At 39.4% G+C, this 72089-nt stretch overlaps 1 protein-coding gene across 1 annotated transcript; it reads left to right on the top strand.

Moving 5' to 3' along the window:
* The first annotated feature begins 45579 nt into the window (after nucleotides 1–45579).
* On the top strand, nucleotides 45580–61429 carry LOC145987148 (uncharacterized). Its single transcript, XM_083121648.1, has 3 exons — nucleotides 45580–45819; nucleotides 51065–51160; nucleotides 59924–61429. The coding sequence occupies exons 1-3, from the start codon at nucleotides 45742–45744 to the stop codon at nucleotides 61262–61264; spliced, it is 1515 nt and encodes a 504-aa protein (XP_082977774.1). The 5' UTR covers nucleotides 45580–45741; the 3' UTR covers nucleotides 61265–61429.
* Nucleotides 61430–72089: the final 10660 nt, after the last annotated feature.

The raw sequence follows: 72089 nt of genomic DNA, 5'->3' as shown, positions 1-72089 counted from the left end.
GGACTTTTAGTGCATGAACCATTCTCTTCAAATGTTTCGAAGGTAAAAGTCATCCTAAGATGTTAGATCTGGGGAATGTGCAGGCCTTTTAATAGATCCCCGTGTGCCCATCAATCTACCTAGAAAATTACCATGAAGAAATTGCGAAAATGTCTACATAGTGTGGTCACACGCTGTCCTGTTTCAAAACTCTCGAAAAGTGCCATATCCCTTAAGCAAGGGTGAAAAAACCTGTTCACTTAACAAATCCAAGAAGCCCTCACCATTTAAGGTTCCGTTGTTGAATATGGACCAACCATTCCCGTTCGCCATACATTATATCACATAATTAGCTTACCAGCAACAACCATTCGACTGAGTAAATCACAGGTATAGCATATTATTTTTATTAACTTCACCGTGAACATAAAAATTTGCCTCGGCACTGAAGAATTTTTCATTCCAAAGGAAGTGTCACGTAATTGTTTGAGATACTTTTCCCAATATTCTTCACTATTCAACTATTTGGTGAATGTAGCTGATTAAAATCATATGCAATGGTGCGTATACTTCTTTCTCTCCCAAGATGTCAGCGTGATCTCGATGAGTTCCTAACACGTTAGGAGCATTCCAATGCTTTGTTTTTAACACCTCGAAAAGGAGAAAATGGTTACAAGCATGCAGTAATAAATTTTTGCTGGTTAAATATATGTTGGAAAATCCTTCGTCACTTCATTTCTCGTGAAATTCCTGCCTCATTTGATATATCACATCACCCCCTTTCCTTTGAAATTTTTGCGTTGAATTCAATATGGCGGTCAACAATATGCCGGATCTGCGCTTGACACACACGGCTAGGGATCTCCCTGTGCCTAACCTATTTCTTTCATGACCAATTATACCCAGGATAACTCCTTCACATTTTGTAGGGGGTGTTAAGGGACATTTGACTCTTCATAGTTCATGTAATGGGGCTTTTATCAGTCACATAGTTACACATATTATTTTGTATCTTCTGATCCCATTGCAGTCCCAGAATGATTTTTTGGTATGTTTTAGAGTATGGTATGAGGGACCAAATATATTTTTTTCACGATTTTTGGTGGTGACATGTTTTGAGATATTCAAGGTCAAAAGTCAAGGTCACGTGACAAAATTATATTTTTATCCAAAGGTAGGCTTGTTATATATCACTGGAAAGCTTATTCAATTCCCTGTACAATAAGCTTTATTTGAGCTTTCTAGGCGAAATAGGGGCGGAGTTACAGCAGATTTAGTATAGCTAAGCGGGCTCAAAAAGGGCAATTTCTGCAAACTTTGACCTTGAATAATTTAACAATTACAAGACGCACGAAACTAAAAATTTTCATAGTTACTAAGTTCTATGCATAGTTTCAACTCCCCAAATTTCATGAAAATCGGAGATGGTCAGGTTAAAAATTGCACATATCTGTGTTGATTTGGCATGGAATGACTCTTATCTCCTTCCTTCCTTCAATCTTATTCCAATTCTTGCTGAGCTCCGTGTCAAAGCGGTTAGCAGCACGCTACGAGAGCGAAACGGAAAAAGCATGAACGGAAAAAACGCGAAAAGGATTAAGTGCGAACGGAATAAACGTGAAGGAATTAGCGCGAAAGGTTTAAGCGCGAAATTGAAGAAGCCCGAAAGGAAAAACAGCGAAACGAATTAAGCATGAAACCAAAATTGAACACTGGAATTAGCGCGAAAGGAACAACCGCGAAACGCATTAAGCGCGAATTGAATTGGGGCGAAACTGACTATAACCGCGAACGGAACAAGAGCAAAAGGATTAAGCGAGAAACGGATTAAACGCGAAGGAATAATAGCGAAAGGTACAACCGCGAAAATTTCACTTTCCCTCCCTTTCGCGGTTGTTTTGGCGACCCGGAACATTTTGAAACACGAACTCTCTGTCCTCCACTACATGAAATGTGTGTGAAGAAGCTAAGAACAAATATTTGACAGGACACATTGTACGATTTCCATTATCTCCTTGTAAGGTTTATTAACAACACACGCAAAAACTCGGTTAATAACACTCGCCTTTTTTTGTTCTTTCCTTTGTTAATTGTTGAGGGTCTGCTGCAGTGTTGCCACAATCTGAGGGCACAATTTCCCTTTCCAAGGGACAAAATTTCCCTTTTTGGACTATTTTTTTCCCTTCACATAAACAAATATAATAATAATAATTATTATTATTATTAGCAGTGGTAGTAGTAGCAGCAGCAGCAGTAGTAGTAAAATTTCCGTTGGCCCATGTTCTTATGAATAAAACATGTTACACAAATTTTTCACATACATGTCAGCTTCATCGCTTTCTGGACAGATGTCCCAGATCATGGTCAGGAATCCATTAAATAGTTAATTCTCATCGTTACAATTATCCGAAGGTACAGAAAAGCGACGTACAGAAAAGCGACGTACAGTAAAGATAAGAGAATTATAAATAGATACAGGCTTATATTCAAGAGAGCAGAAATAGGAAGGAACAGAAAAAAATAAAAATGTGAATATGAAACAAAGTTAACAAACTGTAATAATTAAAATTTCCCTGAAATTGTGATATTTTTCATCAAAATTCCCTTTTCCCTTTTGGCTAAAATTTCGGTCCGAATTCCCCTGCAAAAGGGAAATTTCCCTTCATGTGGCAACACTGGTCTGCTGTCCCTCCAGTTAGTTCATTCAGCCTTTTATCTCGGCAGACACGCGCTGCTTCCTTCTTTCCCCGCGGGGCGACGCTACCGTCTGCACCCTGTAATCTTCAGCTGGGAAAAATCGCTGGCTGTGAAACAGCCTGCAATTGAACGCAATAAAACAGCGATTTGTTGGTTACTTCTAATATTCTACCGTTTTGACCTACGCAGTGGGCCATCCTTAGCCTCAGGTAGATGAAAAGGAAGAATTTTCCTCAAAAGAGCTATTTTCTTCGGACGAAATTACGCTTTTTGACGCCAAAGAGGGGAAACAATTTTCTGAGTGGGTCTTTCCTGTCGCCAGATTTATTTTTTCCTTTCAGAAATCACCCAAGGCCATTTTACTATGATTCTGTGCTGTGGATGAAACACTTTGGACTTTGCTGGGGAGCTCTCTAATTAGTAAAGCCCGATTTTTATGTAATTACAGATTTTATTCCTGCGTATTTAGTAGTACGAAAAAAAATTGATGTGTGAATCACGTTAGGGTTGGCCATAACATCCGGATAACGGATACCCGGACTTCAAATTAGAATTATCCGATATCTATTTCGGATGCATCGGATAATTCGGATATCTGAATATCCGGATAATCAGAATATGTGGATAGTACAGATTTGATGCAGTATTTGCAGAGAATCCGTGCAGTGAAATACGAACATGACAAATAAAAGAATATGTGAATAGCCCTAAAAAGCGATAAACAAAAAAACTTTCCTGTTAATGCACACGTTTAGATATCCGAATAACCGGACAATTAGTATATTTAGATATCAGAATATCCGGATATAAAGTTATCCGATTTCCGGATTTGGCCATCCCTAGTTGGCATGTGCTCTAAGGAAACTCATATAGCCCATTTCAAAGGGTTATACATACTTGAAGTGATTTTGGTTAAAATTCTTGTATCGTAATGGCCAGATGTTTTCAGACCCGGAGAGGAAACGGTAGACGTGTGATGTAAACTTGAAACCGAATTGAATTTTTTTGAATTTCTTTATGCGAGCCGTTGGCTGTACGCACTACATGATGATTAACATTGGTTATTCATTTGACACATGTACAGTCGGAGAAAGAATTACCTGGGCCACGGGACCTAGAATTTTGTAACGTCTTAAAGCCTGTTGTTTATGCAACCCAAATAACAAATTATTCGCTTAAGTTTGTCTGGTGGATCTGAGTTCTCGGGAAGGATTGAGCATTGATAGCATGAGTCGCATGACTCATGTCACATGACTCATGCCCCAGGAACAACAAACAACAGCTGGGTGCTAAGTGGCCTCAAGAAGAACATTTCAGCAAGTGGTTTCTTAACAAGATCTACTCGTAAGAAAATATTTTTCGAGTGATACTAGTCATTGTCAAGAAGGTTCATGAAATGATGGTTCTCATCACAGGCCACACGCTAATGGTTTAAGTCCAGTTTATGCACTGGACCTACAGATTAAAGTGGGATCCGAACCAAATGTTCCTCTATCTAGTATTGAATTCGAAAGCCTTTGATTACATGTCGAAGACGTTACCACTACGCCATCGGAGAGGCAATGGAACGCCTTGAGAAAGAGACAAGTGAAACCATATTTGGCGTAAATTTTAAAAATAAGACAATATTTTGTGGTCACAGTTTCAAACCGTGGGAGAGGCATATATATTTTTTGTCCCATCGTCCATTTCACGATAATTCTTCCTCACCGACACGATTAACGCCAGTGGGAGAAGAAAAGCGAAGTAAAATAACTGAAACAGAAATACTGTAAAAGGAAAAAGCGAAACAAATTTTATCCATAATATTCTGTAGTCACTTCAGTCGTGTTCAAGGATCCTACCTTTAAAGAGAGCCGTGGTCTCTAACTTGTCTTTTCCCCTTCCTTTGTGCTCTCGATTCCCTCTGTCACGATTGGTCTAAAACTAATTAATGCGACGTTAATTAAACAATCAAAACAACGAAACAATGCACAATCAACTGCTCAACATTCCATTTTTTTTCGAATCTGAAAACAATTGAGATGCAGTAAAATGAAGCAAGAAGCAGTAATAAACTGGGAATTTGGTACGGTATAGAATTAAATCGGTGAAGATGTCCCATTTGATTGGATTTTTGTTATTTAGTGTCGCTATTCTTTCACTTTTGGCAAATAGCGACGATGAAGATGAGTAATGAGTGATGATATGATGACATTGATTAACGGACACTCACCAAGAACACCCATGGCCAAGCCCAGATTCGAACCAGGGGCCCATGCAGTCGTAGCGCGCTGTGCTAACCACTCCGCCACGGAGGTTGGTTAGGAGTGGACATTATACCATATTTTGTGTGCGCAATTGGGATCAATCAATGGAATGACTAGGCATATTATATTATTAATATATTCATATCATAATATCACGTCATATTATGCGGCACGAAGTAACATCATAGACATTCAATCTTGCATTATTGCCTTTCAACTATTTCTTCGACTTCAGGTTAATAACATCAATAAGATAAATTATGAAACAAATGATAATGAATGTTGGATATTGGCAGTTATTTCGAATTACCTGACACAAGCAACATTAAGCCGACTCGGTGGGCAAGCTCATTAAGTGGTCAACATTCGATCTCGTCACCAAAGTTCCCGGATTTGAGTACCGTCCTTGTCACAGGTGTTTGAGTATTTCGTCATTAATTTCATGTAATGGTCACTCGTCCGCTACTAGGAAGACAAGTGATGTTACATAACAAAACTAATAAAAATAAACATGATCGAAGAGTACTTATTTCATCTCTCACAAAATCTCCTATAAAACCGGGATATATATGAAATATATTTATCTTCACATACTTTTTCGATTTCTATATTTAACTGACCGAGAACGGGAGAGCAATTTTCAATTCCAGAAACCGAGAGACGGAGACACTGTCAAGTCTTGTTTCTTTCTTGACATCTCCCTAATTGAGTTGTTGGTCTGTTCGTTATTGGCTTTGTATTGGCAATTGTCATTATTCTTCCCCTGTAGGTAAACCATAACGACGATTTATGATGAAATAAAGCAGATAAAAGGGCAAGAACAAGAAAGTCATGTCTGCCCGGGACTTCAACCCAGAACCTTACGTAACGAGATTTGAAATTCTGGAGAAGGCATCTGTGTTTCGCTTGACTTTCCCTTTCCTCAACTTCTGTTATTTTATCATGCACGTATAATTAAAATGGATCTGAGAAAATACGTTGCGATCCATAATTGTGTTGGTTAGATACTATACTGTAAATGTGAACTCCAACATGGAATAAATTATTACCTTTTGTATGTGGTTAAACATGACATTTTCTTACACTGTGACAATTTCTTTTTTAGTTTTTCTGCACAGATAAGCTAATCTGGACTGGACCATCAGTTTAAAATGACATACGAACTACTACGTGCATCCACCGTGTATCGAACCTGGGATCCCTTGATTATAAGGTGACGACGTTATCATTACGCCCTCGAGGAGAAAATATTATTCACTCGATCTATACAATATTTTATTTAAACATTTACATTTTCGTTTTCTTCTTTCTTTTTTGTTAACTACTCTTCTAAGACTCTTTTTCTGTCTTGGAATTTCTTCTTGTTTCAGGAAAAAAAATAATACATGCAGGCTGTATACCCCCCCCCCCCCATACAAATAGATAGAAAGCTCACTCTCGAGAACTAATTTATAAATAACGTAACCATTAGGAAACAATTCGAACAGCCCGACCCTGTGGTCGAGTGGTTAGCACATCGCGCTGCGACGCCAAGGGTCCCGGGTTCGAATCCCGGTCGGGCTTGGTTGTTTGTGAATGTCCATTCATCAATTTCATCATTTCATCACTCATCCCCATCTTCGCAAATTAGTCAAGAGGCACAAAACGCGAAGTAAAATAAAACTAAATCAATCAATCAATCAATCAATCAATCAATCAACAATTCGAACGTTAACTGATATAACTGCAGATGAAACAATACTTACAGACGCTAACGAAATATCTATTCTTGTATAAGCTCACAGGCAACAGGTATCTGGTGAGTCATTCACTCTTGCTAACTACGAGCGAAGGTCACTGAACCAAAGAGTGGCAAGCAGGCGTCTGCTCTACGAAACTAGGGTTAGCAGACGAGGCCCGTGTTCCTGTTATCAATGACGTACGAAATAAGGAGGAACACAGCTTTCATATCAAACTAGACCCGTGTTTTGGTCCCGTCATTGCGTGTAAAACACTTTCTCGTCGTGGCCTTGAAGGCCTACGTAAAGGCTTCTGTGCAAGAAAGATATCTTACCATTGAGGGGAGGAAAAGTGTGCTTGTGTATCGAGGTCCTTCAACTTTCGTATTCTTCTTCATTTCAGAACGCGTGCTGTATCGTCGATTTAATCCAATCTATCCGTTGTAGGGTTTAGGTTCTGTTTCTGTTCGGTAATTTCAAATTGTCTTCCTGCTTATGTTATTCGCGACGAAGCTTCTGGTTTCGATAATCTGGACAGTAACAGGATTATGTTGGTTGGTTGATTTGGTGTCTTAAGTCCACTTTATGCACAGTAAGACTAATCGCGAATGCACATACAGTTTAAAGTGGTATCCGAACCACTATGTGCCTGCACATTACTTTGGTGCTAGATATTTGCATGCTAAGATGAAGGAAATGCTACATTTTCAGTGTGTGGAATTAAGATTTATTTCTGATACGAAGAATCGGAGAATGGAGTAGTGAGAAAAGTATCACCTCACATCTTTGAATTATAGCGCCCTCCCCGCCCCCCCCCCCCCCACACAGGATATCGGCCGTGGTTTTTATAACGAAATATAACATGATGAATTGTGTCAAGAAAAACTGGAGCCTATTCACATCCCTACGGAACTTGGAAGAAAGTCCACGTAGAAATTAGAAAGTTCTGTTCCGACAAAATCGGGACGTATAGTAAATGAAAAAGCAAAGTGCTACCTTGTGCTTTGCACCAAGCCATGAAGGCGTGTAGGGGGTGCGGAGTTAGGGTCCCACACTTTCTTGTTACGGCCGAAGGTGGTGGATAATGTGATCAGCACCACGCCCCTGGCCGCCTTTACCTCCCCCCCCTTAAGTTTCCTAGAGGTACCCACTTTATACGACGCTGGGTGGGCGCCGGAGCCACTTGAACAGATAAACAAAATTCCAATTCTCCCCAGTCGGGGATCGAACTCAGATCTCTCGCATGGTAATCAAACTCCCTAATGACCGAGCTACCGCGGCACATATAGTTTAGTAACCTTTGTAATTAAGGCAAGAATTGTTTTAGCGTTTCGTTCAACGGTTTTAGGGGAATCATTTTCGGGCATAGGCTATAATTCTTGTCGGTTCTGCGACCTGGCTTGAGAAAAGGCGATTTTATGACGAACAACATTCCACCTGATGTCACGTGATTTTCCTACATTTCCTGTGTCTGTTGGCTATTGCATGAAAGACGAGTTGCTCCTTGAGACAGACAGAATCACCCGATCACCTAAAGGTGCAATGTGTGTTGCCTACCTTTCAGGCATTATTTACTGCCATTAAAGTCTTATGGGGAAGAACTTTTTTCCACCACTGTACAGTGGCGCAGGAACGGGGGGGGGGGGGTACAGGGGTACATTGTACCTCCCTAAATTTTTGAAGGGGGGTACTGTACCTCCCTAAATCCGTAAATCGAGTTGTACCCCCTGTACCCCTCCCCCTGGTAATTTGACAGCAGACGCAAGGTGCTACTGTTAAAAGAACCTATTTTCAGTTCGCCCAATAAAAAAGTGCATATTGTTTATAACTTAGAAACATTATCTTCCTTACCACAGAAATTCAAACCATTCTAAACTTATTCTACTATTGAGCGATCACAAAGAAAAAACCCTGGACGAAAAGTCCCCGCACAGCTTTCCCTTCTTCCGTTCAGTTCGGGTCAGAAGGAAGCATGGTCCACTCTCCCCCTCCCCTCCTCGCGGGAGTACGGTGCACAGGAGTTGCGGGTGTGCGCAGGTTGTTTTGCTTGTGGTTCCACTATACATTGTGGTTGCTACTAGTTAGTTCATTTACCTAAGTTCTTGGAAACCTCTTTAAGGAGATGAAAATTGTTTAAAATGTGTGTGGAACGATGGAATCAGATTTGCTCTCAGAAAATCACGCTGCAGACGAATGCACATTTTCTAAAGAAATCTTCGAAGATAAGATACAAATCTTCATCAGAAGGGTATATGACTGATCCCATTTTCTTTTGAATATTTAAAATGGAATTTTCCAAAACGAAATACACGAACGAGACGAGACACTATACAGACCAACTTGGGGGGTACAATGTACTGCTGTACCTCACCCATATTTTTGATAACTTCGTATGAGCGTGTTCGGAAAACTATACTTAAACCTATATATTAAGAGATTTTGAAAATAGATTCCCGATTAGTCTATCTGAGCATGAAGTGAATCTAGAATAAGTTTTAATGACTTCCGAGTGGAAACCGAAACAAAAATTAACACAAACAAGAACGAGAAGGACCTCGCCACACAGGAGACGAGATAAGGCTGTGACAATTTTCGACTCATCGCATCGCGATATCATTCCTAGGTGAAATGAAATTTTCCCTAGACATTTAAACATTTAAATTTGCGATATTATCAGAGGGGGGGAATTATTTTTACCTATGTATTAGATATACTTATAATTGGACATTAATTGCTTAAAATCTAATTTTGGTAGCGAATGCAACACAAACACAACGCCATTTTAAGTTAAACGCTAAAGTCAATCTGTAAGAAAATTACATTAGTCAGATGAATGCACGAGATAAATGAAACTCACTGCAGGTTCTATTGGTAGATTTGGATTGGATTCGCAAGGTCTTTGAGTGAGATGAGAATGTTTGATTGATTTATTTGGTTTATTTTACTTCGCATTTCTGCCACTTTTAGCTAATCGCAAAGATGAGGATGGGCGATGATATCATGAAATTGATGAACACTCACATGCCCTACCTCTGGCGTCAAAGCGCGCTATGCCCGCCAGGCACGTATCCAGAAATTCTTTTCGGGGGGGGCTAAACATCATTTTTTTTACAGGGGTATAGATAGAACGTTGCAAGGTTTAAGGTCGATGGTGGCGATTCAGTTCCAAAACGGAGGGGGGGGGGGGGCAAGAAAAGTTTACTTTCTCTTGGTAGACAAAGGTTAGCATTAAAGAGCCATAGTACGGGGCCAAAATATGGAGAGCAACTGTCTCCTAAATCTGCCACTGTTTAAGCTGCTGCTTTTTTTTTCTTTCAGAACGTGATATCTGGATATTTTTTATCACTCGACTTCTCTGTTGCAATGTACGAACGTTGTGTTTGTGCCGAAACGATCTCAGTATGTGTATGTGTCCGTTTCACGAAGCTGTTATGCAATGGACAATCCATTCGAATGTTTTGATTTGATTTATTTTATTTTACTTCGCGTTTTGTGCCTCTTGGCTAATTTGCGAAGATGGGGATGATTGATGAAATTGATGAATGGTCATTCAGAAACAACCATGCGCGAGCGTGATTCGAACCCGGGACCCTTGGCATCGCAGTGCGATGTGCTAACCACTCGGCCACAGGGTCCCATTCGAATGTGTTCTCCTAGGTTTGGATATAATCCTTTATGGTGTTGTCGCCTGCCTTCGAAACGTAACCTTAACAAAAATCCTAATTTTCCATCCTTGTGACTTGGATCTTCAAGATATAGGAAGAATTCAGACCGATGGCACACACACGTCGTTTGCAACGAGTGACCCAATCAACAGAAACTTTTCACACCGTAGCGGCACGACAGGCTGCACAAGCCTGTGTTCGATTTGTGAAATCCTCAAGCGACACGTATAGCTTGTAGCTTCGGTGTGAAACCTGGTGGGTCAATCTCATTGTCACCTTGAAACGGCAGCTCGTGTTGACCACAGAAGAAAAATATCTTGTCAACCGGTGGGAATGTCCCTTAGTTTTATTCTATCTCCTTTTTCTGTGCTTGTTAATTAAACAGGCAACATCTTACGGTTGGGCATACACAAGAGATGTGCCATGCAGAAATTTTAGTGGAAAATGCAGGCTCCACCAGGCATACCGTGCCATTGCTCTACAGCGACAGCAAAAGATGAAGCGAAGCCAAGGGTGACTCGGTAGCTCACTTGGTAGGACAAAGAATGGCACGGTATATGCCACAGACCCTGGTTTTGGAGTCATGGTCCAGCTTTCTTTTTCCGCTAAAATTTCCACATATGAAACATATTCTTGCTTTCTCTTCTCGACATTCATAAAATTTGCGGCCTTCATGGCTGCCCCTTTGTGGTAGTTAGTGTTCGAGTGTTTTTCCAAAACAGTTGACTAACCCACGAAACTCTCGGACTGCATACAGGAAACTTGGTCCGGTCACTAATAAATCGTCACTCAAAACTTAGAATTTCAGTCGATCTGTGCAGCTTATTTCCTTTTTTTTAAAAAAAAAAAAGAAAATATATGCTCCAATGCCCATTACTGCTGAAATATTTACTTTAGAGACCTTCGATCATTCGGCTCATGACCCGAAACTAGCTACACTGTCGGCAATGTCTTCAGTTTTGGACCCGAACTTGAAATAGTGGTAGACTTCAGCACTTTCCAGCAAAATGTGTCACTAGTTCTCCCCCTCATCCCTAATCTCTACATCTTATAAAACTGTCACTCGACACTGACTGATCACTAATCGACTGTCACACTTACTCCTGAAGTCTTACTGAATGATTCTGTTGTACAGACCAACCGTGAAATTGAATCCGCGTATTTAGTTATATCCATATTATATTGTGGAATGTTCCGCACATAAATGTTTTGTAGTTCGACTCCACCTCCTACTCAAGAACGTTCCCTCTCAAGCTTTTCTGAGAATTAGTAATCCAACGAATCGCTTTGTTGTGCAACTTCCAAATGCTGACAAATCTTTAAATAATGCTCAAGTTTCTTGCGACAACACCGAAAGAGCAAGAAAAGTTTACATACAATATTATCAATAACAGGGTTATCCCTCAGGGTTCTAGAACATTCTCCGCTTTTCCTCGATAATTATATCTCTCTGTAAATTATAATCACAATATTTTATTTCACAGTCACAAGCCAAAAACCTCATTTTATCTAGTGTAAATCGAAAAATTTCGGAGGGGGCTCGAGCCCCCTGAGCCCCCCCTCTGGATACGTGCCTGATGCCCGCTATGCCAACCCCTCCGCCACGAAGGCTGGCGAGGTGGGAATGTTTTGGATTTTCTTTGTAGATGCGAAAATCTTTAACTGTGACGCGCACATACTTTTGCTTACATTAAAGTTTACCTTTTCACATAAACGAGAAATTGATATGTCACCTTAAAACACACGCATGTATCTGCATTTAATATCACTACATACGAAAAGAGACCTTGGGTGGTTCTTCATAATGTCCACCAAAGATTGAAACTAAAAAAACAAACATTTTGAGCGTATGGCTTTCCTTGATTCCTCTGACATCTGAAGGATTTAGGTTTTGTATATGTAATGATAGTACTTTCAGTGCTTGAAGAGTGTCATTAGGTACAGCTAAATATATAACAAATAAATCCTTTGGCAAATGTTTCACAATATTTCAAAGTTAGACTTCTTACGAGTTGGTCGGGAACCATCTCAACTCAGTTTTTTTCTTTTTTTAATACAACGCCCTACAGATGTCTGAGTAAATACCAAATACATGGCTTCTAAAAGACATTGGATGTGGTGCACATCTGCCATAAATTGTTTAAATATATTTTTATGCGTAGCTATGGGAATTTAAAATTAGAATGAACTGAACTGAAGTGGAACTCTATGTATGATATATTCATAATGTGGATTCTATGTTCAGTGGGTGGGAGCTTATTATTCCTGGTTGGGGTGGCTCAAGATCCTCCTCACCCCCTTTAATCTCAACCTGCATTAAAATGAATAGATGTATCTTTGTTCGCAATTTTCACATTTCGAACTCCTGATTTTCCTTTCCGTTAAATTCAAATAAGGCCAGAACGAAGTCCAGAACTTTATATGTTTCAGAAATGCTATCTGGTTTTAAAATCTGTTTAAAAAAAACATAAATTCTAAGAAAAACAAAGAAAAATAGTTATGCAAATTTTGCATTAAATAACAGGACATTCGTGTGTGCTGTTCTAAAATAGAATGTTTCCCATGCCTTCACATTATACCTAAGTATCAAAGATGTATTTAGGAAGGGGTCCGGAGACTCCCCCGAAAGACTTACCAAGAGGTAAAAGTAAATAATCAAAATATAATTGTTTAGCATTTGTTATATAATCGATGGTTATTTCCTCTTAACTTATGAAAAGGGAAGGCAAGGAATTTGGCTCATACGGCTTTGAAGGGTTCTAAAGATTTATGCACACAACTAATGATAATATCCATAAAATATTAATCAGAAACTTTACTTTTCGTTAATTGGATCTAACTTATTTGTTATTCAATAAATATTCAATTATTTTTTTCTATTTGACATTAAATTCCTTGCCAGGCCAGTTGTTTTTATGCAAATCTTGGCGATCTTAACTACACGTAAGCTAGATAATGAATATACTGTATGCTTTTATATCTCTATTCTTTTAGTATCTTTTACCTATTCATGTAATAACAACAATACAATATTAATTAACTTACATATTTAATTAATATTTTAATTTAATTAAATATAATAATTATAATTATTTATTTATTATTATTGTTATTATTATTGCAACACTTGTTTGGACCCCCGAAATGTATTTCTAGGTGCAGTAGCATGTGTGTTTATATATATGGGAGGCTAAATTTTGTACCCCCCCCAAATGAAAAACGTTCCTGCGCCACTGCACATGTATGATTAATATGAAACACAAAACAAAACAATACACATATATATTGCACAATGCTGGATCCACAATACACGTATTACAAGCTAGGGTCACTTTGTGCGGTTTCTTCGATCTTTTCGCTGTCCGCTATCGCCTTTCCTCGTCGTTCTCTCACTTCCCACAAATACCTCCCCACTCGTTGCACTGTTTCACTTTTGATTCCTTTTCTATCTTCTACTACTTCCATTATTTCCCTCCCTGTTACGTTCTAAACCCACTTGTCTCGCAAATCACGCGTAGCGGGGCAGGCAGATAGCAGATGCTCTTCAGTCTCTTCCTCCCCGCACAAAGATCATATCGTTTCCCCTGCTTCATTCATCATTTTTACTTGTTTCCAACCCCCCAGTCTGAACCATGCTATCCGTCCCCTTTCTTTTTTGCCTACCAAATTTATGTATCTTGCTTTCCCCATTCCCTTGATTTCAAATGATCCCTTAGTGAAGTCTTCGTCTGACAGTCGGCTAGTATTTCTTGTCTGTCTATGTCCATAAGTCTCTCTCTAATTTGATTTTCAACTGATTTATGTACCTTCCCTCCCGCTTCCCACACCCACCCCATCCCAATAGAGTTCAACATGTTTTTTATATCCCTCCCCCAATTCCGTGTATTTTCTTCTCTTACTTGCATTATCAGACAATGGCCCTTCAGTGTCTTGCCAGCTGAAGCCAATACCTTAAAGTTCTCATCCGAGCTTGTACTGTCTCTCTGTTTAGAGCTAATTCTTTAAGTACCCCACAGTTGGCAGTGCTTCTACTTACACACATCACTTTTTTTTTTGCAGAATTCTGTTTGAATGCTTGCGACTGTGCTCCCCCTCTTGCCCCCCACATTTCAACCCCATAGTTCATGGATCCTGTTACTATTGACTTGTACAAACTCTGAATCGCTGAGAACGGCATTTGAGGTACTTTACTTATTGTACGTATTACCTGGTCTATTGCGAGCTTTGCTTTGCTTTTTCTTGTCTGTATATGTTGCGTCCAACTTCCAGTCATAGAGAATGTTACTCCTAGGTATGTGAAACGCTTGACAGGTTTGATTATGCTATTGGCTCTCTCGAACTTGAAAATGGCTTACTATTCATTCGTAGCTTCTTGCCCGTGTGTTCCTGTCCAGCCTAATGGTTAACCACAAGTGCACAGCATTGTAATTTATGGTCCAACCGGCATGTTAGGCCAAACGGGAATTTCTGTTTTGCCTATTTCCCATGTCGTCTAACTTAAGTTGAAAGAGAAATTTGCATCAAACTGTCTGTGTTGTACGTAATGATGAACAAACATTAACAAATTTGGAACACATGCTCAAAATGAAAAGAAGATGACGTTTATAGATGTTCACAAAATGATATACCCTTAGGTTAGGTTAGGCTTAGTCATATAGTCATAAGCTTTAATGTACGTGTGTAACCTTGGGTATCGAACTCCCAGGCACCTATTGGATCACTGACTTGCAATAAAAAATATAATAAAAGTACATTTCCATTCTTAATAAATTAATCAGGCCTTAGACACACAAAACCTATGCGTAGGAACCACAGCAAATTTCCCTTATTTTTAATGGTTTTTTTTTTTTTGTTTTCAACTTGATTATGTGTAGCAGGAACTCCTATTTCGCCTAAAATGGTTGACAGGTGTTATATTAAATTATATTGTGCTAACAAACGAAGGCGAAATGGGATATAATCCTTTTTACCACGTGTTGCTAGCAGGATGGAGTATCTAGACATTTGTAATTTTTGTCATGATGGACGTTCGAATCTCTCATGAGAATCTTGTATAAGAAACTGGTTCGGATATTCTAATCTCGAATCCTGTATCCGATATCCAAATCCATTAAGATCCAATATTCAAAATTTCACCCACTCGTCTATCATTATAGCTACAAGCCAAGGTAAGTGTTAGAATTGAAAACGTGTACACATTTAATGTACGAGTAGAAGACTAGATAAGTACAGCAGCATAACATCACCTGTACTTCGAATGCTTGCGTTCAAAATACGTACAACCCTTTGTGCATCTCTCCCTGAACACAAGAACGCCAAGCAATTCCCAGATTCTTGTACAGTCATTCCCTGAAACCAGAAGGGTTCTCTACAACAGGTATCCATGACCATCGGCTGTCGATATGCAACTATACTCGTCCTAACCGACGCCAGAACTTAGAGATGATCATTCATCCAAATGATATTCGATCCAGCTTCCGGTAGTCAAAGAAGAAAACCAAACAAAACACAATCACGGCGGCGATATAATATCTTTAAATAGACACCGGAACGTTGGGGTAAAAAACCCATCGTCATCGCAGCTTCATGAAAGAAAGAAGGGCATGATCTCGGGGCAGTTGTGCTGCTCTTTGTGAAGAAAACATCTCCCATAATCCATCATTCTGCAAAGACGAGAAGCTAGCTCATCTTTCAGGGCAGTGATTTTTTCCTAACTTCTCCATCCAGCCACACTTCATTGCACCTTCTCCCCTTTCTTTTCAAAAAACTCCTCCTCTTTTTATTTTTTTACAAAGTTAGAAGAAGAAGAAATATCAGGGGCAATGAATGCAAGGGGCATAAAGCGTTGCTAATGAATAAAAGAAACTTACTGAGTCAGCTGAACAGGTGGCATAATTATGGTTCCGATGTCATTAGAAGCTTCAGCCCCAGTTATGATAAATAAGAAACCCTTTTTTGTGTATATTGACACAGGTAGCTGGCTATGGATATTCGCTGTGTCATTGCCTGTGATTCTCAAAGAGGCGAAGGGCTGTCATTTTCGGAAGCATCGTGCAAAGGCACCTGACTGTGATCGCGTTCTTACCCTGTGAAGAAACGGGGGGACATTCGATCGTGAATGCTATGTATTAAGTATTCCCGTCATCAGGTCATTCGTTTTGCATTTCGACGCTGTAAGGGAGCATAGTATCTGATCATAACAAAGCCTTGAGATATTGGTTAGGGAAGCTTCTTCAGTTTACCGAGTAACTTTCAACTCTAGAACTATTCATTTAACAAGCCCTGTGGCTGTGACATAAGCCATAATTAAAATGACGTCACTCATAACAAGGTCAGCCAATGCCTTGAGGTAGGGGCCAGGGGGGCTGAGGGCCCCTGTCGTTAGGTAAAACTATTTTGTATAATTTGTTTGCAGTGTGAAAATGTAGACAGCAGATATTATTTCGCTTCCAACTTAGTGAAGGACAAATTCACAGAACGTGAACAGCAGCTATTACATTTGTTGATCTTGTTTATGAGAAGAAGTCTAAGTAGCGTCAAGTATTTAGAAGATTCTCTAGACTTTAGAGACAGGGAAGCCTTTATCTGTAACTTCGCTGCCCCTGTTGCGGCCTCCCCTGTGGACAGAAATCTGTGACTTTGACGTCATCATCCACATTCCTTTTACATCTGCCTCAAATGTCAACAGCTCCCAAGTTTCGCGAACGAAGGGGAGTTTTATTGCTTCGGTCGTGGGTGGAATGTAAGGTAGGCATCATGATTGATACATTTTATCTTGTATGATATATGTATGATATAAATATCTGAATCATCAAAAGTGATACGGAGTGTGTACTAAGGGAGTGTGTCAGCAGCAGTCAATTAACACTTCAAGAGATGTTTTAGAAATATAGAAAAAAAGCTGTAGTATCTGTATGATAATTCTAAATGTTATATTTTATATTAACTGAATGACTCCCCCCCCCCTCCACATACACACACATAATTTACCTTAATTTAATACTGATAAACTTTTGAAAATGGACTTGGTTTACAAAGCCTCACCTGATAACCTGTGAGCTCCTATCTGGAGATCAATTCTAGCTACGGGTCAGCTGAGACATGAACCAAAAACCCAAAGGTAGTAAACCTTCTAGATTGTATGTAGAATTTGTACGAATACAGTTACAATCTTGGACGTCCGCGGGATTTTTACCAGGGAGGGGCAACCAACGCATTTTTTCCCATGGGGAGATCAAACGAGGCACATTTCCCCCTATAATAGTGTTATGTTCTCAAAAATACAGTTTCAGTTAGAAGTTATCATGGTCCTGCAACACCTTTGCAATAATTAACATACCATATATTACTGAGACTGAACTGAAATTACATGTGTGAAATATAATTATTGGTTGACTTTAACTTTCCAGGAGTTGCGTGCCCCCCCCCCCCCCTGCTTCCCCTTCCGGCCGTCCATGCACAGATCTGTGGTGTGTAGGGGAGACCGGGGCACATTGTCACAAGGGGCACGTTGTCAACGTTGTCACAGTAGCAATTCTGAGAAAAGCCTAAACGTCAGAGAGCTGGTGCTGCTTTCTCTTTTACCTACTAGATATCACTTCCAACTGTACTCGTTTAGAGGTGTGCGGGAAACACGTGGCTGAGTCAGTTGAGCTTTGTCTGTTTTCAGTGCTTCAGTGTAAATTTTTTCAGTCCTGGAATTTTCCTACTGTGTGTTCGTGAAAACGTGAGCGGTAAGTATCTTCGTGTGTGTTATGTAGGTTAGAAATAGAGCTTCATAATGTGGTACTCTGAATGCGCTTAATCTTATTGCTTGGTGCAGATATTTAAAAAAAAAGAGGAACTACGACGCGTGGGGCAAGTTGTCACAAATAAGACGGGGCATGTTGTCACTGTGATGGACAGAACATACAAGAGAAAGACTGAGAGGAATGCCCCGCCCATGGGAGACCTACTGGCTGCAGCAAGAGCCGTGAAAAGAAACGACAACCCCGTATCAATACATAAAGCTGCCAAAGAATTTCATGTCCACTACAGAACATTGGCGAGATTTTGTGCACGTGTTACAGATAGTGAACTACAGTCCGGGCAATGCTCATTTACATTGGATTACTCAACATGTAACAGAGTATTTGCGGAACATGAGGAAGACTTACTAGTATCATACCTAAAACAAGCTTCGGACATATATATAGGAATATTTTTGCAATTCATTAACTCTAAAATCACAAGAAAGTTGAATGCCACTGGCAAATTTCGTGTGTTGGAAGTGTAGGCCTTATCTTTTGCAAATTTCTTACTGAAACAAGCTACTCTGTAAGCTAGTGTTGTTTTCATGAAGTTCTGTTTTACCTACAAAGATTGATGTATGTATCTTTTGGGATGAAGAAAATATACAGACCCACCTACTTTATTTCCTGTTTAACTAGCATAATTTACCTTTTAATTTAATTAGCTTTTAAGTCTCTTTTACATGCTAAGTATTTAGTGCTAGTAACATTTCCAGTCTTTTTCTAGGAGTTGCATTAATAATATATACCTATTTAATGAAACTGCCACTAGAATAGCATGTGACAACTTGCCCCAGATATTGTGACGACTTACCCCGCATATGGGGTACATTGTCACAACTGTATTGATCATAAAGAAGAGTTAATAAGTCCAGTTCAGGATGAGTTACATTGTACAGAGGAACATATGTTGTGCACAAGATAACTAAGTATTTGCATGTAAAAAATTATAATTTTCGGCCTTACGTGAGAGCCACAAAAAAATAAAATGTGAAAATTGTGACAAAGTGCTCCGGTCTCCCCTATGTTGCAAATCTTATTGTTTCAATCCAAGAAGTGTAGCAACTTTTAGGTATGGTAATATCGCGAAATTGATAAGGCGTATATCTTGTGATTGGTTTTGTTTTTTCAAATAAACTTGGTGATCATTTACTTATTTATCAATTTATTTATTAAAATTTCCAGTACGGCAGAAGCCATTTCAAACCGGAAAGACACAATAGTAAAACAGTAGACTAGTGTTAAAAAAACAAAGCAGTACCAAGATAAACGGAGCTCAATTTTACAAAAGCATTACGTATGTACAATTTTTTGTAGGTTGGTAAATTGATTGATTGAGTTGATGTTTTAAGTCAACTTTATGCACACTAAGGCTAAATTGTTTACAGTTTAGATTGGGATCCGTAGGTTGGTAAATGAAAGACAAATAAGAGGTGAAGATCCCTGTTTGATTTTAGATGTTAAACTGATTCGGCAGCCTATGGAATAAGGTTAGGTTGCAGTGTTGTTTATTGTGCATAGAAATTCGAGACTATCGAATTGAGAACGACGGTTTAGATATCGAAACGAGGCAAAGAACGAGGCAATCTTTCTCATTCCCGAGCTGAGACGAGACCGTCTTTTCTTGCCTCATTTTGGTTAATTTTCGTAACGCAAACGTAGATTTTATCATCTGCTTGAAAGTACATTGGGCGCGAAAGAAAAAAATTGGATACATTAGGGAAGAAAAAATATTGCAGTGCTATTTCAAAGATTGTTCTGCAAAATTTCGACGATGAAAGCATTGCAGTTCAGTCTGAAGAGCAAGAGCGAGTAAGGACCGGTAATGCAAGAAACCATTGTACACCCAGGCTGACAGTTCTTCAAGGAAGCTGTCTCTACCTACCAGCAATTCCACTTTTCTTCCTTCCCCCAGGTGGACAAGCCACGTTCCGTCCTCACGAGACGCTGTCAAATCTTCCTCTTACCTCACCTCCCATCCACACGCCTGGGCAGATGTTATCGGGGCAACCCCGTTCAGAATTTCCACCCCGAGAGCGGTCTTGTGACAGCGAGGCAGTAGATGCCAAAGATGAAAACCGGGGCGATAACCATCTAGAAGGCTGAGGAGGGAACCTGTGGGAAGAAGACTCCAAGAATTCTGTCGACCCGGAGGCAAGACCTTTTGTCCCTCGCCAAGAGGAAAGAATGGCGGAGCAAGGGAGGACCGCGAAGGAGCCTTTGTTTAGCTTTGGCGACGAGGACGGGGACAAGAAGGACAAAAAGATGCGAATCGCAGATAAGAGAACAATGACGGAATTTTTGTTTTTCCATCCCAATTGAGTTATAAATTACAGGCGACCGGCCCCGTTCCTTGCAGCCTTCCTTTGAGACACCCACAAGTACCAGCAAATGAAGGGGGACATCCTAATTCACCTTTTGGGAAGTCCTACCGCTACTTCGTGAAGTACGGGAACATTGTGTCCTTCAACAAAAACTCAAAAGTGGTGTCGAGAAAGATTCCTATCGTCATCATGATCACGATATTTACTGGAGATTGCTCTGTATCAAAACTACATCAGTGTAAGAGTAAGGCAATTGTCAAAAAAGCCATGATGTGTCATCTCTGGTATTAACACAGTCTTATCTTTATAGATCGGCAAGAAAAAATGATGGAAACTGCAACTAAAATATCACTAGACCTCGAATGGGGACAAGCAAATTATATGAATCAAGTAAGGAAGGAAGCAAGAGAGGGATTAGTATGGCTGAGACTGGGGGTAGAGACACAGTGCGCTGAAAAGAGAGGGAGGGAAATATAAAACATGTAAGGGGAATGACGGTACGGATCATCTGTTTGAATGCCTGGTAACGCGCGCCCTGCAGGCTGGAGGGTGTGGGAAAAGAAGAAGCACTCAAATTAGTTGTGGAAGAGAGTGCAGCAAGTGTGGAAAAGTTGGAGAAAGTGGTAGTGTTTTTGGTGAAAGTGAAGGAAAATAAAAGTGAGGCGAGGAAGAAGGAAGAAAGATGGAAGAAAAACGAGTGGAGTGAATGAGCTGTTAGGAGAGGGGAAAGAATGTGCACATAGGGGACAAACTAAAATACAGCATATAAGATAAACTAAATGCAAACTCTCTCTCTCTCTCTCTCTCTCTATCTCTCTCTCTCTCTCTCTCTCTCTCTCTATATATATATATATATATATATATATATATATGTAAGACAGTTTGCGCCTTCGCACCATTTTGCAACATGTGCAATGAAGCATGGGGAGGGGGTATCAAAAAATATATTTCCTTAGAAATTCATTCGCTTTAGCTGGTTCCAAGTCACTTTTGCTACTAGGTGCACCATATGTCATCCGTTACATCAAGAAAAAGAAGGATTTCGGGAGGAGATCAAGTAAAGTGTTCAGTAAAACTTTAAAAATGACTTTCAGTAACAGACAGGATAATAGTAGAGACACTGTCGTAATTGAATATTTTATGAGAATTGTAACATGATCTTGAGAGGATGCGCCATTAGCCTTGAGGGGCGAGATGGACACTCCTCATGAGAAAAAGAGGGGGAGGGAGGGGGAGATTTGTTTCTCCAAATAGAGCAACACAACAGTATTCACTATTTCATGTAACACACATAACTTTAACACACCTTAATTGCTGAATATGAAATGGGGAACAAATGTGAAAAAACACAATTTGACTGAGATCAGAGCACTCATATAGAAGGGGCATTTCATGTGAAAGTGCCTCTGAACCTCAATTTTTTAAAATTAAATGCAATGCTGTAACTTTATCCTATCTTGCGAGTGAACCATCTAAAATTGTATTTTGGATAAAAATTCAAGTATTATACATAATTAAGTTAGAAAGTAGATTTGACATATTATTTGTTTATTTTAACTTTCTGATTTACTTGTGTTTTGTATTGTGTCCCATCCGTGACACCAAAAGACAATTAATTTCTCCTTTAACTGTTACACTTCCCCTTCAACTCTACTACTGTAGAATATACAAAAGTCAGTTACCTTCTCTATGTGTCTTAAATAATATAATTTTCATCATTTCACAATTCACAGAAATTAAAATACATTTCTTATTTAGTGAAGAGGCAGTGTTTCGTCTGTTCCACCCGTGACACAAAATTATTCACTAATAGCTACAAATCTGGGAAAGTATTTGAAGGATAGTTATGTTTAATCTACAGTGTTAAGTTTCATATTTCATTGCAAGGAAACTGTAAGAATAATGTTGCTTAAGTATCAGTAGACTAGTTACTTTAATATTTAAAATGTAGTCCGCGTGTCCCATTCGTGACAAAGGAATGCCCCAGAACGAAATTCGAACAACTATTTTAGCCTGACAAATCGTTTTAATTGGATAAGTGAAGAAAGAACAGCAGCTGTCGTTTTGCAAAGTTTCATGAGGATCGTACCCCCTTAATTCAGTAGTATTTCCACAACTAGGGACGTAAACGCTGCTCCACGCGGTCAGCATTTTCTTATGGCAGTCAGCAGTTCAGCGTTTTTGTACGTCCCCCACAACTACGCACTTCTACTTGTGACTGAAGAATTGCATTTCTCTAAATTTGTAAGCATAAGTGAATCTACGAATAAATCGATATTTCAACGGGTCTTGCTTAGAGTGCAGGCTAAAAATTGATTTACATGGTGCTAGGTAACGTACGTGCATTGTCGAGATGCCAATATTTCATTTCTACCTGCAGAACAGGGATGGGGTGACACTCCTTTCAAAGACAAGCCTGCAACATAGGGTTTTCAAACTTGGTGATTCAGCAAATATTTCCAACCGATGTGCTCTCATGAGACACCAAAAAACCCTTTACCTTTCGATGTCCAATGAAGCGTTCTCCAATTGTCTACATTTCTTTTGATTTCCAATATGAAATTCACTCCCCTTTCTCACGGAGCACAATTTCTGCAAAGGATAGGAAGAACTGTTTCCCCCTTGCTTTGGCTTTCATCCAACAGGAACGTGTTTCAAAGAGCAAGGGGATTCGATACGCTATCAATAGCATCAGCAATGAAGCAAGTGTTTGCGATGATCGCTGTACAGAGAATTCATGGCGATGATTCAGGAGTTCTTCGTAACACCGCGAATTCTCCCCTTTGTGTACAGGTTTCAGAAACGTATATGTGTGCGGACATTCACATGGGCACAGTTTGATCATTTCCGGACGCCAACAGTCATCATGGTTGGTATAACGAAAGACGGCACCTTTTGTTGGTCTATCATTGCTGCCTCTTTCTTCTAGCAATGAGCTTCAACGTATTTGTTGTCCATTTCTTACCGTTTTTGTACCTAGAGCACGAAAAAATCTCGTTCATATTTCTGAAAGATCGTAATATTCCTATTGCATAACATATGCGAAATTGATTCGTTGAATTACAATATAACTCCCAGGTTACGCATAGGGGTGTGGAAAAGGGGAAGGGGGCGTCGGACGCTGTTGTATTCGCGAATTTTCGTGTGGCATATGTGGGAGATCGTCACAAATTTGCAATAATTATGGAGTGACTTATTTTTCAATTAAGGATTTCCACGGATAATTCAATAGAATTTAAGGGATGTGTGGGAAATTAATTGCATAAAACTTTTAAAAATATTATTATTCGTCAGAATTCAAATATTCCAGATGGAGACAGACACCTGTATAAATTCCACCTTGGATCAACCATAAGAAAACTATTTGGATGAAAAAGTATTGCTATTACAGACCAATATAGATGGTTTGCTTGAGAGAGCAAATGCATGTGCAGATTTGCCATCTAGTGGTGTAGTCTACGTTTATTTTAGAAATGAGCACTGCATCAAGCAGGGGGCGTAAAAGAAACAACTGAACGCACAGTCATTCACAAACGATCATTATTTGAGCTGGAGTAAAGTCGTTTTCTTTAGTTTTTTTTTAGATATCACTGCCAATGCATGAGATGTTCTCGGTCTTTTCCTATCATTTCAAGGTGAATACCTATTTTTACTTACGATAGACATATATTTTCGTGTGACTGGACGTCACAAGTGTCGTTACTTTGGGATTACTGGAGGGCATAGGTGTACTACACAAACAAAATAAATACATAACACACATATTTTGGCGGGCAGACACCCCATCCCCTTGTACCTTGGTTTTGAGGCACATGTTAAAATAATTAATGATGTTAAGATTGCAGTGTGTTTGGAATGCTGAAATATGACATTTTGAAAGAAAAGCATTCAGGACGCTTTGAGCCATTCGATATCATTCAGTTTGGATAGAATAGAACCGCCTTTATTGAGCGGGAGTATTTCGGCCTTGCGGGTTACTTAACAAACCCTTGTCAAACGCATATTACAATTTACACTTTACATTATGCTTTCTGAAAATCACTGTTACTGAAAAAAATTACAGTAGAAGCTTACGTGGGGCAAAAGCTAGATCAGAATTGTCCTGGTTCAGACTGAGGGGATGGACACAAGCTAAACTCAAAAGGGAGAACGGGAGTCCAGGAAACGCGAGGAGGAGACGTAATTCCACATTCTTAAACAGGGGAGGAAAGGCGGAAACTTATTAATGGAATAAAATTACTAAAAACGTATTAGAAGGGATATACCGATGGGGGAAGATACGCAAATAAGGAATCTGGGAGGGAAGCTAAGAGGGGAGAATAAAAATGCTTGAAAGGCAATACTAAAACATCTAAGAATCAATTAAGAAATTAGTGGAAATAGTAAAAGTGAAGAAAGTGAAAGATGGTAGCTGTGAACTCGCAATTAAGAAAAGACGGGAAGAAGACAAAGAGAAGGAGGAGATGGAAGTACGCACTTTTTTACCCTTTGTACGGTATGTACAGCTGTACAGACTCATACTTGCAATACATTCTATTCAATTTCCTATTATTACAGGGTTAATACTAAGACCAACCCCATCCCTATATCCTGTTCATTCCAGCAAGACAAAAATACACTATTGTTCTTCTTTAGGTTTAGAAAACAAACGTTATAAAGTCTTATACTTCTTGAATAATCTTTTCTGCTTTCGAATACGTTATTTTCTCTGAATTCTGATATTTTCTGATGTGTGGGTACTTGAAAAGGTATCATTTCATTAGAAGTCTAGAAGTTTGGTAAAATGCCTTTTTTCCGTGCTGCATTTATTGATAACATTTTTCTTGACAACATTTTTTATGTTCTTGCAAATGTTTTAGAAACGTTTCAATTTTGCCAATTTTGCCTATTTTGTATACCCTACTGGCTATTTTAATTTTAATGCATATATTTGTAATTTTCAATGCGATTTTGGAATGTTTTATGTAAAACTGCAGTTTTCCATCTTTCAAAAACTTTTTTTTATTAGCACATTATGGTGTTGCCAAAAACAATTACAAAGCTGATAAATAGATTGAACATTCATGAAAATCTTCGAGGAATTGGTGCAGCAGCTGATTGAAATGCCAGGATGAAATACCTGTTGCAGAAAACTGCAAACTTGTAATGAGTACATTATGTGGAACTGGAAAAATTGAAAACAATTTGTGATATTCTTAAAGGTGGAAATTATTTTCTTGATATGAATTGGTTACAATAGCCTATTTCATGTATGCTCCAATTACTTATGCCATTTTCTGTTATGAAAAAGCGTTCTTTCTGACAGACGGCTATCTATGAATGTCGAAAACTTGAAAACACCTAATGGTTATGTGCAATCAAGACAACAAAGAAAAGTAAAAATGTAATTTCCATATAGATTTTAACTTCTTGAAATTATAGATGTAATTGATTGATTTGGTTTAATTTACATCGCTTTTCTGTCACTTTTGGCTACTCGCGAAGATGAGGACGAATAATGACATGATGAAATTGATGAAGGGACACTCACGAAGAACACCAACCCATGCCAAGGCCGGGATTCGAACCTGGAACCCCTGGTTTCATAGCGCGCTGTGATAACCACTCCGCCACGGAGGCGACGAAATTATAGACATAGGTGATTTGGAATTTACCACTTTCTTCGGTTTATTGTGTCCATTTTTCACATTTTTGTCTTTTTGCCTCCCTCTTTTAACCAAAACAAATGCATGAACTTCCGAGCCCTGGTGATATCAATGTAACTCTAAAATTCATGTTGACTAAACAGAATAATGATAAGCAGGGAACGGATTTATATGTAAATACATATTTATGTATGAAGCTGAAATCAGTTATATTTTGTATTATCTTTGCGCATCATGGCATGTAGACTCGAAAAATTCAGTTTTTATTTTCCATATTTGTGCATATATTTGGTTTTGCCTCATATTTTACATATTTTAGTTATTTTTACATATTATTTCCATATTTCGGAACATTTCTCAGCATATACTCCATATTCGCGCAATAACTATATGTACCCCTGTGTCCGAAAGAGTTGGGTACATTTCTTTCGAATAACTGACAAATTTGAAATACACTCCCATTATACTTCATGCGATTTTGAACGCAGTTTCAGTCAGTATAAACCCATCTTAAGAGACAACAGAAGGAAATTCACGTTCGAACATTTACAACAAATTGTTGTTATTCGTTTTGGAAACAGAAAATGAAAACACGTTTTGTGTTGTTTTACAATTAATGTCAATGTAAGCGTACTGTATTTTATGAAGCTCGTGTAGCGTCTTATATTATTAAAAAGGTAATTTTTTACAATTTTAAGCCCACATTTAACTTCATATTTTGGTCAAAATCTCTGATATAAGTAAATCATAATTCATATAGACACTATGTACTCATCCTAGTGGTATGCACTGAATGTCAGCACACAGTGGTTATCATGGCTAAAATATAATGGAAACAACATTCCTCACAAAATACTATACTCTTGCCCAGCTGTAATCATCAGGAAGAGAAACTACGCCGCGTGAAAGGTGTGTTTGTAGTTTCGAATGGCAAGGAACACTAGACTCCATGAGAAATTCCTAAACTGCTCGGACAGCAACTGCAGCTTTGAAAGAACAAGAAAGTTCCCTAAATCCGCCCACGTTGTCCCAAGGATCTCCTTCTTCCTTTTTTTTCAATCTTGCAAGAACTCTTCAGAAGATTCCACGATAGATAAGGGAGAAAGGTTCTCCTGAGCCACAATTGACAGAGGAAACATCTGCACAGGACGAAAAATCCGTGAAAAACCTGGAAAGATGCGGAATCCTGATAAAAATTTTCCCACCTATACGTCTTCCGTGCAAGGGGAGACTCAAGCTTGCTGTCAACATTACTGTGTAGCCAACTCACGAAGTTCATTTGGTTGTCGCTTCTTCAAACGTCCGTATCTTTGTTGATCGCGATCGTATCGTGCCCCACTATCGACAGCCTCAGCTTCTTTAAGGTTTGAAATTGAATTATCGAAGGAAGAAAAGTAAGTTTTTGTCGCCCCGGTCTTGATTTAAAAACTGTGAAAACCTTGTTTGCCAAGTCCTCTTTAGGTTTTGGGGTGGATTTCTCCCCGCACAAGAACGTGTGTTTGCTCTCAGATAAAGCACCGTGTTGGTCCAACACACCTTTTCATATTTTAGCCTCTGTTGTGCGAGTGCAGCAGTTTTGCTTGCTCTAGAATATTTATTCTACCTGTGGACCTTGGTTGTATCTGCCATAGTCTGTGAGCTTTTAGAATACTCATTCGTTCATTCGAGTGAAACGTGGACATGACTTTGTGCAAGTATCCAAATTGAATGAATTCCTCTCTAAAAAAAATGGTTATCAAAAAGTTCCAATTTTATTCTGCGTGATAACATCACAGATTATTTATTAATTAGATTACGTCTCACCTTGTAATCAAGGGGTCTCGGGTTCGATACCCGGTGGAGGCACACAGTGGTTCGGATCCCACTTTACACTGTAGGTCCAGTATCGATTAGCCTATATTGCATAAAGTGGACTTAAAACAACAATTCAGCAATTTAACCAATAACTAGATTAGGGTGCATATTTAAATGTCATACGTCAACATGATGGAAGCAAGTCCATGTATAATACTACACATGAAAAAAGGATAACAGGTATGCCAAATTTTGGCGTAATTTACCACGTGTCAAGTTAAAGAGTCTGTTTATTCATTCTGAGATTAAATCATGAACAAATGTTTGAAAGAAGATAGAAGTGAAAAGTAAACACTACAAAGAATGTGTACGGTGTGACCATTAGGCAAAAACAACTATCTAAAAATGTCATGTTATATCATCAGTTTCGTCTTAGTTCTTAATAGCTGTTTTTTTTGTAATACCGTTTCATCTTTCTCCCCGATTTTCCACCGAAACATTTGTCGCGCTGTGGGACAAAATATTCGACAATTTTCACATGACAGTGTTGGATAGTCATAAACAAGTTAACAACCAGGGAAATCCTAACCTTTAAGGAAACAGATATGTTAAATAGGACATTTTACAGCAAAAATACCCATTCCGGCTTGTTTATAACTCGTTTTACGCTTTTGAAGGTCGTGTTTTTCAGATGTCATTCACAACCTTGATGATATATGAAAGTGACTGGACAAATGTTACGATTCAGCTCCTTGAACCATGGAACCTAGGTACATTTAAACTAACCTTTGCGTGCTGTTGCAGCTGATAAGAAGTTTTCCCCAGTCGCTTGTCAGTCAAGAACGTGACGACGAGACGGCTGATACTTCAGTGCTTTTCCCTTTCTAGATAACTGACCTTCCGCATGTCTGAGGAGCATGTTAAATCACTGATACGCATTTTCCACAAAAAAGAGGAAACCACCATGTAACGAGTGGACAAGAACGAACCTTGAAATTACCAAGCACGGTTCGGAATTCGTGCACGTTCCAAGTAGTGCTCGCGGCAGCCACTAGAGGCCACGAGCAGCGACAAAATGCTTTAGTGAAGTTCTGTAGTTCACTGCCTTTGATTTCTTATTTGTTTTATTTTATGCAACTGCCAGGCTCAATGTGAGAAAACATGTAGGTGAGTCCATCAGAGATCATGAACGTTCATTGGTAGGGTTGTATTATTTCTCCTTTGTCGATACAGGACACGCATTGTACGGGCATGTAAAAAGTAGCTTTTATGCACAAACACACAAGAATAGAATATTTTTTTGACATGAATCCCCTCCGAAGCCAGGAATTTCCACTTTGAGCACTGGGGGGGCAGAGTAAGATTTCATGTCTTCTTCTTCAGTCATAAAAACTCATTTCACCTTTTATTATTATTATTATTACAAGTAAGTAAAGTACCCGTACCGAGGCACACTGTATTATTATTATTATTATTATTATTACAAATCATAGAATTGAAATTGAATTAAAAATACCATGACCTTCTTCTCAAGTTCAGACTTGACTGCATTTGACTTGTTTCCTTTCCATAAACATATATATATCACTTTGTTGATAAATAGTTCTTGGTTTCTGCACTTTTTCACGATGTACAGATATCAGAAGCCACTTGATTTGCTGTCTTTCATGGAACTACTCGTATATGTTTTCACGCTACGATTTCACCTTTCGAATTCAGGGGGCAAGTGTCCCCTCTTCAAAGTCTCCAAATATCGCAGATTGTTACTGTTTGTTACAAGGCGAGAGTGGGATAAAATATTATAATCACGCGAACAATTCAAACAGTTCTTTATTATGATCTTAAAATACATAAATCATTGTACTATTATCAATGTTGTCGGCGCCTGGCGATTGACCTTCACCGAAAATCACAAGGAGATAACCCTAGGCATCCTTCACAGTTTACTTGAACTGGTCAGTCAGGGTTAGAGGACTCAAGCTCTTAAATGTGTAGTTGCTTTACTTTAACAAGTGGCTTATTTTTAAGTTTGAAAAATAGAAATATCTACGTATGTTGATAAAGAAGTCAAAGTGAAATTAGAAATTATTTATTCATGGGAAGTTCAGCCTGTGGTTGCTCCGCCACTTCCGCAAAACTTGTACGTACAATCAAGCAAACAGAAAATGAAAAACTATTGTAGATACAAAGCATGTACTTGTACAAGTATATACTTTGTACTTGTACAAGTATTCAATTATAACTATCCCTACTAAATATTTGAATAACTAACACTATAAAACAGATAAAGACAATTTTACTCATTCACACAAATCAAAAGTTATTCGTTTCTTGTTCAAATCTGTTCATGTATTTGGTTTCGATTTCAACGAAGAATGCAGAATCTAGTCAGTCATATGTACTGAGTTAAAAGTTAAAATAGTATGTTTCAAACTAAGCACAGCAGCAATATTTAATACCTATAGCTACACAGATGTCTTACCACTGCGATATGTGTTGCTACCGATACTGAAGCAGATTTCAGTTGTATACAAAAGAGAAGTACAATTCACACATTGCTATTTGAAAAGTACACAGTGAAAGAAAGACATACTATTCGATAATGCATGTTGTATGATTGTTATATGCAGCGGCAAAGTTATAATAAGTGTAGAACCCAAAATGGAAATGAAAATTTATGGAAATTCATCTCCCTATATTCTCACCTTCCGTGAGGGCATGAGGAACATAACATCTGAAGAGAATTGCCATTAGTAGAATATTTACTACAATTTGCAGATTAACAAACTCGATTGATGGGAAACCGTGCAATATTCTATCTTGCGCTTCTTCCCGTGTTCATAAAAAGATGTACATATATTTGTTAAAACGTTGTGACCTCTTGGAAACTTACACAATGTTTAACTCCTCGTCTCCCCCCCCCCCGCCCCGGTCACAACTATTTTTTAATATTTTTACCCACATAGCGTTCGTTCCCTCTGTGTATGTCTCTTCTCTGTCTCTTTCCTTATGACTCCGTTTCCCTATCAATTTCTCCCTCTTTGTTGTCGCGCCTTTCACCCTCACCATAGCTGCCTCTTTCTCTCTTCATCTTCAACGCTACACACATACACTCACACACTCACCCCTCTACACACGCACAAATATATATGTATTGAAAATATCTTAAATATTAACTTGTGCTAAATTATTTTGTAGTTTTGATTTAACATGATGTTCTGTATCTTTTATAGTCTTAAGTGTGAATTTCGAGTTGTGCACAGATAGACTAATCGGGACTGAATCTACAGATCCTAATCCTTCTATCTTCTGCCTTCATCTCTCTCTTTCTCTGTATTCTATGTCCTTATTTTTCTCTCTTTCACTCTCTCTCTCTCTCTCTCCCTTTCTCTATTGCTTTGTCTTCACTCTCTATTTCTCTTTTTGCCGGCCCCCGTGGCGGAGTGGTTATCACATCGCGCTACAACGCCCGGGTTTGAATGCCGGCATGGGCATGGATGTTTGTGAGTGTCCATTCATCTATTTCATCATATCGTTACTCATCCCCATCTTAGCAAATTAGCCAAAGTGGCACAAAAAGCAAAGTAAAATAAAGCAAATCTTTATCTTTGAGATCTTTGCAGGCGCGTGCTGTCTGGTCGTATACACCGTGCTGAAAGCTTCAAAACAAGAAAAAGTTGCCACTTACAGCGCGACCTTCCAGGCAAGTTACGGAAAGGACCTTGTACCGTACCTGCATCAGTCGTCCAAAAATATTTTTCTCTCGTTTCAGGGATGGTTCAAATATATTTATTTTATTTCTTTACTACAGAAAGGATGTTTAAGAGGTGATGAACTGATGATGATTCGAATTGAGAATGGGCAGTAAAAACAGTCGAAAGAAGGTGAAGTTGCAAAAACTCCGAAAAAGGCAAAAAGGAAAAATAAAACCCACCTTTTTCTGGGCTACAATGACCAAAAATGAACATATATTTTGTTGGGCCTCGTCTTCGGACACTAGGAAAAAAAAAGGATTTTTCCTCAAATTCCGAGCCCTATTAATGAGTAATGAAATTGATGAAGTGACACTCAGAAAGAACGAACACCGACGTCCAGGATGGAATTCGAACCCGGACCCTTGGCTCGATGTGCTAACCACTCCGCCACTGAGGTCAGCATAGACTAGAATGAGAGTAGTTTTTCTCAGCAGTTGAGTTAATGCATACAAACATGCCCATATCATAAGCGCAGATTATAAAGATTCAAGTCTTGACCGTTGATTTATCGGCAAGACAATGTAATGAAACCAGCGCAGCGCTAAGAAAATATAAATCAAGTCAATATTTTTAAAGTAAATCATTTATAGTTAATTTTCATTTTGTGACAATATTTGTATTCTAGTTTACTCCCGTATGTGCGTTTTCCTGTTGCATTTCTTCGTTCAAATCGTGTAGCTATATTTTGTTTTATTGGAAGTTACTTGAGATTGTTTCCGTGCTGTGACGTTAGAAGAGACAAGTTGACGGATGCCCAGTCTACCGCCTTCCATCAAACAAGAAAAAAAAAACAGACAAATAAATGATATTTTAGCCAAAATAAGTAGGTATACGATATTTGGAGGTATATCCACCTCTCCCGAGTCGCGCCTAAGGTCATCACCACCATTGGAAAATCAAGAAACCCAGGGTGGGTGCAACCACATTTCTTGTCTAGGGGGCAATAATAATAATATAATAATAATTATTGTTATGTTAATAATAATAATGTTATGATAATATTAACATCATTATTATTATTATTAGTGGTAGTAGTAATAGTATCACAGACATTATTATCCTCTTAAATTACGCAAGAAGGGGGTAGAAGTTGGTGCTAAAGCCTTTGTGTTCGAACAAACGATTTGAATTATTTTTTCAACACGTTCAATTTCACATTAATAACGGAAATGAAGCACACACACTATTTTTGAGGACAGAAAATGCTTGATAAATGCATTCCGAATCTATTTTTTTACATTAACATGTATAACTTTCATGCATGATAGCCTATATGTTTCACACATATGCAACATGGAGCGACGTGGACATTAAATTGTGTACGTATTCAAAGTTTCCTTAATACATACTATATACAACATATATGATTTAAATACACTACACAATCAATCAATCAAATCAAAATAAACCAAGAGCAAAAAGGACATAAATTGCTCTCAAATGCGCAAGCTGCCTTTCCTCAAAACAATTAGTCATGCATTTAAGACAAAATCAATTAAGACAAGTCTTATTTCTCTGTGTGGTAATTTCCAATGCATTACAGAGAACAATCACAAATTGCGAGCGAAGCGAGCAAGAGAATTTTTAGAAACAATTTTTTGCAGACTGAAATTAATATTGATTTAATAAGACGCAAATAATTTCATTGGGCGTCAATGCATTCTCTCTTTTACACCTTTTGGGTCTCCCCGATGGTGTAGTGGGAAAGTCGTCGCCTTGTGATCAAGGGGTCCCGGGTTCGATGCTCGGTGGAGACACTTGGCACTTTAAATTGTAAGTCCAGTCCCGATTAGCCTTTCTCTGCATAAAATGGACTTGAAACCATAATTCAAACAATCAATTTTACAACTTTTTTCATTTAGATCGTTCTGCGCCCAAGGCCGACTCCCGCCTCCCCCTAGCTCCGCTTCTAAACTTGATAAGACTAAGAAAAGGAGGCATTGCGAGCGAAGCGAAAATTTTACGAAGAGTATTTTTATTTGCATAAAATTTCAAATTGGAGGCGATAATTACTCCCTGTAGGTACCCTTGGCCGTCAATGATTGCTCCCCTTGCCCCCCCTAGAACTCGTATCCGTCCAATGTTGGAAGGGGCAATGCCCCCTGCCCCCCTCCCCTGTGATTGCGCCACTGAAAACCGAAGGATCATACAAGACAGAGTTTGAATCTGCTAGATGTATCTATCGGTATGAAGTCTCTATAGTGGATGTAAACAAAAGCACGTGTTCTAGATAAATCCGGTGCAGCTCTATTGGTGCATTCTGGTAGTGGTTTCTCCGCAGACTTTTTGCACTCTGATAGATAGTCCATTTAATGCCATCTCAAAACTAGAGTTATATATGCCATTCGAAGTATTTGCTAGCCTTATCCTTGCTTATATATTCATAACCATTCATTAGTAAAGCACCTACGATGATATTCACGCATTGAAATTAAGGAAATTTAAGCTACTTGTCTTGTCATTCTGTTTTGGGCAGTGTTGCTAATTCTATATAGTCTTGAAACCCCGCACTAGACAGAATTAGAAAACATGATTTCAATTACCAGTGACTAACGTCTCACGATTACACATGCATTGATGCCCTATATTATCTAGAACGGTAAAGTCAACGCACTAGACAAAATGCAGGGAAACTTTTGAGAAAGCCGCTGTGCCTTGATGGAAATACAACAATGATGCTTAAAATCGTACGGAATGTTATGAGCACTTTTTAAAAAAATATCCACATATGCTTCCTTTCCTTTCCTTCCAACATAAACCATGCTGAGATTTCAGGAATCCTAATTCCCCAGCTTGTAAATGAAAAATGCCACATGCATACGGTGGCAACTGCTTCCAAGAAGGAATTTGTAGAGTGCAGGGCCACAAGATCCTTTGGCGAGAAGTGAAATTGTGAAAGTGAAAGTGAAGCTGTAATTTTTAAATTTTTATCAGGTTGTTTCAACGGCTGGAGACATGATATGTCATGATTGTGGGTAATTTACTTGTCTTTTTGCCACCAGTAATAGCAGACACGAGCTTTCCTTCTTTTCCATACTACGTGTACTGTACACTTACTAGCATGGTTTTTCACTTCCTCGTGGAACAGGTTTCATGAAACATTCCACCAACATCACGATACACGAAGCAAAATTTTATATTATTATCTTTCATACAACTAATTGGCTCTGCAAAGCAACAAACTATAATAGGGGAGGAAAAGGTAAAAAGGGGGTGAAGAAATATCCATTAGAAGCTGGACGCTTTCCTCCCCACCTTCTTCTCTACAGTCTGTCCTCAAACGATAAAATCCCACTTGTACATTCCGTTAAAGTACGAAGCGGCGATATAACACAGACTCGCATTTCAACTTTTTGTAAGCCCCAAGGAGGCAAGAGGGACTCCTTGGAATGGAAAAAAAACTTGCTTGGGCCATCGCGCGGTGAGGGACAAAACGGGTGAAACGCTGCCTCGTCGACCAAGCTTTCCCACGGTTTCCTCGACTCCGCGACCTTCAGGCCGGCAAGCAGCACAATGCACACACCCACACGTATGCAGGCGTATTTATCCAGCTGTCACATTAGCTTCCCATGCGATTACCTAGAAAATGAAGCAGCGCTGAAGTGCGTACGCCGCTTTTAAGCCAACGGCATTCGAGTTACGAGGATGAGTTACCACTTTCGGCTACTTAGGAGTCGTCTCTCCTCCCCCACCCCTTTTTGTGGAATTGACTTCAGGCAGAATGTCAATTTGCGGCTTTGTTCATTGCCTCTTGACTTCTTTTCACGCCTCTTACCATTCCGAAACCATGTGACCTGACTTGACTACCGTGCAGAGGAGAACAGGATTTTTTTTACATATTGATTTAGACATACATTTTGTTCACAGTGACAGCCATTCCGAGCCAAATGTTACCGTGGAATTCTTTCTGTAATTCCTCCTGTAGTAACTATAATATGAACTACTCAGTATTGTGTATGTTACTGAAAAAATAGTTACTTATACCCTGTCCCAGCTAACTGCAGAGCAGGGCCGCGCATATGGACAGAGGAGGTGGAGGAAAATCGAGTGGTGAAAGCTCAGCGTTGCCAACCGTACGGTCCAGACCTTAGTCCGTACGCTAAATGCACAGCTTGTCAAAATTTGCTCTTGCAGTTTTATCCCTAATATTTCCCTAAGAAATTCTTAAACCAATCGTACGGACCTGGAGACAAAAATACGGTCCGTTTGCCATGTGCGTAAGTTATTATCTTTTTCAAAAGTTTGCAACGCTGCATAGCGAAGGAGAAAATCGGGAAAACTCCCGTCGCCCATTCCACAATCCCGTTTCTCTCGCTGTTCATTGGTGGAGCCGTCACGCGTCACTGCTTGCGCATATACTTGATCTCGTTCGCCTGGTCTACAGTTAGCTGGTACGGATAATAATAATATATTCCAAGAATGTTACGTTTCTCTTAGTTAAGTTTTAAAGCAACATTTCGGCTATGAACAGTGTACAAGAACGTAAATTTCATCTCTAAAATTAAACCAGTATGATCATATTTTCCACCATTACGTTAAAAAAAGAAATATGTACACATTTTTTTTCTTGATGCTATTTTTGTACTTGGCGTGTTGATGTTAATTAATGTACGACTGTGATTATTGTTGCATTCGTATTTCTCAATAATACAGCGTGTTTCAAAAAGAATATACGTATTTTGCATGCATATATTTATTAAACTTTAAGACATACGAAGATGAAACTTGACACACATACTTACGAAACTCTCAAGTTCAGATTACAGATGTTCAATATGTCCTCCAGCAGTGACACGAACAATATCACATCGATACTCAAATTCCTCCCATACTCGGGCAAGCATGTCCTTCGTCACTGATGTTACGGCAGTACGGATCCGGTTTTTCAACTCATCCAGGTTCTGTGGGACTGGTGGTACATAAACATTGTCTTTAATGAAACCCCACAGGAAGAAGTCACAGGGTGTCAAATCCGGTGACCGTGGAGCCCAGCTGATACATGCTAAGTCGCCAGCTCCTTGACGACCAATACAACGGTTCGGTAGTTTCATTCAGATAATCACGCACTTGGCGACTCCAGTGAGGGGGTGCCCAGTCTTGTTGAAAAATGAAGTTGTCTTCGTGGAGCCTCGGAAACAACCAGTTTTGTAACATAGAGAGATACTGCTGACCGTTAACCGTGTTTCCATCAAAGAAGAATGGGCCGTAAACAGATGATCGGGATATCGCGCAAAACACATTCACTTTGGGCGAATCTCGTACATGTTCAATGAATGCATGTAGGTCCTGTAGGCCCCAAATGAGAAGAACATTATGTTTGTTTACCTGACCACTGACATGAAACGCAGCTTCATCACTAAACACGATGCGTTGTGCGAAAGTGTTGTCATTGTCAATAGCATCAAGAATCTCGTTACAAAATGCCACACGTTTGCGTTTGTCATCAGGACGCAGAGCTTGTAACAGCTGTACTTTGTACGGCTTCATAACCAGTCGACGTCTCAAAACACGCCAAATTGTTGTTGTAGGAAGTTGTAACTCCCGACTGGCACGACGAGTTGATTTTGAAGGGCTACGTTGGAAAGCAGTTTGAATTCGTGCAACATTTTCTTCAGGAACACGAGGGCGGCCAGGACGCTTTCCTTTACATACACATCCTGTATCTACAAACTGTCGATACCATCTGCGAATGTTCCACCCATTCGGAGGATCAATTTGGTACCTCAACCTGAAACGTCTTTGCACTGTAATCACGGAAATGCACTTCGCAAACTCGAGAACACAAAATGATTTCTGCTGCGGAGTAGCCATTTCAAACAACTGACGGTTACCAAGCAAAACAGAACACAACTGACATCTAGCGGCTATTATATAAACTAGACTATGTATTCGTTTCTCTAATAGCCGAGCCGGGGCGCAGCGATCGATAGTTTGGACAAAATAATACTTTGTAATACGTATATTCTTTTTGAAACACGCTGTATAGGAAATTGAAATTGAATAATATCCGAACCACTTGTGCCTCCACCGGGTAGAGCAGAAGTAAATTGTTTCTCAGCATCAATGTTAATTAAACATTATCCATTGTGCAGTGCTTTTTACTTTCATCTATCCAAACACTGTGCTTCAAAAGAGCACCTCTTCTCTCGTCTTCTTCTGCCTTTTTTTTTTTTTTGATCGAACCTACGACGGTCGTGCTGTGAATTGTAATTGACACAGTGCGGTAACCATATTTGCTTCAACTCGACAATGGGGCAGCTTATTGGGGGTGAAGGCTATGTATGCAATGGATAGTGTCTAATTAGCATTGAATGCTAATAAAGAACTATTGTTAAAACAGTCTTGTCTTCTTGTCTAGTTCTGAACTTTTAAAAAAGTTAATAACATTGTGCCATTTGTGAGAAAGATTACTTTTAAATGCGTTTTCCTTTCCATGTACAGAATATTGAGGTAATAAAGTTTCAATGATTATATTTAACTTAACATTTATGCTACCATTTAAATTGCTGTCTCCCCCCACTATTGGGGAATTAGTCTTTATTTTAAGTTAGATATTCTGATTTTTGGATGTGTCTACTGTCTTCTTCAACAACTATTATAGTCCAGACGCGATTATCTCGTAACATTTCACAACGTTTGTAACGAAACCGCGTTGCTCACCCTGGGGTCAAAATTTGCACACAATGAAAACTAATTCAAAAACTGAGCTTGCAGCAGCCATTTTTTTGGCATCAAAAAAGTCTTCGGGACACCTGTTGAGGGTATTTGTCTCGAGAGGTCCGTCCGCCTACGAACGTGAAAGCAGACAAGGAAGGAAGAAAAAAAGAAAAGGCAAGGAGGTTAATGGACAACATCTTAGAATTAAATTGTGGTGAGGCCTCGGTTGTGCATCGGATCTGGCGCGAGGCTTGACTGCGGCCAGTCACGGACTTGTTTACACTATGCTAAGTTGCGGCAGGGGCTCGGGATGCACGATAGAGACCGCGGACGACTTTGTAAGCATAGGCAACCTGTTGCTGTGGACTGAGTGACGTGCCAGAGTTGGCCAAATTGCTCAGCTCATACACAGTGTAATGTCAAAAAGTGGGACCCGAACTATTGTGAAATGTGCCTTCGAACCATGGGCACCAGCAAGGGAGGCGCTTAACCCCCCTGATATTTCTGGAAAGAGTTAATGTAATTAGAATGGTGAAATTGTACAGATATTTTATAACAAATAATATTTTTACAGAAACTATTATTATTATTTGAAATAGTGTTACATTCAAGCTTACAGTCTCTTTTACAGTGATCATCTAACTATAAAAACAGCTTTTTGCCCTACAAAAGTTAAGGTTAAGTATAAAGTTATGCAAATTGTATATAGATGTACAGAAAATGGAAAATACAAATGTAATTTTAAGAAAAACATAAGTAGTAGTAGTAGATAATAGTAATGTAATAATAATAATAATAATAATAATAGTCTAGTAGTAGTAGTAATAATAAAAGCGTCTGTGACTGCTTCCCCTGAAAAAAAATCCTGCGGGTACCGTTGTTTGGAACCCATGCCTCTCGTTACCAGTGCACCATCGGGGAGGCATCAATAATATCTTGTGAATTTGTACCAAGTTTCCTATTTTTTCTCGCTGTTGCACATGCCATATTTTTGTACATTTTCCCCACAAGCAGTATCTTTACAATGACGCACTTCCGTACAGACTTTAAATGAGCTTTTTATCTCCTTTGGTCACGGAATATTTGAGGGTAATCTATAATTTATAGTTATGCTCATAACTAAAGTACGCACAATTTAATAGGGAAGATTTTTAACATCCCTTTCGAATATTACAGTGGATGCTTGTATAAAAGGCAGACGCGCGCGCGAGCACACACACACACACATAGAGCGAGCGAGCGAGAGAGAGAGATTAGAAGGAGAGGAAAAGGGTGGGTGTTGAGTAACAGAGAGGAAGAGAGAGAGAGACTGAGAGAGAGAGAGAATGACATTAAAGTTTTGTAATCGTATGAGAGAGGAAGAGGGAAGATATAGCTAAAAAACGCAGGACAGGTGTTAAATAACAGTTTAAAAGTTCATTTTTGTTCGTACAAGTCAATCGGGACTGTACCTACAGTTTAAAGTGGATCAGAACCACTGCACAAATCTCTTCATTACAAGGCAAGATATTTAACAGCGCCTCCCCGTCATTGCATTGTAATCAAAAGGTTCCCGGTGGACCGATTCCTTGTGGAGCCACACATTGGTTTACATTCCATTTTAAACTGTAGGTCCAGTCCCGATTAACCTATCTCAGCATACGGCGGACCGAAAAAAATTTACCAAACTTTTACATACGACCAGAGAGTGATGCGCATCATAGCATAAAAATGTAATAAAACATTCGCCAGTCGAGACTTGCACACAATCGCCATGACGCACGTTGTAGGCTACAAGAAACGGTCCGGATGTGAGTCACCGTGTAAATATTACAAAGAGTGCGTCTGTTTGGAGTGACCGGAGAGAACAGACTGACACAAAAGGTCAACAATGACCTGCATCATTCTGTTGTTGACGTTACTTTTACTCGGTGCCGAAACCAACCACATCTTCGTGCTGTTTAAGTTTGCATAAGATAGCAACACGTAGTTCCCTGAGTTGGAACAATGTAATCACAATTTGAAAGAAAATAGACCTACAAGAAGTCATTAAGTGAACCTGATTCGTTCTGATTTGGAAAGCATAAGGCTATCAAGAGACTAGCAGGTGATTTATGAGTGTTGGTTCAACTGTTCAACCATGTTAATCAGCTGTACGCGTATCAATTATCAATATTGCACAAATATTTACGTATTACGTTGCCAGATAGATTAAATAAAGCGTATTGTTATTTTTGGCAAACTTTCCAATGATTGCACTTGATTTCGAAATATTCAACGGGACAAAACAACAACAACAAAAAAAAAAAAAAACATGACTCGAAAATTAAACGGCCTCCCCTGTGGCGTAGTGGAAACGTCGTTGCCTTGTAATCAATGGGCCCAGGGTTTGATACCCGCTAAAGATTCATTGTGAATCTTTAGACTGTAGGTACAATTCCTATTAGTTTATCTTAGCATAAAATGCACTTAAAACAAAAAATAAACTCGAAAATTAAACTTTCATCTGCACTAAAACTAAAGCAAAACAGATCTCTAGCGACAAAAAATAGCCGAGGCTGAATAGGGACACTGACACGCATCTGGCTGTGGTTCCTTGCATCAGAGCCTTATTGATCTGAACTAATGCAGTTTCCAGAGATGCACCACAAAGAAGATAATTTCTCACTTTGTGTCTTCTAAAATGGACACTCGAAAAGATTACATGAACCGAAAAGAAACCTTTGCTATTAGTGTTGCCCACGAGACGAGACTTTGGCCTGTCTCGTCTCGAAAATATTAGTTTGTCTCATGACACATGGTCAATCTCGTATCGTCTCGAATTTTTAAAAGCCTGTCCCGTCCCGTCTCGTCACGTGGCCAACACTATTTGCTATGGAAGAAACGGTTAAAATCAGGCATCTATCAGGCACTAACAGTTACAGCCAACGGCTAAGATGATAGTAAGCAAATTGTCCATCACAATTTTTCATTTTTTAAAATTCTACTTCCTGTTTTGTTTTAAAATATGGAATTCTGTTAATGTGAATCAGAAGTTATCGTCTGTTTATTGACGTTTTCTTTATTTCAATTCATGATCATCACATTGTGGAAAACAGATAGACTAAAATGGTTATGGACAATTCGCCTACTATTTCTTTTGACGTTGAGTATAAGGTCTCCTCTTCGGCCGACCGCGAGCGTGCACATTAAAATGAGAGCAATACGAAAATAAACTCTTGAGTATCGAATTTCTACTAATTGCTATACAGTTGTGCTTGTCTTAATGGTGATTCATTTGAGACTGATTTGAGGCTGACCAAAAGTGGAAAAAAATCTAGGAACAAACAAGAAAAATACCAGAAAAAAATCAGTTCATAGTAGAGTTCGTTTGTTTATGAAATAAGTGGTACCATCTTGCGGTTGAGATTCAAAATATCCCATAAGAAAAATTTGCCTTGGTGTTGACGCAGGAGACAGAAAGAAATACGCAATTGCCTCTGTCAGTCCATCAACATTGACCCCGCTTCTCACAGCGTTACGTGATTAGGAAACCACTGGGAAAATTCTAATCTGCGGGGCAACGTATCATGACAAAGAGCCAGTGGACAATGCGAAGCTTGATGAGCACTTCCTGTTTTCGCTCGGCTGACTTCCGTCGGAACGAGTCGCCGCAGACTTCCCGCTGTTCCCATGCACGCGTCCGTCGTTCGACAACGTAATCGCTTTTCTACGCACACGAAACCCAGTGGAGCGCGGGCGAGGGTCATGTATGACGAAATCAAACGCTTAGTCGTCGGATTCCATGAAGGTACGCGAATTACAGTGTAGGTGTCATTCAATATAGCACAATGATTTATCCACACTTCCTATCCCCGCATTTTTGTTCTAAATGTGCACTTAAATACGAATTCAACCCTCTTGACTGAAATATCTGGAAAAAAGCTCCGGAGCACCAAACTGTATTCATCAGGTTGCCAGTGCAGGTTTGCTTATCCATATCTTTGGTGATGTCAGTGGCGTCACCAGGATTTTCGAAAGGGAGGGGTGGGGGGTGTGATACGGTGATAAGTGGATTTTACTATCAAATTGTGAATGGCGAATTATACCACCGCCGTCGAGTTAGGCAACACACATAACGCCTTGCAAGGAAGTGAGTATTTCAGGATTTAGGGATCCAATTTCTATTGCTGGTGACTGTATATTTACCTTTTAGTAGCCAGTCTTCATTTTGCCACATTTTCCTTCCTTTGACGTTCATTTCTTTGGGAATGTTGGGCAAAAGGGAGAATTATGACCCCCCACAAACTTTAAGACAAAGTTCCATGCAGGTTATATGTTGGAGTAAACGGGGATTGACACTTTTTGAAGCCACACCAATTGGCAACACGTACACGACGTAGACTGTACTTGGCAGACTAACGAGGCTCTGGCTTCTGTGGGACTTCTGTCTTGTGCTGCCATGTCCTCTAACTACCATTCATCCCCCACCTTCACAATTTGGCAGAAAAACGAAGTAAAATAAAATAAATAAAATCGTTCCTGTTCGTGACTGTTCCTAACCTAACTCTCTGTGTTGTGCATCATCTTCGCGATTAACGAGTAGAAGCAGAATGCGACGTTACATTTCCTGATATGCGGAAATTCCAATAGTTACATCAATTCTCATCCCTTTAACGATAGGGGCTGTAGTTGCAACATTTCCTAGCACCCTTCGAGAGCCATATGAACACAATTAACTAACACGCAACCTCAGGACATTACATTGTGTTGGAGATCCACCGCAGAAGCAATCTACTTCCGCCCTTGCAGATAATTAACCGCAAGATCGTCCGCGCTCTCGTCGCTAGGCATCTCCTCACGAGCCCCACTATGATTGGCAGTCGGCTTGCGAGAGGTGGAGTTTTCCCACACTCCCGAAGCCGGACTCGCAAGAAAAGCAGTGGCACGTGCATGCGTGATAGCAGTTGTCACGGTCGCGGCGACATCCAGCAGTGTGGGAGAGAGGCCGCTTGGGTGGGGGGACGCAGTATCCCATCGGAATGCGGGCATGGCCAATGGCTGCCAGGGTGGCGCATGCCACGACATACGTTCTTCGTCCTGATTGGTCGGCGTTGCCTGGGAACCGGCTGCCTCCCTGGTTTCTCACGGCCCCCGAAGGCCCCAAACGATCTAGCGGAATGTCGACTGTACTCATCCGACAGTTTTACCAGCTCCAGTAGAATTTGTCTGATTTTAGTTCTTTCCGTCATTCTGATTGTGGCACCATGTATTCCACGGATAAGTTTGCATCACAGGCAATTGGGCTAACCTAATTTGTCCATGCTTCACTAAGCAGCGGCGTGCGTAACAGCTGAACGAAATTTATGGGCACGCCTCTTCTAAGAACCCATTTTTCCATGCAGAGATGGGTCTGTAGTGGTTAACGCAGTTGTCTTGTAATAATCAAGGCTTCCCGGGATTGATTCCCGTTGTATGCATATTGGTTCGATTCCCACTGTAAACTGTAGGCCAAGACCCGATTGATCCTGAAAAAAAAATAGTGTCTAGACGAGTAAAAAATGGGGGTTCAGCTCCCTCTTAAATTCTAAAAATAAAGAAATGAACAACGCACGTGAAGAAATGCAAAATTTAGTGCTGAGACAACAAATTCCTCTTTTATGAGATTCTACTGTTATGAGCATACCTCATTTAGCATCCACTAGTCTAAATGTTCGACCCAATGAAACAGAAGAAATAAAATGGCACATATTTTTATTTGCTGGCATTAAAACAACTATATATAAATTAACAGCTGGCTATTCTATCGGTGACGTAACTGTCAATGAACCTTTCTTGTGCATTATTCTTATGCACTAAAAGGAGAAGATTGAATTTGCTGGCGGACTTTTTCCATTTCATATTTTTACTGTTCCTGCTTCTTAAACTATCATTTAGATTCTTGGAGAGAGAGACAGAGGCTTGAAGGGGATTGAGAGTGAGAAGAAAATGTGGAAGAGGAACATAGCACAAGGTAAAGGGAAAATAAATATTGGAAAAAATGGAAGAAGTATCGAGGAACAAAGGGAACTAGGGAAAGAAAGAAACCGAGATAGAGCAAGGGAGAGAGAGAGAGAGAGAGAGAGAGAGAAACGAAATAGACAGAAAAGAAAGGTAATAAAGAGAAAGAGTGAGAGTACAGTTAGTCAAATGGAGAGGAAACAGAAAGAAATACAAGATCAGAGAGAGAGAGAGAGGCACTTCTAACATCTCGTGCCAATTTTTCTGCAAATGGCTTACTCGTGACTGTCCATATATTTGAGTCATGAACCTGTCTTTCGTCAGCTTCAAATACTGAAGCAACATCCTATTTGTATTGTCAAAATATTACTCGTATATGAATTGATTAGTATCGTAACTAATACAAAGTTAAATATGCCTAAAATATACAAATAGGAAGGAGATTATAGCCGTATACTAATAACGTCGAAGGGAACAAGCGCAAACGCCAACAATTGGGCATAATCTTGTATTTTGAAAAATCAGATTTCCAAAATTGTGTTGTCTTTCCATTCATTAGTTTGTTGAAATGCTCTTGCAGAGACGTCGAGTGCTCCAAATCTGTGAATCATCCTTTCGAATCCCAACCAGTCTCCATCGTCATTAGTGTTGACCACGAGACGAGACTTTGGCCTGTCTCGTCTCGTTTGGTTTGGTTTGAGTTGCTGTTTTAAGTCCACTTTGTGCACAGTAAGGCTAATCGGGACTGGACCTACAGTTTAAAGTGGGATCCGAACCACTTGTGCCTCCACCGGGTATCGAACCCGGGACCCCTTGATTACAAGGCAATGACGCTACCACTGCGCCATGGGGAAGGCCCTGTCTCGTCTCGTGGAAATGCTGTGAAATGCTGTCTCGTCTCGAAAATATTCGTTTGTCTCGGGACAGACGTAAACGTTATAAAATCACCTGTTCGTGTGCATTCAATTAATGTAAACGATGGTATTGGTGTAGGCACTTATATATTTCTACACACACACATAACGTTACAACGTTTATATCAATCTTGCTCCATGCCCCGAATATTTATTTAAAGTTGGGTTCGAACCTGCGACCTCTGAATTCGTAGCGCGCTACGTTAACCACTCCGCCACGGCTACATCGCAGTTTCGCGTAAGTGTGAGAGAGAGAGAGAGGTAAGATTCGAATTTCGTGCCATCTGGATTTAATGAGACATCATTTAGCGCGCGGATATCTCCGCATAGTGAATCATGTAGTTCCCGGCCGCCGCGTGAATTGGCAACACTGCTTCTCAGCTGGTCGAGAGAGACGGAGCAACAGCGAGATCGCTCTTGCCCTGCAGTTTTACACTGGTGTCTGTGGCGGAAGGTGATCCGCGTGTCGGTCACATTCCGGAAGATAACAACGTCGCCTTATTTACGTTCAGTTATTTCTTTTTTTTACTGGTGAATCATTTTCGGCGTGTTTGTCGGAAGTTTCCTAAAGAACGTGGCAGTGAGTGTAATCGCCGATGTGTACCACGCCGTCTCCTGTGATGGCTACAGAAACCAGCGGCCCGACTCACAGAAAAGCATGTGAGAATAGAAGGGTAAGTTCTTTCAGATTGTTGTAATTTTAATGCAGGTTATAATTGGTATGAACAGAAGCGGCCTCAAAGCGAGATGACACTTGCTCTACACAAATGTTAATTAGTTTATAATTAATGATAATCCTGGTAGATCATGGATTTGCCAGGACTATTCAATAAAACTATCTGAGCAATTTTGAGTTTGCTAGAGTTTGTTTATGAACAGATAGACTAATCAAGACTCTTATTCGAACTGTTATGTATCTCCGCCGGGTATCGAACACGGGTCTCCTTGATTATAAGGTAACGATGTTACAAACAGTCAGTCGGGAGATCCGTGAACAATTCCGGTCGAAGATCTCGTCCATATGAAATGCTGGCTGTGGGATAATACTAGTACATATGTTATTTGTGTTGGTACACAGATAAATACGACCTTGCAACGAGAAAGGTGCGTGTATGAGGGGGGGTCATATTATACCCCTTTATAAAATCATCTTAAATTTCAACCAGATATCTGACTGGTTATATTTATAGGTAATCCACATTTTTATTGATTTGGATGAGTTTATTTTTCCCACTTTTTGCTAATCGCGAAGTTGAGGATGAGTGATGATTATACAATGATATTGCTGAAGGGACAGTCCATACTCAGGCCGGGATTCGAACCCGTAACCCCCCGCCGTCGTAGCGCGCTGTACTAACCACTCCGCCACGTAAGTCGGCCAATATATTTTGTTTATAGTGATTACACGGTCAATCGTTTAATGAAATTTGGGACCTGTGCTGCGTGGTTGCAACATATTCAGGATGCAATTCAGTTTTCGAGAGTTCGTAGCGTCGAATTTGCGCGGTGACGTCATAGGTGGCGCGAGGTTATTGAATTTAGAAGAGCAGTTGGTTCTGAGATGCACAATATCGTGTAAACTACCACCATTTAAATATATAGTGTGGTATTTGGAAAATTTCCAGGGGTAGGGGAAACTTAGTTTCAAAAAGTTAAAAGTTGACAAGAAACCAGATGGGAATTCGGAATAGAATACCATTTTTTTATTAACACTTTTACAATTGCTCTGATTAAGATAGGGGTTCGGAGATGAAAACAATGGGTGCACCACTCTCATCTCTCTTGTGGCCTTGTGATTGATGGCGCATTGGAACCATGGGGGTTGAGTTCGAATCCAGGATGTAACAATTGTGATTATACCTTCCTTGCCTACTTGATCAGCTCTTTAAACGTTTTCGTATTGACAATGTTTTCGTCAATTTTATGTGCACATTTCCTTCACTGATACGTTAATGCCCTTCCACCCTCAAATATTACGTGGTTTACGTATCATCAATTTACTCAATGGAGTTTAATATTTTTTAAAAAAAACAATAATGCCAGTACCACCTTAGCATTTGCATGGGAGAATATTGAGAACATGCAATGAAGTTGGTCATTTCGCAAGAAGGGTATTGAAAATTTACAGAGCTCTGCTTTAGCTGAATGATTACCAACTTTCCCTGTGGAGCAAGAGGTCTCAAATTCGATCAACGGTGGGAAGTTCTATAATTCTGTCTCCACTCAGCATGGAGGGGCAATTCAGGTGTAGATTGCAGCTGCGATGGGACTCGATGCGTAACGTGGGATCCAAAGACCTGTTGCGCCAGGAATTATTTTGTTCATTCAAAAGTTTCAGTCCGATGGGGTAGGGGTGTAACATCAGTGGCGTGCCCAAGGAGGAAAGTCTTGGTAGGGATCATAACCCCCCCCCCCCCAATTTGGCCCAATATTCCTAAAAAAACGTGAAATTCAGGAAGAGATGGCAAAATGAGGACTGACTGCTAGAAAAAAGTATACGGATACCCTCCTCCTTTTTAAAATCCTGGGCACGCCACTGTGTAATATCATTTGGAAAATCATTATTGCAAAATTAGCCCATAGTTTGTTGTAGAAAAGTCGCATTATATGCAATTACTAAGTGAATATTATTTTTAAATTTTCCGCGTAATGAAAGAAAAGCAATGGTTCTGCATTTTATGAAATTAATAATTGTTACTTCAATAGAATGAAGATTGTTAAGGTATAACCTTGTACATTGACCATTGTCTTCTCATATCATCAGGAAATTTAAACGTTACTGCTTGAAGAAATTGGAATATTAGTCCTAACATGATCAAGTGCATCTCAAATAGTTGAAATCGTAGAGAACAAGTGAAAAAAAGACATATAAATAATATAAGAAATAATATGTTGTATATATAAATAAAGTAATATGAACGTTTCCCAAATTAAGCAAAACTGTTTCCTCGTTTTCTTTTAGTCCTATATCGTAAACAAATGATGGTCCTATATCGTGAACCAATTTAATATATTTGCTTATTTTCAACACGCATTTAATACACTAATTATGTAGTGCCTTGTAAGGATGGGCTCCACAAACAAATAAAGATCATAGAATGGTCCTGACTTGGTGGTGGAGAGGAGTGTGTGTGTGTGGGGGGGGGGGGGTGATAAATAATTTTAGGATGCTTCTAAATCGAGAAACTTTCCATTGGTTGACGCTGAGTCTTCTGTTTGTTTTCAGCCATTGTATTAAAACAATTCAAAAGAATATAAGTCTGTTGCAAAGGCTGTTATAAACTTTGTAATATTAGCATATTATTTCTACATTTCTTGTAGGATGTTGATTAAATATCAACAGATGTACCATATTCCAGCGGGAAAAGAGCCGTACCTACTTCACAAAATGAGTGATAAAGTAAACGGAAAGGACATTGGCAATCCGAGAGGATGTTTTTGAGGTTTCACCCCCTTTCCCCTACCCAAGTATCCTCGAAATAGAAAGAAGTAAAGATATTCCCCGTGCACTGCAGCTTGCCATGAAACATGTATCACAGAGGAAAAAGTTTGTTTGCAATAACTAAAAAATAGTTTCTCGTAACCAAATATTGTTTAAATAGATGATAAACACAAATGGTTGTTCACCAGATTCAAATTATTTTAACAATCGTGCATATTTGCTTAGAATTACCCAAAAAATTTAGTCAAAACAAACCGTCCCGAGAACAAATCCCTTTTTCTGTGCAAAGTGTGTGGAAATAGGGTCCCAAGCATTGTCTATTTCGCCCATATTTGATATGACATCGTGAACCCCAGAGCCGATTTATGCTGTGAAATTAAGGAGAAAGTCCCCACCTGAGATGATCCTCAAGGGTAACCGAACCCGAGTCTGCCTCGTGAAAATCGGACAGCGGACATCGCGGTTCTCTAATTAATACTACTAATAATAAAGCGTGAACAATCAGCAATTTTTAGATCACAAAGTTATCTTGCTTCGGTTGAACCTTGTTAAAACTCCCTTGATATTATTTTCCCAGGAATCTCCATGAAACCGTAGCAAACTCTCACTACCCAGCCCTAGTCGTCGTTGGAATGACACAAGATGGTTAGTTTTTTTTTTTCCTACTTGTCACCTTCAATTCCAGGAAATTTATTGCTGGAGAACAGTGATTTTTCCAAATACATCGTAGTACCTCCATAAAATTTTCACAAATATTCAATATATGATTGCGGGTTCAATACCCGATGGAGGCACATATTGGTTCGGATTCCACTTTAAACTGTAGGTCCAGTCCCGATCAGCCATACTGTGCACAAAGTGGACTTAAAACACCAAATCAATCAATCAATCAACAACATATGATTATTTTGGTGCTAAATTCGTCTTCACTTAATAACGATCTCGCATCCTCCACTGGGAACCAGCCAGAATTTTTCCATCTGTGGGCGCGATTATAATGAGAAATGAATGGTCAACAAATCAACAATTTTAGAGCAAAAATGACCAAACTTTAGGCCTTTGTGAAAAAAATTGGTGGAAGTGGATAAATCGCTGAACCCCCTCCAGATCAAAATTTCTGGATAAACTCCTGCCGGAACATCAAACTTGGCGAGACTATCGAACAGCCAATGGTGAAGCATTTTGTTGTCAAGAGATTCCGAAGAGGTCGCGGGTCAGTGGCGTGCCCAAGGGAGGGGGGAGGTTGATGGGGGTTATAACCCCCGCTTTGGCCCAGAATTTCTAAAAAAAAAAAGTCAAAGATAGGAAAAGATGACAAAATGAGGGGCAACTACCAAAAAATGAGTAGGCTATGTAACCCCTCCTTTTCGAAAATCCTGGGCACGCTACTGTGCATAGTGGTTTGGATTCCACTTTAAACTGTGGATCCGTTGTCGATTTGCCTAAAAAGGGACCCAAAACAAACTATACAATTGTATGCACAGTTTGTGTCCGTATTTTTAAAGAAAACTTTCGGCATCGGTCAAAAGGTTCGTTTCAGGTTCACTTTACTGGACCCAATGTGCCTCCAACGGGAATCGACCCCGGGATCCCTTGATTACAAGGCGACAGCGTTAGTAATTATCGGAATCCGTAAACCTCATCAGCTAAAAGGACCGAACTGTGACCAGGCTCACCATTGTCCCCTCATTTTGTCGAGATCTCAAGCTATAAGTGCGTACATGCCTCGACGTAAAGTGAGTAGGCACTGGAGCTGAAAACAGGAAGCTCTGGCAAAAAAAAAACACGCGTGGCGGCAATGATCAAATGATAACGAAACTCCATATAAGAATTCAGTGTGGAAATTGACCGCACTTGATATTCACCAAGTGATCCAAGTGGCCTTTATATCAGCCGCTCTTCCCAGCTGGTGCTAATTTCTCTAATGGGATACACCTTGTTTTCCTTTGTCACTCTGGATCAAGGAAAACGATAAAATATTTCTCTGATTTTCCTGTTTCTTTTGCTTAGTTTTTGTCAACAGTAGCGGTAATGAGATGGGCGATTTAAAATACATATGTATGATGCAGGAAGGGGGAGATGGTGAATTCTAGTCAAGGTTTCTTCTGTGTTTGGGACCGCAAGTGGTGCCTGTGGGGTGGGAAGGGGTGCTTGAATATCCATTTAAGCACCCCCAAATTTTATCAGCAATACTATTAATATTATCGCATGAAATATAGTTTTGTAGTACATATTGTGATAAAGTATTTTTGGTGAGGATGAACATGTATAAACTATAGGTCCTGCCGACCTCCGTGGCAGCGTGCTTCGACGCAAGGGTCTCGGGTTCGAATCCATGCCGGGATACCAGTCCGGGACCCTTGGGGTAATAGCGAACTGTGCTAACCACTCCGCCACGAAGGTCAGCGATATTATGAAACAATTGTGTAAATGAAACCTATGTAACAACAACTTACCCCTTTCTCTTTCTTTCACAGAGCAACAAGCCGATCATGGAGAAGAGAAGGCGTGCCAGGATCAACAACTGCCTCAACGAGCTGAAGAACCTCATCCTGGACGCCCTGAAAAAAGACGTAAGTTATGTTTACCCCATCTGTTAGCGGGTAACTAGCACCAGTCATTCAGGAACTCGCCAACAGAGGGCACAGTTGTGCAGGGTGTAGGTAGAAATTTTTCGGGGATGCTTTTTGAGATTCCAATCTGTCGAACATATTCGCAGCGAAGTTAGTTCAAAAAAGGAGGGGGAGGGTACTGCAATTGAATCCGGAAGTAGCTTTCATGTTTTGTTTTTTTGTTCGGAAGTCACAAAGCAGTGAGAATTGGGCATACTATTGTAGTGTTTTTCCTGTTTCCTCAAGAATGAGTGAGCAATACTTTTAATGTGCGTTTTTACCCTCGTTTCATTCTATGGGTGACTTCATGGAAGTGGTCATATTTTCTCCCACAAAGATTTCTGCCACACATGGCAAACGATCTATTCATATTCATATTTAAGTTCGCCTCCCCGATGGCGAAGTGGTAGCGTCGTCGCCTTGTAATCAAGGGGTCCCGGGTTATAATGGTTCGGATCCCACTTTAAAATGTAGGTCCAGCCACGATTAGCCTTGCTGTGCATAAAGTGGACTTAAAACAACAACTCAATCAATCAAATATAAGTTCAACTTTCAATGCAAGTACAAATATTGTATAACAAGGTTGATTGAGTTGGTTTATTTACTTCGATTTTTCTTCCACTTTTGAGTAATCGCGAAGAATGTATAACAAGATGTACAATCACCGGCAATAAAAATGGGACACCTAGATCCTGACATACCCGCTTCCTTTCAAGGCGTTATGTGTGTTGCCTAACTCTACGGCTGTGGTAGAACTTACAGTTGAGAATTTGTTTTTAAGATCCACTTATCGCCGTAGAATTAGGCAACACACATAACGCCTTGCAAGGAATCCAGTATTTCAGGATGTAGGTGTCTCATTTTTATTGCCGGTCACTGTATGTACATATATACATTTTTAAGATTAACATAATTGTCAAATTACACTAAACATTGTCAATGAATCAGCATACACATCAATCTGACCTAACAGTAGACTATTTTTTTTATTTGATTTATTTTACTTCGCTTTTTGGGGGTGAGTGATGACATGATGAAATTGATGAATGGACAATCACAAACATTCATGCCCAGACCAGGATTCGAACCCGAGAACCCTGGCGTCGTAGCGCGATGTGCTAATTACTCCGCCACGGAGGCCGGCAACAGTAGACTATTGGATTTTCAAGGTTCGTGAAGAATTCAGTGTTGCCACATGAAGGGAAATTTCCCTTTTTGAAGGGAGATTTGGAGCTAATTTTAAGTGAAAAGGGAAAAGGGAAATTCGATGAAAAATAGCGAATTTTCAGGGAAATTTTAAGACAGACTAAACATTAATTATGAGTCATTCCATGCCAAATCAACACAGATATGTGCAATTTTTAATCTGACCATCTCCGATTTTCATGAAATTTGGGGAGTTGAAACTATGCATAGAACTTAGTAACTATGAAAATTTTTAGTCTCGTGCGTCTTGTAATTGTTAAATTATTCAAGGTCAAAGTTTGCAGAAATTGCCTTTTTTGAACCCGCATAGCTATACTAAATGTGCTGTAACTCCGCCCCTATTTCACCTAGGAAGCTCAAATAAAGCGTATTGCACAGGGAATTGAACAAGCTTTCCAGTGATATATAACAAGCCTACCTTTGGATAAAAATGTAATTTTGTCACGTGACCTTGACTTTTGACCTTGAATATCTCAAAACATGTCATCACCAAAAATCGTGAAAAAAATATGTTTGGTCCCTCATACCATACTCTAAAACATACCAAAAAATCATTCTGGGAGTGCAATGGGATCAGAAGATACAAAATAATATGTGTAACTATGTGACTGATAAAAGCCTCATTACATGAACTATGAAGAGTCAAATGTCCCTTAACACCCCCTACAAAATGTGAAGGAGTTTTCCTGGGTATAATTGGTCATGAAAGAAATAGGTTAGGCACAGGGAGATTTCTAGCCGTGTGTGTCAAGCGCAGGTCCGGCATATTGTTGACCGCCATATTGAATTCAACGCAAAACTTTCAAAGGAAAGGGGGTTATGTGATATATCAAATGAGGCTAGAATTTCACGAGAAATGAAGTGACGAAGGATTTTCCATCGTATCTTACGCCAGCAAAATGTTATACACATATCTTTCATGTTCCTGTGAGCACACTCGTTGACGTCTCTCACACTCGCATAGAACATTTGGCAATGTAGCAAGTACAACAACATCGCAAGCAACAACTATGCCTTCTCTCAGATGGTCAATATCAGGGACTTTTAGTGCATGCACCATTCGCTTCAAATGTTTCTGAAGGTAAAAGTCCTCCTAAGATGTTAGATCTGTGGAATGTGCAGGCCTTTTAATAGATCCCCGTGTGCCCATCAATCTACCTAGAAAATTACCATGAAGAAATTGCGAAAAATGTCTACATAGTGTGGTCACACTCTGTCCTGTTTCAAAACTCTCGAAAAGTGCCATATCCCGTCAGCAAGGGTGAAAAAACCTGTTCACTTAACAAATCCAAGAAGCCCTCACCATTTAAGGTTCCGTTGTTGAATATGGATCAACCATTCCCGTTCGCCATACATTATATCACATAATTAGCTTACCAGCAACAACCATTCGACTGAGCAAATCACAGGTATTGCATATTATTTTTATTAACTTCACCGTGAACATAAAAATTTGCCTCGTCACTGAAGAATTTTTGATTCCAAAGGAAGTGTCACGTAATTGTTTGAGATACTTTTCCCAATATTCTTCACTATTCAACTATTTGGTGAATGTAGCTGATTAAAATCATATGCAATGGTGAGTATACTTCTTTCTCTCCCAAGATGTCAGCGTGATCTCGATGAGTTCCTAACACGTTAGGAGCATTCCGATGCTTGTTTTTAACACCTCGAAAAGGACAAAATGGTTACAAGCGTGCAGTAATAAATTTTTGCTGGTTAAATATATGTTGGAAAATCCTTCGTCACTTCATTTCTCGTGAAATTCTAGCCTCATTTGATATATCACATAACCCCCTTTCCTTTGAAATTTTTGCGTTGAATTCAATATGGCGGTCAACAATATGCCGGATCTGCGCTTGACACACATGGCTAGGGATCTTCCTGTGCCTAACCTATTTCTTTCATGACCAATTATACCCAGGATAACTCCTTCACATTTTGTAGGGGGTGTTAAGGGACATTTGACTCTTCATAGTTCATGTAATGGGGCTTTTATCAGTCACATAGTTACACATATTATTTTGTATCTTCTGATCCCATTGCAGTCCCAGAATGATTTTTTTGTATGTTTTAGAGTATGGTATGAGGGACCAAATATATTTTTTTCACGATTTTTGGTGATGACATGTTTTGAGATATTCAAGGTCAAAAGTCAAGGTCACGTGACAAAATTATATTTTTATCCAAAGGTAGGCTTGTTATATATCACTGGAAAGCTTATTCAATTCCCTGTACAATAAGCTTTATTTGAGCTTCCTAGGTGAAATAGGGGCGGAGTTACAGCACATTTAGTATAGCTATGCGGGCTCAAAAAAGGCAATTTCTGCAAACTTTGACCTTGAATAATTTAACAATTACAAGACGCACGAGACTAAAAATTTTCATAGTTACTAAGTTCCATGCATAGTTTCAATTCCCCAAATTTCATGAAAATCGGAGATGGTCAGGTCAAAGGCTGTGTTGATTTCGCATGGAATGACTCTTATATTAAACATTATAAGAGATTCCAGTTTTGAAAATGAGAACTTCTTATTTTTTTTTTATTTTGTCGTATACTTTGTTCTGAGAGGAAGGGTGGAACTTGGGTTGACCCACATCTGGCTACCGTTTGGGGCCGGAGGTCTTTCGCCATTCACCCTTATGGGAGTGGGAGTCCGAGGGTATTGTTTATTTAAGCTTTCCCCGGTTCTCTGAATTTTGCCTCAAACACTACACTTGCAAAACCATAAAGTTATCTTTGTCGCAAACCTATCTTTACTTCAGTCTTCATTGGACACTGGGTGAGTTATTCGTGGTGTGCGAGTGTTTGGTGGAAGGCTGTGCCTGTCTTGGAAGACGCGAGAACAAGGGAAGCAAAGGAAACTATCTGCAACTCCAGAATATATTAGAAAACGTCGTGGAGAATTATCGGAAGATGAAAAAGTACCGCGGAAACAAGTTAAAAAATTCCGTGCAGAGTGGCAAGAAATGACCAACAATGGATTAAATTTTACTAAAAAACTTGCTGTGTTTTAGAAGTTTCCACCTAATATGTGAAATTTACCAAAATAGAACATTTGCTCAGGTATGTACTATATATCTTTTTTAATAAAACGCGTATATCCATGCGCCGAACTTAACATTTTTATGGGGAGGCAAAAATGTGATTTTCCACACAAACTCTTCATATGTGCGCCTTACTAGAACAGCATTTTGCGTAAAATATTTTTAATTTTCTTCTGATGGTGTGATGAAGACAAGGGGCATTGGCCTCTAAATACAATCTCTGTTTGTGTGTTTTGCTTTTTACTGATGAAAATCTTCAGTTGCCAACTATAACATAGATTTAGCTTTCATCTCAGAACAAAAAAAATAGCTTGGCTTAGAAATAAAATCTAAATCTTCCAAAAAAACATTTAAAAGTTATTGATTTGGTTTATTTTACTTCGCTTTTCTGCCACTTTTGGCTAATTGCAAAGATGGGGATGAGTAATGATATGATGAAATTTATGAATGGACAGTAACAAACAGCCATGCCCAGGCCAGGATTCGAACCCGGTACCCCTGGCGTCGTAACATTTAAAAGTGAAATTGATTAACATTTTATACATACATACGAACATGGGTCAACGATAATATTTAATTATTATTATTGTTAATAATAATAATAATAATAATAATAATAATAATAATAATTCTTTACATGAAGGGAAAAAATGTGCGAAAAAGGGAAATTTTACCCCTTGGAAAGGGAAATTGGGCTTACAGATTGTGGCAACACTGGAAGAATTGGAACTACCTCATGTGTACTAAAGGAAAATCTCATTGCAACGAATCGCAAATTATACCATTTCTCCCATTGGCCGAGGTCAATGAACAAGTTACCTTTACAACAACGTAACATATCCTCTGATTCAGCACAATACGAGCTGACACGGTTGTCATGTCTTTCCAGGTTCTTCTCCATTACGTTGAAATGTTTACAGATACTTGCTGAAATAACAAAAAAAATAGTTTCTGGTAACCAAACATTTGTTTAAATATGCAACAAGTAAATAATTTTTTACCAGATTCAATTGATTTAGTAATTGTGCACATTTGTTTATAGTTACCAAGGAATTTGGTTGAAATTACCAAATTTACTAGAGGCTAGGAATGCTTTTGTTTGCATATGCCGAGAAGTTAACAAGTCGTTTTTTTGTAACTCGGTGGAATAGATAACTTTTTTGCACATAGAAATGGAAAGAAATCATTTCTAAGAATCGGTGTGTCGACTTGTAAAATTAATAACTGGCCAGTAGTTAACTCTTGCACAGAAGTTAATCATCATTTGGCGTCATGTATTAAGTATAAAGTGATATGGTCACCTTTCATTCAAGAATTGTACCTTAATAAAGTAAACACACTGTGAAGTCTGATTTGGCTACATTTTCACCGGTTCAAAAGATTTGCAAACGCATTGATGATGAGACAGTTGTTTGTCTGGAAGATTTTGGGTACTTCAACTCGGATTTGATTGGTTCATTTGGTTTATTTTACTTCGCTTTTCTGCCACTTTTGGCTATGGGGATGAGTGATGATATGATGAAATTGATGAAGGGACACTCACAAGTGATACCTATACGCAGGTCTGGATTCGAACCCGGGACCCCTGGCGTCGTAACGCGCTGTGCTAACCATTCCACCACGGTGCTCGGACAACTTCATTCACAGGAAACAGAAAGCGTACAAGCGTGTTTCTAAGCAATACCAGACCCTAAAAAACATTCCAGTTGATAATTTCCTTTACACACACGTGCACACTCATGGACATACGAACGCGTACACATCATAGCAGGTCTCAGCCATGGGAACATACAAAGGCAAGAAAAAGAAGACGAGCACAGTGTAAATAATAGGATTTATGATTGCACACCTGCGCCATGCCACATAAATATCGGAGAATATTCACTGGATAAGCTGCTGGAAGATCATTTGCAACCGGTCAGAAGTCGGATCATCATGCTTCCATTTTTTTTCTGCACGCCTTGAGATTCATTCTGGCAATAAGACATTATTTATTCCTCATTGTGCTGCTGCCTGTATATACGCCACTTCCGAGGCGTACCTCGAAGCGGTTCCATTAATCACTCTTCTCCTCCCGTGTTTCCAAACGGAGATCGAGCGAGGAGAAAATACTGGCCGGACAGACTTCTTTTTTCGATACGGAATATCGATTATTTGCGATCGCGCGTGATCGGAATCGGAAACAACATCGATTCTCGCCAGTTGCTTTTCTTCCCCCTCGTTCGAATCTCCGCTCTGATTGCAATTTGTAAAGAAGGGGCAAGAACAAGCCGTAATTAATTGCTTCTCCGGGATGATGAAACGCTATTTGCAAGCGGAATTAAGAAGTTACGAAGCAAGTCTCGTGTTCTTGCTTCGGCCTCGTAAATCTGCCTGCGTTTAAAGTCTCCGGGATTGCCCAGTCGTACACCACGTGTGCGCAAGGTTGCTTATGACAGGATGCTGACGGCCCGGCGCTCAGTTTTTGTTCGTGGGTCTTTTGATACATTCTGAAAGAGAAAAAGGCATCTGGAGCAGGAAAAGAACTTGAAGAGCCATGAAACTTGTGCGCAAAATGTGAAAAGGAATTAAAGTGGAATATATTTAGTACTTCTGTTGACACTATGGAAATGAATACATGACCGACTGACTGGTTTATTATAATTCGATTTCTTCAACTTTTGGCTAATCGCTGCGATGAGGAGTTATGAGATGAAATTGATGAAGGGACACTCATAAGGGACACCCATTCCCAGGCCGGAAATTGAACCCGGAACCCCTGGCAAATGAATATACGAGAGTTAGCGCCGCCAGGAATTTTTGTAGGGTGGCAAATCATTGATATAAATGTCATTGTGCATACATACACACATTATAGGTATTACAAATAAAGGTAAAGTGCTCCTCTGTGCTTAGCACCACGCCATGAAGGCGTATAGGGGTAACGCCCCACACTTTCTTGATCCGGTCGTGAGTGGGGGCGATGTGATCAGCATCACGCCCCTGACCGCCTTTACCCCCCAGGGTTTCCCCCAGATACCCATGTCATTCGACGCTGGGTGGGCGCCGGGGCCGCTTCCAACGTTAGTAAAGTTCCCGGATTTGAACCGGCCGGAGATCGAACCCGGGACCTTTAGCATGGTAGTCAGACGCGTTACTGACAGCCACCGCGGCCAACGAAACATTTATTATTATTATTGCATAAATCTTTGTATGTAATACACCAACGAGCTGAAGGATTTTTTTTAAAGATTTCAGGCGATTGAGACCTAGGATAGGCAACTTTCTCTCCCCCCCCCCCCCAAACAGCTCATTGAGGACGAAGGCCTGCCAATCGAGTTTTCCTTAGGTGATGCTTGGTCAGCAGGAAACCTAGGAAAGAACTCTATTATTTTTACCTGATTTGATTTTTGTATTTTACCCACTTCTCGATCAAATTCAAAGTTTTTATTCTTATGTTCGCCCAGAATTATCTCAATTTCCATAAGTTTCGATTAACACCTTTAACCCCGCCTCGTTACGCCCATGATCACGAGCTATATGCTATGTAATTCATCCTCTGAAGTCGGATGCATGACTTCTACCAGCCGCGAAGTTTGACAATTGAACAATTTGAAAGAGAAATAGCAGTCCTCGCTCAATTGATTGATTTGGTATTTTAAGTCCACTTTATGCACAGTAAGGCTAATCGGGACTGGACCTACAGTTTAAAGTGGGATCCGAACCGCTATGTGCCTCCACTGGGTATCGAACCCGGGACCCCTTGTCGCTCAATTGATGTAAGACTGCAGATTGTTATGTGGTTTCCGTGTTTCATTTATTGAAATGAATTCGTCGGTCACGTTACTCTCTATAAACCGTATAAAAATATTCTCAGTTTGCACACACACCCTTAGGTGGCTGAACTAAATAGAGTTTCTTATTTGTCACTCTCTCATCAATATAATCTGTGCAAATTATAGCTACTCTCCATTCCTGTACAAAATCTATGGCGTAAATGTCAGCAAATTGCATGACATGTTTACCTTCTAATGCTAGTTACTTTTTAAACAGGTGTAGAGTGAGTATGAAGTGGAGTATGTGGAGCATTTTAGCTTCTGGTTTCCTTCACCATTACATGTCCATGTTGGCATTTTGCTAAATGACTGGTTACAATGGAGGTCTGTTTCAGTACGGTTTTTCCAAAGCTGTCAACGGTTCTCAAATTGCGGAAAAATAATAATAAAATTAGTTGTAGAGAAGTTATATTAGTCTTCGTGTCGATTGAATTTTGAGTACTTTGTCACAAAATTGTATTCTCCGAAATTTTTGAACAGAACTTCTAAATAGAATTTAGAAGATTCTTAGCAACGAGAGACACTTTTCACATACGTCCATAGACTAGCGGAATTTGTTACTTCTGCTCCTTTGAAAGTAATCTAGACTGTATGTTTAATTTCCAATTCAGCATAATGTAACATCGGAACTTATTGCTTTATTCTTTACTTACAGCCGGCTCGTCACTCGAAGTTGGAAAAGGCAGACATCTTGGAGATGACCGTGAAGCACCTTGAGACGCTGCAGAGGCAACAGGTTGCCATGGCAATGGCAGCGGATCCGGGCGTCGTCAACAAGTACAGAGCAGGCTTCAGCGAGTGCGCCAGCGAAGTGGGTCGCTTCCTGGGTAGAGTCGACGGCCTGGACGTCAAGGTCAAGCAGCACCTCCTGTCGCACCTGGCCAACTGCATCAGCGGCGTCGGCAGCGGCGCCAACGGTTCCTCAACGGGCCAGCTCGTCGCTTCTGGACACGTCGTGGCGACGCCGGTCCAGGTTCATCTCCCGACGGCGACCATCAGCGTGATCCCTCAGGGTCCCGGCGGCAACGGCGAGGTGCCCTCGAACGTCTTCCGCGGACTCCAGCTGGTCCCCACCCGCCTTCCGAGCGGCGACATTGCCTTCGTCTTCCCAAGTGCCCCGGATGCACTTGCGGTCCAGCAACCCGTCGCCTCTCCCACGGAGGTCAAGCTCAAGACCGAGTCGACCCATGTCCAGTACCCAGACCTCAAAGTCTCCTGCGACTCAACGTCCGAGGTTCCAGGTCTGACTCGGTCCTTCTCGTCAACGTCCATCAAGTCGGAACAACCAACTCCTTCGACATTACCTTCCACCATTGTAACAGGAAGCCAACCCAGCTCGGTCCTTTGTCATTCTACGAAGTTAGAATCTTCATCGAGCATTACATACCTCAGCGCCGACTTCAAGCCAGTGTCTCAGGCTGCAACCTCACCACGTTTGGCCACCTACTCTCCGGTCCTGAAAGAAGAACCAGCAAATACCTTAACATGCTCACTACCTTCCGTAACCGTCCATTCAAACATCCCTACCGTCCTTACCACTTCAAGTTACACCGTAACTCAGCCAAGAAGAGCAGAGATGGTCACGTCTTTACCTCCGCTGAAACCCATATCTCCAGTGAATGAGGTTACCAGCTCCAACAATGGCCCTAGCGTCACCAGCACTAGTCTCTACATCCCCGACAAAGAAAAACTATCGACTCTCGCAGCGAGGACGGCAGTGGTAGCCCCAGTCTCCGTAATACCGCCAATACCTTCTCCCGTGTATCTGGAACCAGCAGACGAAAAACCTTGCGGACTAGACCTCAGGATCAACCAGACGCCGAAACAAGTAATCTACGGCGGAACGAGCTCAAAATCCTCACTCATGGACCTGAAACCAACAGCAACCGTCCTGCCTAGCATGGTACCTGTGACGTCATCCTCGCTCTACGAATTCAACACCTTGGCCAAACCCGACTTGGCTGACGACTCTGATCATATGTGGAGACCGTGGTGACATTTTTCAGCCGACAGAGTCAAGACTGTGATTTCGTTATCAAAATGTGCCATCCAATGGACAATAGAAATAGAGTAAATATTATATGCAATATTTTCTTAAAGCTGTGATCAAAATAATATGTATATATTTGACGAGAAAATATATTTTTGTACTTAATGGGAAAAAGCAATTACATAGTATTTTCAAGAATTGAAATTGTGTTTTACTGAGATATTTTAGTTTCTATTAAGAATTACCTACATAACTGTGTTAGAAGGTGATTAAATGACGTATCACAGAAAACATTAAAAAATAACATACTACACATTTATTGAACAACATATTCTGAAAATTTCGACGTGTTCAGAATCCTTCTCAGATTATTCAAAATAATTTTAATCTGGATTACTTTTGCCGCTATCTAGATGTAATGAAATATGTACCATGAATAAGCTTATTTTCCATTAGAAAAATATAGATAAGAGTACAAGCAAGCAACATGAAAACTACCAAGGGCGTATCCAGGGGGTGGGTCCAGGGGGTCGGACCCCCACAAACTTCTTTATTTATTTTTTGTGGATACTGAAAATAACATCCACTTAATTTTTTTTTTTAGTTTCACACAGTAGTGAATCAGCTGAAACTGTGACTTCAGTGAGAAACTGTTTTGGTACAGTAAGTGGTGTTTTTTTAAAAATAATATACGCAGAGGTGAAATACTAAAAAAAATCATTGCATTATGTACCAGACATTAAAAAAAAATATTGTCAATGTGTGAAACTCGATTTCTAGAAAAATACGATTCACTTCATATTTTTGTTAAATGTCTTCAACCTTGTCTGTTAAGTGGAGCTGTCCGAGTGGATCATCCCAAGCAAGTGATCTTCCAGCCGGATTTGGAAAGTGGACTTTCTTAATTGTACTCTTTATCTGTGAAAAGGGTTTCAGTTTACTGTACAGTTGTCAAAGTATTTAGAGCCCTCATCACAATTTAGCCTCTGCTCTCTCTTAGCCAAGAGAAGTCACAGAACTGCTTCAGAGACTTCGTGAAATTTCAAATGAAGAGTTCAGTGAAATAGTTCGTATTGGTTCTGAAAAGTGTCAACGGACATTCAATTCTGAAATTACGATTCGAAGAATAACAAAACACAATAATAATAATAATAATAAACTAGATAACTATCATCGTATTTTTATAGAGGGGGACACGCCATTGGCCTTGAAAGATGGGTACCCCTGGCTCAACCCCCAAATTTTCTTTCTGAATACGCCCCTGAAACCTACCTTTGTTAAACTGGGTATAATTCTAAACACGGTCTAATTATCAGAATCAAAAAAGAATAGTGATGGTCTTCGTCTCGAAATGTGAAGTTTTGAAATGAGAAAGAAAGTTTCTGAGATAACGTTCACCTGATCGTTAAGTTGCACTGGAGGATTACTAAAATTCTAAATTCAGCATTGCCTACTAATTGTTACCCTTTCTTTGAAACATAACCTGGTACAGAATTCAGAGCTCAACTTCTCTTGTTTACACGCAATTTATTTACATACATGTATTCACACATAGGTTCTTTGGGTTACAGATGCATAGTTCTACAAATTTTCTTTTCCTGAATTCATAAAATATCATGTGTAAGTAATGGATATTATGAAGACTATTTGCTTCATTGTTGTAGTTACTTTTTGGTGCTCACATAATACTTTAAAGACTGAATAATTAGAACATAATTGTTACTAATTGTAAAAATACATTTAGCCTGGACGGAGAGAAAACAAATCTATATATTTTGGAAGGAACAAGTATTTAAAAAAAATACCTGTTAAAACATGGACATTTTCCTTTCCTATGAACACAACCCCAAACTAGTTCTCTCACAAATCAATACAGTAACAAAAAGAGAAAAAGCGCTACAGAATTCTTAATATTCCTGTGACTTTGGAGCGAATAACCACACACTCCTCAGCTGGTGACAAGAATATGAATATGACTGATGCAGATATATTTACAACTCTTGACCAATATTACAGAAGGTTTAAAAGAAAAATAATGTATGAGAACATCCTTAAAGAAGCCTGACGAGATTTGGTGACGAAAATACATTTTAAAGATACATAACCTAAATCCTGTAAAACAGAAGCTATCCAACCATAACAAAGGAGGGTGACGCACCTTACACAAATGTGCATCACGTTTCATTTACCTCAGCCCTACAGTTCTCGGACGATGTGTATTTAAGTCCGGATATATGAGTAATTCATGTCACTTTATGCTGTCAGAAGCATGGCCGTATTTAGAGGGGGGGTTTCTAGGGTTCAAACCCCCCCGAAACTTCTGACATGTTGGATTAATGGAAGTTCAGAAACCAAAATCTGTAACAAATTTTCAATTATTTTTTTCGAAGCATCACAAAAATACATGGAGACAATGTTGAAACGATCGAGCTAGAATTTTCATACATTTGGAATTCTGAAACTTGAGTGAAACAGGATTTATTCTCAGAATCGTAACCCATCCGCGACCCCTCCATTATCACTTCTGCTGTCATCTTTCCAGTGTTGCTCCTTCGTCACAAGGAATATAGACTGAAGATTCCCTTATGATTGTCCCAAAATTCCCTTTCCAGCTTTTAAATTCCCTGTCCGATATAGTCGAAAATCCTCCTTGATAGGAGTTCAAACGTAGGATCTCCAGTTTCGTAGCGCATTACGTTCGCGATTGAGGTTACAATCCATGCACCAGGCTAAGTTTTTAAAAAGAATAACTGGTTCCACACTTTTCAAAATTCCAAAAATTTAATTTTAAAGTCAAACAACAAAAGCTTTATGACTAAAATTTCCATATAACTTTTAAAGCTTTTCTCTTGAAGGTATCTAAAGTTTAATGACGAAGTATAATAATTGTGCATTTCAGTACACACTGTATGAAACGTAAAAAAAAAAAAAAGAAACTTGTACTGGATATTCACTCATCTGCTGGATTGAGTAAGCCCCCTCAAGGATATAACAATAATATAATAATAATTATTATTAGTATTATTATTATGGAATAAAATTGTTTTATTATTATGAAACTTTAATTATTATTGTACAATTATTGTTATTATTTCTATTATTCAAATTTCTGGCGATGCCCATGGGAACAATTATGGATGAACCCCCCCCGAAATTTTTTCCTGCCTACGGCCATGGTCAGAAGTAAATGCATTTTGTAGTATATGTATGTGGAAGCATAATCCCGAAAACTTGTTGAAGTTATGAGTGTAGCCTATTTTTAATGGACAGAAATGTTGGATTAATATGAGTTCGGAGTTTCACACAAAGTACACTTCTCATGGAAAAGTTACAACATTCTCTTGCTCAAAACGACATATAACTAGCATAGACGCTAACTTTGGGAGGAGGTATGTAAGATATTTCCTGCCCATCAAAGGGCATTCCCCTTGAAAACTACTGTAGACGACAATTCTTTAGCCACATTGTTCCTGATCTGTAAATTTCATTAATTCATTTGGTTTATTTTTACTTCACTTTTCTGCCACGTTTAGACTACCGCGAAGATGAGAATAAGTGATGATACGATGAAATTGAACGGAGACACTCAAAAATTTCTTATATCCAGCCAGGGATTTGAACCCTTGGACCCCTGGCGCTGTGCTACCAACTCCGCCACGAAAGTCTGCGATTTGTCCTAATTATAAAGCAACCTAAGAATATGCTTACTTCATAAAATAATACATTAAACCACTACTATAACTTACCAGGCTTGTAGCCAGAAATTCTTAGTAGGGGGGCGAAGTCAATCCTAGAGGGGGCACATTTGTAATATATTGTGTTGCATTGGCAGATATAGCAAGGTACAGAGGGGCACTTGCCCCCCCCCCCTCCAAAAGTGATAAGTAACAGGAAAGGAGTGATATCTTGAAACTCCAACGAACAAAAAAAGGTCGAGCAACATCAAATAACAATATTTCGATAATGACCTTTCAGACTACCAAAGAATATAAAAATAAAGTTTAACTAACATATAGTCTAATCGAGACTGTATCTACTTTATATTTACAGGTCAATAATGTTAATAGACGATTAATATGTACCAACATTTATGGGCTTCATGTTTCCCTCTAGTTTCCAGTATGCAAGATTTTTACGCAGAAAGGAATCTAACGAGAATCCAACAACACCATTGTGTTGTGTTATGCAAGAAAAATCGAATTAATTAAATAATAATGGTTACATATTATCTACACTTTGATGAATTGTGTAAAAATTTGTAAAACATATTTTGTAGACCTTGCTAAAACATTAAAACATGGGTCCCTTAGTCCACCACGGATTCTATTTGCTTCAAATGAAAGACTCTTGCGACAATGTTTGTCTACTGGTTACGTTAACCATTTTGCAAAATAATTTTGTGTTGTAGAAATACATGTGTTTGACACCCGACAAACAAATAGGAATCCCTTGATTGATCAATGACTTCTTGGATTACAGTGTCATCATTAATATATCATATCAAGTTTTATAGAGGGAAATGCTGTATCCTCTTTACATTAGGAATAATACCAAATATCATTTTTTTTATGCTGATACTGATTTCTTCCAGTCACAGAATGGCTTAAGATATATGAATAAAATTAGGAGGATCCACTCCATAGCAGAAGAATTGACATAATTATCTGCCAATAGATTAGGTTGTGCCTGATGTACTTTAACAGACAACGTCTGCTACAGACAAAATGTAATATCATAAATATAAGAAAATAAATATAATATAATTTGAGAGATTTTCAATCGTATTTATTTGACTGCAGATTTTTTCTACTTGTCATTTTCGTGAACCTATATTCATAGGGTGCTACCTGATGAACACGGAAAACTTTTACAGTGTGTACAGGACATCAAGACAAGCAACTTTTCTCAGTCACTATTTGCTCGTCTAATTCTTCTTTCGATGTTACAAGCAATCGAAATATGGCATCTTCTGTCCTTATTGTATGCAATCACATTGATAGCTTTGCAGTTGCAAATGTCATTTATTTTTACTGCCGTTTAAAATTCTTAGAGCAATATATTGTATAACATGCTATGGAAACGATATCATGCGAACAGTCAGGGTTAAAACTTAACTTTTCCTTTATAAAATGGATATCATAACACATACCTATATTTCTTATCATATTTGATGTGTTTGCATAGGGAAATGATTCATAAGATTTGATTGATTGATTGATTGACTTGCTTTATTTTACATCGCCTTTTGTGCCACTTTTGGCTAATTTGCAAAGAGGATGAGTGGTTATATGATGAAATTTATGAATGGACACTCACAAACATCCATGCCCAGGCCAGGATTCCAACCCGGGACCCCTGGCGTGGTACCGCGATGTGCTAACTGCTAACCACTACGCCACGGGAGCCAGCTCATAAGATCTGAAATTGATATTTACACTCCATAAGATACTTAGTGTAACCCGTATCAAACTACACATTTTATTGCTTTCTAACCGAAATAATAAATGTGAAACACTATCACATTTGCATCGTGTTTGATAATAATTTGAGCCGGTAAGCTGCCCTACATCTTTCACTAGCCGACCTCTCTGGTGGGATGGTTACATAACACACTACGAAGACAGGGGTTCCAGGTTCGAGCCTGGGCATGGGTGTTGTTTGTGAGCAGAGGCGAAACCACAAATCTATATCTGGAGGGGAAAGGGTCAAGTACCAGGGCAAACGTGCCAATAATAATAATAGTAGTGGCGGTAGTAATAATAGTAGCATTAAAAGACGTTATTATCGTCGTAAATCGTGCAAAAGGGGGTAGAATTCGGTGCTAAAGCATTTATGAAAGTTGCGAGTGAAGCGAGCAAGAAAATTTTACGAAATGTACTTTTATTTGTATAAAATTTGAAATCGAGGGGGCAATTGCCCCTCTGTGCCTCCTGCAAGTGCCCTTAACCGTCTGGTAGAAAAATGCAAGAAACACTTGAATTTTTTTTTCAATTTGAGTATCCATTTGTCCAGCTATCCTTAGATTCTGCTAGTCATGTTTCTTTACTTCAATGTTTGCCCACCCCCTCCCCCCAATTGGGCATCCGTCCAAGATTGGGGGAGACAATGCCCCTGCCCCCCCTGTGGTTTGCAGCACTGTTTGTGAGTGTATCTTCATCAATTTCACGTCATCACTCATTGTCACGATTATCTAGATGTGGTAGAAAGGCAACGCTAAGTAAAAAAAAAAAAATATCCACTCCTTCTCTCTATCACATGAATCGCTATTACCAAAAGGTAGACTGGGGAAACAAAAAATATGCAGTTCAAACTTCATAGCAACACATCCAAGAAAAACATCAAAACACATTAGGCACCTTTAATACAAGACTTCTCAAAATGTCACAACTGTTCTAGATACTTAAAATTATGAGATCATTTCCAGAAATCTGAATCTGGAAGGTAATTTTTTCCCTCCAATACTGATACATTATACGGAATCCCACACATCTTCATAAATCATAAAATCAATAAATGTCTTTGTTATGTTGCTAGAGTAATAGGGGATATAATATTGTAAAGAGTAGTGAGAATTCCAGGTAGGAATGTGTTGTGTATTTTTCTCAGGGGGGCAGTTGCCCCACGCTGCCCCCCTCTAGCTACGGGCCTGTAACTTACACATAAATAAGGTGCCTGAAAGAGTTTTACCGTGATATGGTAAAATATGCATGAAAATTAACATGTTCTTATTACACTGTATTTGAAAGAATTAAACTTAATATATTACTTCGTGATCTATACATTACTGCAATTACATGCATCTTAGCCTTATTATCTTTATGATAATGAATGCGTGCTGTTTTCATCATTTCATGATGTATAAGCATGTGAGGTGTGTGTTTGTATGCAATTTGGAGAAAAATAACTTCAACAAACGTTGAATGGTATTTTACGTCACATTTCTAACACTTTTGGTTAATCGCGATGCTCAAGATGAGTGATGAGTGAATAAAAATGTATGAAGACTATCACATGCCCAGGCCGGGATACGAACCCTAGAACTTCGGTGGTGAGTCGAAGGTTGTTCACTTAACGCCAACGCCCTCAGCCACCGAGTGGTACAGTCACGGACATTTCTGTGTTGTAGTAATCCCATTTGGAGTCGGTGGAATTGTTACAACCCAGAAGTGTCCATGACTGTACTTGAGTGGTCGCAGATACCATGAAAACAAGGAACTTTCCCTTGTAAACATTACCTCGAAAGCACTTAATTTACTCTCCGGCCGTCGTACCAACCGGTGTCCATTCACAGCTCAGAACGGTTATTTTGACAAAATCCTGTCTCCCTGCTGGCTGCCTCGAGGAGGAGGGATTTTATTGTTGCCGCTTCTTGCCCAAGCAAGCAATGGTTGTTTGACCATTAGGTAGGTAAACACGGCAACAGGGGGTCACTGCTATAAAGGCGGTCTCCGCGCCGGATCCTAGGATATAAGCTATTAATAGGGACATTGAATTTTCGAGATGCGCGAAATCGCGAAATGTGAAAAAAAGATTCAATTTTGAACATTCTGCACGTAACTACACCCCCAATGATGAAATATGCATGAGTTTTATTCGCGAAGTAACGCGAAATGTGTGCTTTTCCACGAAATGAACGCTTTTCGAGAAATAACCGTGAAATATCATCAAATTAAGTAGGAAACACGCAAAAACCGGCAATCGAGATTGCGCGCGCAAACTGTCGATTTGTAACGAAACGTTTGCTTAAAGTATCCTACCACTAGCAGCTGAAGAACGTTTTATCTTCGATCACATCAGGAAGACGCTGCAAATTGGGATTTCCCATGCACATAATCTCAGTTCGAAAACTTCGTTCCCTGTCAAGCTGCATTCCTTTCTTCCCCCGAATGTTTGCTCAACTTCGAGTTTCATTGAACTTGCTAGCTGTAGCAGCGATAAGGTTAGTCTGTTCCCGCACATCAAGGGAAACAATGGTGCCATTGGTGTTCAGTCATGAATGAATTTTGTTTATCATCATGTGATTTTGTAACCGATTATTTTGAGGACTGATTATTTCTTCCGAGAAGAAGGAGGTTGGATTAACACCCCTCGGGGAAAATGAACTGTCCTTACGATGCATTGTGTAAAGGGACAAAGGAAAACGCGGTGAAGTTTTTTCGAGCAGTGTTTGTAGAGCCTTTGAGTGAAAGGCCGCGTTGCTTCGCGCGTTGGCTGCAGAAGTTTACATGCAGCAGTTGGCATCGAGATCTCTGGCTATGAAGAATCCGCGAATTTGATAGTGCTATCGGCAGAAAGTTGCAGTTAGTTATTCTTGGACTGTTTTTGTAGATGTCGTTTGCCTAGTGAACAGTTAACAGTGATCTGTGTTCCGGACATTTGAACGTTCGCGTGATTGGGAAAAGAGCGCGCGGAATTATTATTCAAATACAAACTGTTTTCTCATGGCAACTTTTATAGCGCGAGAAGTGAAAAGAACACTGCAAGCGTGTAGTTGTGAACTGATAATTGCTAATCGAGGTGACGACGTTGATATCAAGTTCGACCTTTGAACTATGAATGCGGCGGTGAATTACTTCGAGGGATAGACGTTGAAGATCTTCGAGGGAAAGAAGAAGCGGCGGAAAGAAGACATCAAGGAGCTTCTGCCAATAGTGTTCCCCCCCCCTAGTGTCGAGAGCTCTCGAGATGTTTACTTTTATAACGGAAGTGTTGATTACAGTCTAAGTGAAAGCGCAGCGCTGAGTAAATTTCGTAAGTAGGTCGACCATATTCTTTTAATTGAGGTTAAAGTGTTTATTTTCTGTTTATTAATCCACGTTACTAACCAAAGATTAATCTAACCAGAAGGCAACTGGAGGTAAATTTTGTATTAGTTTTAACTATGTAAAACAAAGCCCTCCAGCTTACCAGGGCAAATTAAAAATTTATTAATCGCTAGTTCATTTTAGAAGTTTGTAATAAATAACCAGTAAAGAATCCTTGGGTTTTCTTAAGCAGTTTTTAAAGTGTAAATCAGAAATGTAATACCAAAAATATGTTCTAGCGTAAACGAAACGACGATAAAAGTCCAATAACAACTTATATCGTTATATGGTGCCAGAAACCCGGGAAATCCTTCTGGTTATTTGTTGAGATACAATGTTAAATTTAAGAAATCATGTTGATTTTATGTTGATATCGGATTATTTGTGTGTACAATATTGGTGTTCTACGTAGGATAGTGGAAGATCGGAAGAAGAGGTTTCTTTTTTCTCTCTCTCCCTCTCGCTGCAGCTGTAAGGGATTAGTGAGCTAGCGATAAGTAGGTCGGTGATACAAACATGGTCCGAACGTCGATCTCTCCGTCTCAGGACGAAGCACCCGAAATAGGCTGGGATGAAATACTTGAATGTTGTGGCAAAAAACTTCGTTATGAGGCGGCAATAGAATGTAGTTTTTGTAAAAAGTGGTACCATAAATCTTGCGCGGGAATGAGCGAAGAAGAATTTACGAAATTTGATCTGCATATAGAAGAGATTTTTTCTTGCAAAATATGCTGCGCTTCGTCAGGAAAAGAAAATATCAAGGAAACAAAAGGAGAAGAAAGTGCACAGGGTGTTCCAAAATTAACTAGCGAAAATGAAGAGAGTGTTAACCTCACGACACTTTTGTTATTTATGAAGCAGAGTAGGCAAGAGCAGCTTATATTTAGAGAAGAGAGTAGGCAAGAGCAGCTTATATTTAGAGAAGAGGATAGGCAAGAGCAACTGAAATTTAGAGAAGAGGATAGGCAAGAGCAGAATAATAAATTTGACATGTTGTACCAGAATGTGGAGGAAAGTAAACGAACAATGCAAGAAATGAGCGTACGGCTAGAAGATAAATTGGAGAAGTTAGAAATTAAGGTATCTAAATTGAAAAAGTTAGAATGTGATTTACAAGATCATAAGCATTCTTGTCAGATTAGACATGACGAACTAAAGACGACTTTAGGATTGCAAATGGAGGCTTTGGAGAGCGAAATGAAAATTCAAGAGAAGGAAATTAGCAGAGTTAGAGATAAATGTAAAATGATGCAAGGGAGTGCTGAAAAAGTACAGGTCCTTGAGGAACGAGTTTGCGAGTTGGGAATGAAAAGTCAAAAAGTTGATGAGTTACATTTTGGGATACAGTTATCTCCTGAACTGATAAGTAAAGAAGAAAATATTTACGAAAAGCCTAAGAAAAATTATATGTTTTCTAAACTGCAAGAATGTGTAACTTTAGACGTGACGATACCCGAAATGACTTTGATAAGTAAACGGAAGAAAATTAGAATGAGACCTAGATATAGTTCAGTAAAGAAAGTGAAGAAAATGAAGAGAAAGAAATTGAAAGCTGCAAAGAAAGTGAAGAAAATTGAAGAAGCGTTAGGGAAAGCGAAGAAGAAAGTTCGGGAAAAATCTAAGAATGTTAGCACAGATAGATCAAAGGCAAGTATGAAAAGGATAAAACAGGAAAATAGAGAAATGCGTTTATCTGAAGAGGGTGGAGAGCATAAGAGAAAGCCACAAAAGAAAAGAGACAAGAAGAATCAGAAGAAAGTTGCTAGTGGTGATTCTCATAGTGAGAAAATTGAACCTATGGAAAATCGGAAACAAAATGAAAAGACTTTAAAGATAAGAGAAAGTTCAAATAGTGTTGACAGATTGTTAGTTTCCCTACTTGAAGAACGTTGGAAGAGGAGGAAGAAGAAAATTTGAAAAGCAGAGAAAAGAGAAGAAAAAGGAAGAGGGGAAAGAAGAAGAGGAATACGGAAAAGATACATGATAGTGACGACAAACAGGAATATTCAGAAACTGAAGAAACAACA

This window comes from Lepisma saccharinum, chromosome 4 (assembly GCF_977018435.1).
Source record: "Lepisma saccharinum chromosome 4, izLepSacc3.1, whole genome shotgun sequence".
NCBI lineage: Eukaryota > Metazoa > Arthropoda > Insecta > Zygentoma > Lepismatidae > Lepisma > Lepisma saccharinum.
This window is presented reverse-complemented; position numbering and strand designations above follow the sequence as displayed.

Bases quoted from the DNA above. Each gene is read 5' to 3' on its own strand.
- LOC145987148 (XM_083121648.1), top strand. From the start codon at position 45,742: ATGTGTACCACGCCGTCTCCTGTGATGGCTACAGAAACCAGCGGCCCG. The intron at 45,820-51,064 runs GTAAGTTCTTTC...TTTCTTTCACAG, and splicing joins AAGCATGTGAGAATAGAAGG to AGCAACAAGCCGATCATGGA. The intron at 51,161-59,923 runs GTAAGTTATGTT...CTTTACTTACAG, and splicing joins TGGACGCCCTGAAAAAAGAC to CCGGCTCGTCACTCGAAGTT.